This window comes from Castanea sativa, chromosome 6 (assembly GCF_040712315.1).
Source record: "Castanea sativa cultivar Marrone di Chiusa Pesio chromosome 6, ASM4071231v1".
Taxonomy (NCBI): Eukaryota; Viridiplantae; Streptophyta; class Magnoliopsida; order Fagales; family Fagaceae; genus Castanea; species Castanea sativa.
Window position 1 is genome coordinate 25,382,493 of NC_134018.1, and position 72,089 is coordinate 25,454,581.

General features: G+C 35.0%; 4 protein-coding genes across 7 annotated transcripts in view; 2 read left to right on the top strand and 2 right to left on the bottom strand.

The window, feature by feature from the left end:
• Nucleotides 1-14,101: 14,101 nt before the first annotated feature.
• On the top strand, nucleotides 14,102-24,485 carry LOC142640746 (uncharacterized). 4 transcript variants are annotated; one of them, XM_075814981.1, is made up of 7 exons: nucleotides 14,102-14,339; nucleotides 14,642-14,710; nucleotides 14,856-15,023; nucleotides 15,634-15,804; nucleotides 16,078-16,287; nucleotides 23,221-23,309; nucleotides 23,673-24,485. In XM_075814981.1, the coding sequence occupies exons 1-7, from the start codon at nucleotides 14,249-14,251 to the stop codon at nucleotides 24,321-24,323; spliced, it is 1,449 nt and encodes a 482-aa protein (XP_075671096.1). In that variant the 5' UTR covers nucleotides 14,102-14,248; the 3' UTR covers nucleotides 24,324-24,485. The 4 variants fall into 4 exon arrangements, with proteins under 4 accessions (XP_075671096.1, XP_075671097.1, XP_075671098.1 ...); XM_075814982.1 differs by having other exon boundaries at nucleotides 23,676-24,485; XM_075814983.1 differs by having other exon boundaries at nucleotides 23,254-23,309.
• A 14,012-nt stretch (nucleotides 24,486-38,497) lies between these two features.
• LOC142641175 (uncharacterized) lies at nucleotides 38,498-45,713 on the top strand. The gene is made up of 4 exons (XM_075815577.1): nucleotides 38,498-38,692; nucleotides 39,882-40,004; nucleotides 42,074-42,193; nucleotides 45,457-45,713. The coding sequence occupies exons 1-4, from the start codon at nucleotides 38,656-38,658 to the stop codon at nucleotides 45,519-45,521; spliced, it is 345 nt and encodes a 114-aa protein (XP_075671692.1). The 5' UTR covers nucleotides 38,498-38,655; the 3' UTR covers nucleotides 45,522-45,713.
• Nucleotides 45,714-46,959: 1,246 nt separating this feature from the next.
• On the bottom strand, nucleotides 46,960-54,795 carry LOC142637883 (uncharacterized). Its single transcript, XM_075811844.1, has 7 exons — nucleotides 54,526-54,795; nucleotides 54,302-54,453; nucleotides 53,758-53,917; nucleotides 49,389-49,822; nucleotides 48,684-49,196; nucleotides 48,087-48,189; nucleotides 46,960-47,358 (listed from the first exon to the last, which is right to left on the bottom strand). Exons 1-7 carry the CDS (start codon nucleotides 54,651-54,653, stop codon nucleotides 47,220-47,222), a joined length of 1,629 nt encoding a protein of 542 aa, XP_075667959.1. The 5' UTR covers nucleotides 54,654-54,795; the 3' UTR covers nucleotides 46,960-47,219.
• Nucleotides 54,796-66,783: 11,988 nt separating this feature from the next.
• Nucleotides 66,784-72,089, bottom strand: part of LOC142637913 (peptide methionine sulfoxide reductase B1, chloroplastic) — a 6,154-nt gene continuing 848 nt past the window's right edge. Inside the window, exons 2-5 of the mRNA XM_075811879.1 lie at nucleotides 68,432-68,543; nucleotides 67,402-67,467; nucleotides 67,106-67,303; nucleotides 66,784-67,014 (exon numbers count right to left, since the gene is read on the bottom strand). Coding sequence (XP_075667994.1) covers nucleotides 66,984-67,014; nucleotides 67,106-67,303; nucleotides 67,402-67,467; nucleotides 68,432-68,543 — 407 coding nt within the window. The 3' untranslated portion in view covers nucleotides 66,784-66,983. The remainder of the gene's footprint in view (nucleotides 67,015-67,105; nucleotides 67,304-67,401; nucleotides 67,468-68,431; nucleotides 68,544-72,089) is intronic.

The window sequence follows — 72,089 nt, forward strand, 5'->3', positions numbered from 1 at the left end:
GTGAAAATAAGAAACAGTGTGTATGTGAGAGTGAGACACACTTTCATTCTCCCTTTGAAAACTGATTGAGAGACCACACATCTTAGGCGTAAAATGGAATTGGAGTGAAGATTAAAAGTATTCCCGAGTACTTCAATCTTTCGTTTTGAATTTCACCACACCAAGGTACGCTATCTTGTTCTTAAATTCTGAAATTTACATAGTGCATGTTATCAATCATGAATGAAATAAATCCTTATTTGTTGCTTCCGCTATATATTTTGTATGAGATACAAAACCAGTTTTCTCCTTCATCCCCGACGGAGCCCATTCATCTTAAAACATGGTTTCTACCAAATAGGCTTTTGCTTGCTCGAAGGGAGATGGGTTTGCTGCAATTTGTATCATTCTGCTGTTAAGTCTCCCCTTCACACACTAGTGGTTTGTTGAATGGGATAAGGTGATGCTTATGCAATCATGGTCGTCCCAATAGCACGTGATATAAGACCTCTATCTTTACCACATGAAAGCAAGCCAGGGAGGCTATAGGGCCTACTTTCAACGAAAGCTGTTTATATCCAGTTGTGTACTTTCCTCCAAATCCTATTACTTCCATTGGGTATCCTATAATCTTGTTCTCTAGTATTCTTGCCACTTGCAATATGTTGAGCGGTATGAGGTTTACTGAAGTGCCTGTGTCCACAAGGTCTTGCTTGATGGGAATTTGGTTGATGGAGGCTGCCAAGTAGAGCGGTCTTCTATGATTCGGGTATCCAACCTCCATGTCCTTATCACTAAAGGTGATTTCATTGGTATCTTCCAGGAAGGTGTTAGGATGTTTGCCCTTAAATCCTATTGTATGATGCTATGTATGACTTAATGTTGTGGTTAATAAAAGTTGTTTTATTATTATCTAAAAATAATGGTAACATGAATATTAGGACATTATCATATAGTCCATGTGTCGCACAGTATGTGATTTAGTCACAGAAAATATAAATCACAAGTTCTTTGTAAATTCAAAATTTTAGTTCGTAGTCGATGATAAAATTGGGCATTTCATTTACAAAGACTATAACATATCAACTAAGATAATTTTTCTTGATTATGAAAATGGAAATTTCTAGTTGATATGTTTTAAGAGTTAAAACATATTGAATTGGACCGCTGTGAAATTTATTATTCTTCTAACGACTGTTAAATGAATAATAAACTCAGGACTTCTATTTACATGAACTCTTAATCTTGAGAGGATAATGGACATGATCATGAAGTGTAGGTTATTTTGATATATCAGGAGTGAGATCTAAAGAAACGATCAAAACCTAAGTATGTTGGGCAATCACATTTAGTGTTGATGGAACATATATTCTCAAGATAGAATTCATAATCTCTTAATGGAGATATAAAATATTCCCTTAAGATAAGTTTAATGGGTTTGGTTATTCAGAGTGTTAGGCCTAACTACTTTGGTAAGGAGTTACTAAAATAAATATTTATGGAATTGGATTTCATAAATATATGATGAATAATTTAAAGGATTAAACCGAGTACTCAAGGAATTAAGATGTAGTAATCTTTGAAGTGGCAGTCTATATTCATGACTTTGTATTACTACAAATATTTTATGAAGGGGTTGTATGTACAATAAAGTCTTGGGATATAATTTATAAATAAGGCCTAGAGTGCAACTATATTTATATAGTGGTATTAAATATAGTTAATGATAACTTTTGACTTGTCAAGAGTTGACAGAAAAGCTTAAGGCCCATTGAAGCTAGTGTCTTATCGGTCCCTTTTGGTCCCACTCCGAGCCACACACTTAAGTCCAATTGGAAAGGCCCAAAAAGCCAGCCCAATTACATAATCAGTTAGATACAAAGGGAGAAACATACAGAATTTTTATTAAGAAACAACACTATTGTGAAGTGGTGTGAATGTGTGAGTGTAAGTCAATCTCTCTAATACTCCCTTGGAAAAATGATTGAGAGACCACACTTCTTGGGCGTTAGTGGAATTGGAGTAAAGATTAAAAGTGTTCCCAAGTGTTTCTAATCTTCATTTTTGAAATTCACCGCACCAAGGTACACTCTCTTATTCTTAAATTCTAAAACTTATATAGAACATGTTAACATTTAAGGATGAAGTAGATCCGTTATTCTTCCACTGCGTATGTTTTGTATGCAATACAAGCATGTATTTATCCAACAATTGGTATCAGAGCTAGGTTTTCATTTTCATATCTGTTTAACATGTTTTGAGTTTTGGAATTAGTGACAATAGTTTTATGTTGTTAGAAATTAGTTTTCTACATGGTTGTTGAAATTATTGTTTGATGAAAACTGATATTGATGTTATGATGTTGTTTAAATTTGAGTTTAAGTATGCTAAAGTTGAACTTTAAGGCTATAACATCAATGAAATTCAGTTTTGATATCTATCTCTGTCCATTATATTAAATGATGGTTGTTTGTTCATAAGAAACATTAAAAAATTGTCTTAGAAAAATTCTGGAAAATTCAAAATTCGCGAAGCTCGATCGATCGAGCATCAATCGAGCTAGCAGAATTTTTCTCGACCAATCGAGGATCTATCGAGCATCGATCGAGCTGGAAGAATTTTTCTCGATCGATCGAGCTGGAAGATTTTTTCTTGATCGATCAAGGACTCAAGATTCAGAATTTTCTCTAAGTGTTTTTTACATATATAAAGAGCAAGGCTATGTGTAATTTGTTTACACATGTTTTAAATTAAAAACCTTTATTTTAAAACATCTAGTGGGAGAGAGATACAAGGGTTAGATCTCACGGCCTCCATTATCGGTTCATAGTAGTGTGGGATAAGCACCTCGTCTTGGCGTATATGTCTCGTGATCCCAAAGGAAGGTGTTTATTTCATAGTACTACAAGTTTGAACTTATCTGTTTAAAGTAGTGTGGACAAGCACCTCGTCTTAGCGTATATGCCTCGCAATCCCAAAGGAGGGTGTTTTGTTTCATGGTACTACAAGTTTAAACACTATAAAGGGAGATGAAATGTGGCTACACATGATTCTAGATAAAGGTGTACACTAGACTAAGTGTAATGTTAACCTCCCAAAGGAGCTATGTCATTATTACTTAGAGACTGAAGGTAATACGACATATTATTAGTGTTTAATAAGAGTTATCATGATAACACTAATAATGAGAATAATTCTCAATCATAGTGTTTATAATAAAGTTACTACCAATGAATTATAAACATGAGATTGGATTGTCGTTGCATATATTATATTATGGTTTTATTAAGGTTCCATATTATATGCTTATATGCTAAATAGATAACGTCCAGTTTACTTATTATATTCATGTTTATTGTTTTCAGATTTTATCATGGCATCATTTATTCCACTTGTTGCTATTCTTAATCAAAACAAACTGACTTGATCCAACTATATTGATTGGAAAAGAAATTTGGACATTGTTTTAACTGCTAAAGAGCACAAATATGTATTTACTCGACCATGTCCTAACTTTCCTTCATTAGATGCTCCTCTTGAGGAAAAACAATGATATGATCGTTGGCAAAAATCTAATAAAATGGCCAAGTGCTATATCCTAGCATCTATTTCAAATGTTCTACAGTATCAAATGCAAGATGTAGAACTAGTTTCAGATATTATGCTAAGTCTAAAGGAGATGTTTGGTGAGTAAGGTCATTCTGCAAGGCAAGAAACTATTAGGCAAATTTATAATACCAAAATGGCTAATGGTAGTTCAGTGAGAGAGCATTGTCTTAGGATGATCTCTAATCTGAACACATTGGAAGTTTTAGGTGCCAACATTAATGGAGAATCCCAAGTGGATATGATACTCCAATCACTACCAGAATCATTCAAGGAATTCAGACTTAATTATAACATGAACAAAAAGATTTATTCTTTGTCTGAATTAATGAATGAGTTAGTGGCGGTGGAAGGCATTCTTGATACTTCTAGTGTTGAAGCCAATATTGGTGAAACTTCTACTTCTCAACCTAAGTCGAAAGGCAAAGGTAAGAAGAAGAAGAAAGACTTCACCAAGCAGAATGGTAAACAAATTTTCTTGGGAGTTGCCAATAAGGGAAAGAAGGAGTACACCAAAGGAAAGTGTTTCCATTGTGATGAGAAAAGGCATTGGAAGAGGAATTGTCCAAAATTCATAGCTGTCAAGAATAAGGGTATGAAATGTTCATTCCTTCTTGAAATATGTTTGGTACAAAATCCCACAGATTCCTAGTGTGTAGATTCAGGTTGTACTAATCATATCTGCAATTCTTTGCAGGGGTTCCAGGAGACTAGAAGACTGAATGAGTGAGAACTTTTTCTTACTTTGGCTTATAGGAGCAAAATTCTGGTTGTAGTTGTTGGAGTATTTAATTTATGTTTTAGTTCTAGAGTTTTAATATTGGAAGACTGTCTACATGTGCCTAATGTTCGTTGGAATTTAATTTCTACAATTTATTTAGGTAAACATGAGTATTGTATTATCTTGAAAGACAATGTTGTAATAAAGAAGGATAAAGTGTTTATCTGTTCTGGCAATATTGTGGATGGTCTTTATATTTTAACTCCTGATAAGCATGAATTATACGAATTAGATAATAACTCTCATGTAAAATCATTAAAAAGAAAGTTTTCTTCTAGTGATGCATATCTTTGGCACTTGCGTTTAGGTCATATTAATTCAAATAGAATTCAAAGACTGATCAAAGATGGACTTTTAGAGCCCATGGACTTTAATGAATTTCTAGTTTGTGAATCTTGTTTGAAGGGTAAAATGACCAAACGACCTTTTAATGCAAAAGGTAGAATAGCCCAAGAGTTGCTTGAATTAGTTCATACGGATGTATATGGTCCTATGTCAACCCAAGCAAAAGGAGATTTTAAGTACTTCATTACTTTTACGAATGATTACTCAAGATATGGTTATGTGTACCTGATGAGACGGAAGTCCAAAGCTTTGAAAAGTTCAAAGAGTTTAGGACTGAAGTTGAGAATCAATTGGGTAGACGCATAAAGGTCATTCAATTTGATCAAGGTGGCGAATAGCTTCTTGGGGATTTCAAGGATTACCTAATTCAAAATCGGATTGTATCCCAATTGACTGCACCTGGAACTCCTCAACAAAATGATGTAGCAGAAAGAAGGAATAGGACTCTTTTGAAAATGGTTAGGTCCATGATGAGTTATTCAACTTTACCAGTTTTCTTTTTGGGATATGCACTAAAAACGGCAATGCATATTTTAAATTTGGTTCCATCAAAATCTGTTCCTAACACACCTAAGGAATTGTGGAGTGGGCGCAAGCCTAGTATGAAATATCTCCACATTTGGGGATGTCCAGCACATGTGTTGAGAGGGAAGTTTGATAAGTTGGAAGCAAAAATAGAAGTATGCATGTTTTTAGGATATTCAAAGGAAATTAAGGGTTATTTATTCTATAATTATAAGGATAACAAAGTTTTTGTTAGTACCCATGCCAAATTTTTGGAAGATGATTATGTGAATAACTTTAATCCTAGGAGTAAAGTTGTTCTGGCTAAAATAGGTGAACCTGTAGTTGAACAATCAATGGATAAAACTAGGAATGATGTGGTTGTATTAGATGTTAGGATTTATGCCCTTAAATCCTATTATATGATACTATGTATGATATTATGTGTGACATTATGTATAACATGATGTATGACTTAATATTGTGATTGATAAAGTTATTTTATTATTATCTAAAATAATGGTAACATGAATATTTAGACATTATCATATAGTTCATGAGATACATAGTATGTGATTTATGTGATTTAGTCACAGAAGATATAAATCACAAGTTCTTTGTAAACTCAAAATTTATAGTTCGTAGTCAGTGATGAAATTGGGCATTTTATCTGCGAAGACTATAACGTATCAACTAAGATGATTTGTCTTGATCATGGAAGTGGAGACTTCTAGTTGATATGTTAATATGTTTTAAGAGTTAAGACATATTGAACTAAACCGCTGTGAGATTTATTATTCTCCTAATTACTGTCAATTGAATAATAAACCTCACGACTTCTATTTGCATGAACTTTTAATCCTGAGAGAATAATGGACCTGATCATAAGGTTTAGGTTGCTTTGATATATCAGGAGTGAGATCTAAAGTAACGGTCAAAACCTCAGTATGTTGGGCAACCACATTTAGTGTTGATGGAACATATATTCTTAAGATGGAATTCATAGTCTTCCCTTGAGATAAGTTTAATGGGTTCAGTTTTTCAGAGAGTTAGACCTAACCACGTTGGTAAGAAATTACTAAAGTATATATTTATGAAATTGGATTTCATAAATATATAATGAATAACTTTAAAGGATTAAACCGGGTACTCAAGGATAAGATGCAGTAATTTACAAAGTGACAGTCTACATTCATGACTTTGTGTTAGTACGAATATTTTATGAAGGGGTTGCATGTACAATAAAGTCTTAGGATATAATTTATTAATAAGGCCTAGAGTGCAATTATATTTATATAGTAGTATTAAATATAATTAATGGTAACTTTGGACTTGTCAAGAGTTGACGGAAAAGCCCAAGGCCCATTGGAGTTAGTGTCTTATTGGTCCCTTTTGGTCCCACTCCAAGCCACACACTAAAGCCCAATTGGAAAGGCCCAATAGGCCAGCCCAATTAGATAATCAGTTAGTTGTAAAGGAAGAAACATACAGAATTTTTATTAGTGATATAAGAAACGATGTATGTGAGAGTGAGACGCACTTTCATTCTCCCTTTGAAAACTGATTGAAAGATCACACATCTTGGGCGGAATTGGAGTGAAGATTAAAAGTGTTCCTAAGTACTTCTAATCTTTGTTTTGAATTTCTCCACACCAAGGTACATTATCTTGTTCTTAAATTCTAAAATTTACATAGTGCACGTTATCAATCATGAATGAAATAGATCCTTATTTGTTGCTTCTGCTATGTGTTTTGTATGAGATACAAAACCAGATTTTTTTCTTCATTAGATACATTACATGATACTGCTCATAAGATGTCTAGTACACAGATACCTAGTCGTAGTGGGAGAATTGTTCGGCCTCCTATAAGATTTATAGGTTTGAGAGAAACTTATGAAGCTATCTCAAAAGAGGCTGCATCGGATCCCTAAACTTATAAGGAAGTAATAAATGATATAGATGAACATCATTGGGTCTAAGCTATGAAATCTGAATTGGATTCTATATATTCCAATCATGTGTAGGATCTTGTAAATGTGTCTAGCAGCATTAAACCAGTTGGTTGCAAATGGATTTACATGAGGAAGAGAGGGATAGATGGAAAGGTTGAAACTTTTAAAGCAAGACTAGTGACGAAAGGGTATACACAAAAAGAAGGCATTGACTATGATGAAACTTTTTCACCAGTAGCCATGCTTAAGTCTATAAGAATTCGCTTATCCATTACTGTTCATTATGATTATGAGATTTGGTAAATGGATGTCAAGACTGCATTTCTTAATGGCAATCTTGAAGAAGAGATTTATATGGTGCAACTGAAGGATTTCATAGCAAAGAACCAAGAGCATATGGTATGCAAGTTGAAAATGTCCATTTATGGACTTAAACAAGCATCTAGCTCATGAACACATCAGATTTGATCAAGCAACCAAGTCATTTGGTTTTGAACAAAATCTTGATGAACCATGTGTGTACAAAAGATATCGAGATAAAGAAGTAATGTTCCTAGTGCTTTATGTTGACGATATTCTACTCATTGGAAATGATGTAGGGGTAATGTCATCGGTTAAAGTTTGGTTGTCAAGCCAATTTGATATGAAGGACTTGGGCGAAGCTAACTATATTCTAGGGATCAAAATTTGGCGAGATCGAAAGAATAGGATGTTGGGTTTGTCACAAGCTGGATATATAAATAAGGTTCTAGAACAGTTTAGCATGCAAAACTCCAAGAAAGGCTTACTTCCTTTCAGACATGGAGTTCCTCTATCAGATGACTAAAGGCCTAAGACTCTTGAGGAAGAAAACATGATGAGACAAGTTCTTTATGCTTCTGCGGTAGGAAATCTCACTATGCCATGCTTTGTACTAGACCGGATATTTGTTATTCAATTGGCATGGTCAACCGATATCAATCAAATCCAAGGCCAAAACATTGGCAAGCTGTAAAGCATATTCTCAAGTATCTAAGGAAAACGAGAGATTATATGCTTGTTTATCGGTGTGAGGATTTGATTCCCATTGGCTATACAGATTCAGATTTTCATTTGGATCTTGATTTCAGAAAGTCCACTTCAAGTTGTGTATTCACCTTGGGAGATAGAGTCATAAGTTGGAGGAGTGTTAAGCAATCTTGTATTGCCGACTCCACTATGGAAGCTGAATATGTTTGTGAAGCAGCAAAGGAGGCTGTTTGGCTCAAGAAATTCCTTTCTGATCTTGGTGTTGTAAGAATTGAGTAAGTTCCTATTACATTGTTCTGTGACAATAGTGGAGCGGTTGCACAATCCAAGGATCCAAGAAATCATAAGAAAGGAAAGCACATAGAAAGAAAGTACCACATCATTCGGGACATTGTTGCTCGTAGAGATGTAGTAGTCGCAAAGATTGATAATGCAAAGAATCTAGCGGATCCCTTTACCAAAGTCTTGCCCCAAAGGATTTTTGAGTCACATTTGGAGGAAATGGGGGTTAGATTAGTGCACAATAGTCTTTAGGGCAAGTGGGAGATTGTTAGGATGTGTGCCCTTAAATCCTATTGTATGATATTATGTATTACATTATGTATGACTTAATATTGTGGTTAATAAAGTTGTTTTATTATTATCTAAAAATAATGGTAACATGAATATGGGGAGATTATCATATAGTCCATGAGATGCATAGTATGTGATTTATGTGATTTAGTCACAGAAGATATAAATCACAAGTTCTTTGTAAACTCAAAATTTTAGTTTGTAGTCAGTGATGAAATTGGACATTTCATCTGCGAAGACTATAACATATCAACTAAGATGATTTGTCTTAATCATAGAAATGAAGATTTCTAATTGGTATGTTGATATGTTTTAAAAGTTAAAACATATTGAACTGGACAATTGTGAGATTTATTATTCTTCTAACGACTGTCAAGTAGATAATAAACTCACGACTTCTATTTACATAAACTCTTAATCCTAAGAGGATAATGGACCTGATCATGAAATGTATGTTGCTTTGATATATCAAGAGTGAGATCTAAAGAAACGATCAAAACCTCAGTATGTTGGGCAATCACATTTAGTGTTGATAGAACATATATTCTCAAGATGGAATTCATAGTCTCTTAATGGAGATATAAAATATTCCCTTGAGATAATTTTAATAGGTTTGCTTATTCAGAGTGTTAGGTCTAACCACTTTAGTAAGGAGTTACTAAAGTATATATTTATGGAATTGGATTTTATAAACATATGATGAATAATTTAAAGGATTAAACCGAGTATTCAAGGAATTAAGATGTAGTAATCTTCAAAGTGGCAGTCTATATTCATGACTTTGTATTACTACGAATATATTATGAAGGGGTTGCATGTACAATAAAGTCTTGGGATATAATTTATAAATAAGGCCTAGAATGCAACTATATTTATATAGTGGTATTAAATATAGTTAATGGTAACTTTGGACTTGTCAAGAGTTTACAGAAAAGCTCAAGGCCTATTGGAGCTAGTGTCTTATTAGTCACTTTTGGTCCCACTCCAAGCCACACACTTAAGCCCAATTGGAAAGGCCTAAAAAGCCAGCCCAATTACATAATCAGTTAGATACAAAGGGAGAAACATATAGAATTTTTATTAAGAAACAACACTATTGTGAAGTGGTGTGAATGTGTGAGTGTAAGCCACTCTCTCTAATTCTCTCTTGGAAAACTGATTGAGAGACCACACTTCTTGGGCATTAGTGGAATTGGAGTGAAGATTAAAAGTGTTCCCAAGTGCTTCTAATCTTCGTTTTTGAAATTCACCGCACCAAGGTACACTCTCTTGTTCTTAAATTCTGAAACTTACATAGTACATGTTAACATTTATGAATGAAGTAGATCTGTTATTCTTCTGCTGCGTATGTTTTGTATGCGATACAAACATGTATTTATCCAACAGAAGGCTCGATTAGACCGAGTTTCCGTGGTAAGGAATTCGACTCTTAAAGGCGATGCTTAGTAAGGCCTCTGTGGCTATTCTACACTCATTAGCTGTGAACTCCAGCTAATCAAATAGATTTTTGAATTGAGAACTCCTCTGCAAAGTCATGATGGCTCCTGTTGGCAGTGAGGGACTCTCCTTTTCCTTATCGCCTAAATCAGCACAAATAACTAATGCTGCTACTCCCTTTCCTTTGTGATGGGGGGTAGGTTTCTCTGAACTTCTAACTAGGTCAACTCGAGAGTTCCTTCCTTGATCCTATGGTAGACCAATCTGCAAAGTGCCCAGCATTCTATGGTAGCGTGTTGTATATAGTTATGCAATCGACAAAAATGCAGGTCTCTCCACTCATCTTTAGTGGGTTCTTTGGAAAAGTGATTGGGCTTGAAGACCCCATTTGCAATCCATTTGTCTAAGAGTACGTCTAACTCTTTCGATGTGCAAGTTATGGGTGGAGGGCTCTCATACTCCCTCCCGTCTGGCTTCTTTCTTTTCTCACTAGTAGATACTGTCATGGCTTATGGGGCGGACTTTCGATTCTTTGGCCACTCTACACTAGGCTTGACTGACTGGGCTGTCTTTCTGGCCTTTTGTAATAGTTGAGCGAACTGCGAAATCTCTAAGTTTTCGAGGAAAACTCGATACTTCATGATCATGTTTCCCATGCACATCTCCACCTACGTTCTTTCCTCATAATGGTCATAGCAATAAAGAGCTATGTCCTTGAATATCCTGACGTATTCCATGAGATGCTCACCATTCCTCTATTTTGTACCTTGCAAGGTTGTGAGTATAACCATTTCTTTTCCATGAAAGTATTTGCTACAGAAAACATTCACCATGTCATCCCTGTAGGGATAGACCTTGGCTTCAAGTCAGTATACGAGGTGTAAGCACGATCACATAAGGATTTTGAGAACTCTCGCAGACACATATCCTCATCTACTACATAGGGACCCAAGGTGTTCGATGGTGCTCCCCTTTTTGCCATTGTACTACGAGAAAGTTGGGGGCTTGTATTTGTTAGGATATGGCTTGCTAAGCAGCCTCATTGGGTACGATGGTCTCCTCAAATAAAACCTTTCTTTGGGTGCCTTGGCCTTCTCTCATTCTAGCAATGCCGCTACATCAACCATTGTTACAAAGCATTGCTTCGCGTTCTGGGAGCCTCCACCCTCAAGGGTTTCCTCTTTGTTAACTACATGCTCAAGATTGTGCTAACTACCCTTTTATTTTGTCTTGTCGGCCTTTAGCTAGCAAATCTCTTCCAACAGTTGTCATTGGGAATGCTATACTGACTGCAACACCTCAATGAAGAAATTGGCATTGTCTTTAGGATTTCTTTGTTGCTATTGGGGCTCAGCCCCCACACTATTGGCACCTTCCGCTTGGTTGAGCTAGCGCGGAGTGGCTAGCCATGACTCTGCCTACGATGGTACAGCACTCATGTTTTGTGTCGTCTTTGATCTTGGGGCATGGCTCGTGAGGATAGCTTGTCTTTCCCTGTCTACTTCCCAACTCCCCAATGGAGTTGCCAAATTAATGTGGGGGCCTTTTCACATTAATGAGATAAAGCCCGTCTACTACACCAAGACCTATGAAAAAATGGGTAAGGGAGTTGGGACTGGCCTTGTAGGGTTACATTATAGACTAGCTTGTGCGCAAGCTAGGCATGCCCAATGCTTAGATGGCACAGAAACGATATGGCAGACTGGACGCGGTAGATGTAGGCGTAGTAGAATAACAGTTACCACTAACACAGCAGAAGACACAATAGCAAAACAAAAGTATAATAAAATAAAAACTACTGTAGAACAACTAGTACCGCAAATAAAATAAGAGATAATACAGCAGAACAACTGATACAACAAAGAGAGTGAGGATTTTACAGCTAAATAATTAATAACTTGAAAACATTGCAGTAGAATGAATAACAGCTGGAATACCAAATAAGCTAAAGTATGCCAAAGTTGGAGAATAACTACGATTCTAAACAAGTCTGATAATGTTGGCTCGCTCTCCCAATCCTGGGTTTGGTCACTCAACAGGAACAGGTCCAAGAAGGGAACGAAATGCCAACACAGGTAATCTCGTTACAAGTTTCTACCTTTGGAATTACTCATGCTGAAGAAAGGGCCTAAATGGTTTTGGGTTCCGATTCACAAAGTTTCAGAGGGTGGGGATGTTAAAAGGGAGAGAAAAGGTGATCTACTAATGCATGCCTCTATTTATGCCGTATTTTCTCTCTTCCTTTCTTCTTTTACCACTTCCGCTTCTTTTCTTTTTGTTCTTTGATTCTTAATTTTCTTACTCCCATTCTCGTGTGGGTTCTTCCTCCCCCTATTCATGGCTACCTTTCTTCCTTTTATATTGCTTGATCCTATGGGATTTCTCCCTTTTGTCCCTAAGGCTTCACCAACCGTTTTTGACTTCTTGTGGGCATCTTTCCAAGATTGCCCACTAACTCGTTGGTTGCCCAGCCACTACGTCTGCTCAAAATGTGCTTGTTGCACCATTCTTCATTTCAGGACAAAACACTTTGTTTTGTTTCTCCCCCTCCCCTTCTTTACCTTACCCGAATGGATAAGAATTGGAGGCTTTCTCTTTATGTATTGCATGCATCAAGTGGCCCCAGCCCATTGCTTGCCTCTTTTGGGTGAAATGTCATCCCAACAAGGCATTCTCCCCAAAAGAAGCCTCAACAAGAATCTCAAAATAGACCCCCTTTTCTTCCCACCACCAAACCACGCCCTCTGAATCCCTTGACCGAAGGCCTACCTCTCTTATATTGGTTGGGTACAAGTGGATGGTGACTTGGCCCTTGTGTGAGTTCCACTTACCTCTGTGTTTGTCTTCTTTTACTCCTATGCCATTTCTACCATTCTAGCCTTGTCTCATTCTGTTGCGTGTTCATGCTTATCTCCACGGCATGAAGAGCGTGGGCTATTTAGGCTTGCAGCGCCTCCCTTTATTCCCTTCATGGGCCTAGACATTGTCTTAGCAGAAGCTCGTGCCCGTTTAGCCCGTTGGGCTCCAATTCTATTGTTTATTATTACATATTTTCTCGAGTTTCGATGGCCCATTTACTTTGCTTTTACTTCTTTCATTTCTCTTTTTCTCTCACGTTCTCCTATTGTTGGACTTCTTCTACCATTGGGCTTTTTGTAAAAAATGGGCATCAACAAAGGGGAGAGTGTTAATATTTTCAAATCTCAAGAGAGTAAAGTGTAATTTTCTTTTATGTTTGGAATGGAGTATCATTCTCCCAAACTTTAAGAACGGAGAGTATAATTACCTTTTTTTTTTAACAATAATATTATTTATTAAATATTTTGAAATTATTAAAACAATGCGGTTTTGTGTGTCTAACAGATTAGTTTAATGAAAGTGGAGGTATTAATTGAATAGGGCTTGGTTTAGATCCAGTGCATCTAGTGCACTGAACTCGGTCAGATGATGACACATGTCTAAAAGTGAATATATGTCATCATCTCAACAGGTCCAGTACTACTGGATACTGGACCTAAGTTTGACCCGATTGAATAATTTTGAAATCTGGAAAAATGAATTGAACAAAAACTAAAGTTAAAAACTTAAAATGAAATCGCGGTAAAATTTAGAGAACAAATTTTGTATTTTTGTCTAATTTCAATGGACTACAAACTCCATTTTGAAGCTACACACCTACACCCTCCCTTTGAGTCTCATTCTTTTTCTAGTGCTGACGTGTTTACGATTTGGTACGGTATTAACGTATTTGGAGATAGGACTGATGTAGAGGATCCGACCTGCCTAGTGATCTTTTTCTTCCCTCCTAGAAAAACTCGCTTTTTTGTAAAAGGGAAAGATAGAAAAAAGAAAGAACAGAGAGAGAAAGTAAAGAATATGATTTAAAAATAACCCCCCCCCCCCCCAATAAAAAAAAAAGAAAGAGCAGGAAGGAAGGATATGCCCAAAACAGCAACCTGGGTAGTTGCAGATATGTGTAAAGTGCATGTCTGATAGTCCCAAGACCTAGTGATGTTTTAATTAAGCTTTTAGATAGTTGAAACTTGAGCGAGAATAGAGGCATGATGAGAAATTCACATCTTTTTCTTACTTTCATAGCACTTGTTCTTCTTACTTATACACTCCAGTTCCAAGCTCATGCTGCTCCTGCTGGTAACTATGTCTATATCTATCACTTCACCCTTTTCTCTAATTATTTGGCCTTTTTAATTCTATAACTATTGATCTGTTTGCTTCATGGCCTAATGGGTATGCTTATGTTCCTCAACTTTAATCATTTTTTTTAAATAAAAAAAGAAATTATCTTCTTTTGCTCATATTGCCAAGTCCTAAATACAACCCTCTCTCTCTCTATCCTTTTCTTCTGGTGAAATTATTGTTTTCTATGAACTTTTATGATCTATTTGCATAATGGGTATGCATTTTTTTTCCCATTCACTGTTTTGGGTGCCCAGGGCCATTGATCAAACACTTATCTTCTCTACTCAAATGGACCAGGTCATCCCCTAAAACACCCCAATCAGGTATTTTATAATAATTATTTACGCTTTACTCGTTTTTACTTATTAGTTATGAGTGTGTTATTTTTTTAGTTTTATATATATGTGTTTGTGTATTGTGTATTATTAATCACACTCCGTTAATTCCATTTTATATGTTTTTATGCAGATGGGAATGTTCTTCAATTTGAGAATGGCTACTTAGTTGAGACTGTTGTGGAAGGAAATGAGATTGGAGTGGTTCCGTACAGAATCCGCGTCTCTGAGGATGGCGAACTCTTTGCAGTCGATGCAGTTAATAGCAATGTTGTTAGGATCACTCCCCCATTGTCTCAATGTATGATTATTCTTGTCTTCTTACTTTCAAGAACTTTGATAATTTTTTCTTTTTGGAATTTCACTGTTTCGAGTTTATATGTAAGTCCCTAATTTGCTTACGGCAATTATTTATGAAAAAAAAAAAAAAAAGGCTTATAACAATACATTTTGTGTTTTTAAAATAGTGTCGTTTTTGTTTGTGTCTATTCCATTTGATTGTTGGAAAGAAGGTATAGAAATATTTGCTGTGAAAAAGTTTTCAAAAATAAGCAATGCTAAATTTGTAATCCTAGATTTTTCATTATTTATTATCCAAGAAGATGGTGAAATCAATATAAATTAGCCCTCCCAACGAACCCCCACTGCCCATCCAAAAAAGAAGAAGAAGGAAAGCAGAAAAGCTGAGCTTTGGTAATTTATTCGGTCTAGTTTATTAAAGTTTCTTATTTATCATTAAGGAAACAACATAGAACTTTTCTACTGTCTTCTGTTACTCTCTCACATGTTTTCTTGGCATCCATATTATGGCTATTTCATTTGCGGATTTGAATTCTATATGTAAAGGTTGAATGTGATGATCTGAATTTAATATATTGATATTTTTTATTTTAACCCTTTTATTATTGCAGATAGTAGGGCAAGATTGGTTGCTGGGTCTTTTCAGGGCTACACAGGACATGTGGACGGGAAACCTAGTGAGGCTCGTTTCAATCATCCCAAAGGCATAACCATGGATGATAAAGGCAACGTGTATGTTGCTGATACCTTGAACCTCGCCATCAGGAAAATTGGTGATGCTGGTATATGCAATTCATGTTACTTTGATAATTATAGCTAGAAGCCATGTTGTGCATGTTAATTTTTTATGGCAATACACAACCCCAAATATTGAAAGGAATATTCTTTCTAAATGCTGAAGTAGAATATAGAAGGGATACATCTATGTAGCAATTAAAGAATGCAGAAAATTTGAGGCCTTGCTAAGCTTGAAAACCTTGACTATAAATTATTCTTTGAAGGGGACAGGAATAAGGTTGTATAAAAGTGTTGTTGATTTTGGAAGTTCTTTGCAGGTGTGACAACCATTGCTGGAGGGAAATCAAATGTTGCAGGGTACAGGGATGGGCCAAGTGAGGATGCAAAGTTCTCTAATGATTTTGATTTGGTGTATGTTAGGCCAACCTGTTCCTTATTAGTTGTTGATAGAGGAAATGCTGCTCTTCGGCAAATCTCTCTTGAACAGGAGGATTGTGATTATCAGTACAATTCAATTTCCGCTACAGGTTTGGATCTCTTGTTGTTTGTTTTATACTTCTGTTGAGTATCATTTCATTTTCAATTAAAGGTATGAAAAAGATTTTACTGTCTGTGTAACTATCATGAAAATGGAAGTAGTGGTGTGGTGATGCTATGTAATTCTAGGCACACGTGGCAGTCATATTAATGTGCATAAACACGTTATACCTCTTATATTTATGTTAACTTAATCTAGTATAATTTTGTCTTTGATACTTTGTGATAGACATTCATATGGATGAAATATCAGTTATCTCTCCCAGCAAAGAGATATCTTTGTATTTCAAATAATTTACTTTGTGAAATGATTAAAAAAAAAAAATTGCTATTCAATCAAGAGGACCAAATAGAAAGTGTGTATCGGAGGATCCAAGCAAGAGAAGTATCTTATGGCCAAACTTTGAAGTTCTCAAAATTATGAATAAACCTGGGCAGAATGTTGGGAATATGATGATGTAGTTGTATGTTCATTCAATGTGATTCCGTGATGAATGAGACCTGTCATATAGGGAAAAGTGTCAGTCATCTTATCAATTGTGATGCTAAAGATATGGTTAATCATTGTGAGAAAATCTTAATTGATCTTGCAATAGTTATGAAGATGGCTCCCATTATTTCCAGGGCCACATTCATTATTCTGGTTACATTTATATGCTGTGAAAAATTATAATGAAGCATTTTACCCCAAGAATCCCAAATTTGTAGCATATAAATAAACCGTTATGACAGAGCTGGGTTTCCACTGCAATCAGACCCAGATAGACTTAAAATCTGATGCTGAATGCAATTCTTTGTGAGCGAGTAGCAAGACAATCTTCAATAAAAGAGATAAGCTAATGCTGCAATTAGCATAAATATGAGGTGAGATTGACAATGTATCATCATATTTTGCATATTATCTTTTGGATTTGTTAGTGACTTCATTTTGGATTGAATTAATTCTTCATCTAATGATTTAATTCTTCAGCCTGCCCAATTGTTTGGAATTTAATAGAAAATATGAAAGTTATGCTGAAACTATCAATTCTTCACGTTCACCAAAAAGTAAGAATATCATAGAAGTAAATCCACAAAGCTACACTACAAACTGGATGGGTTTGTTTTAAGCTATGAATCCAAGGTTTTTTCAAGGAATCAGTAATACTCCCCTGTGATTTAGTGAGGTTCTTCAGTCCTGAAATGTTTTGGTTTCGATACTCACAAGGGCTGTGATGCAGGACAAACTGGAACTTTGCAACAAGAAAATTAAAAAATAGGAAAAATAAAGATAGGACCTAGGAGTCAGCAACTAGGCATGCTTGGAGTCAGCACCTAGGCATGCTTGGAGTCAGCACCAAGCAAGGAAAACCACTAGGAGTTGACACTAGACCATAAAAAAAAAAAAACAAAGGAACTTTTTCTTACAAAATTGAACCCAGGGGTTCTTAAATAGAGTGCCAAAACCTTACTTTGCTTGCTCAAAAAGAAATTAAACTCCTAAGCCAACTAGGAAAAGAAAATCACAAAATACTTAAAAGAAATCTTAATTATTAAATGACTAGGCTTAGTAGGTCTTTTAGGTCAGACAGACACGTGCAAACAAAAGAGAATCAAATGTGGATTACAAAAAGTCAATGAGAAACGAGAATGGATCTCAATTGTGTTATTGTGGATCATCTAGCATGGGGCTAGGAAGCATGGACCCATGATAGTGTCCTATCTATTGTATCACGTTATAATTTTTCAAAAGTTACTTGTGTCGCTATATAGTACCCGTACCTGTGTTCATGTCCATGCATCCTTGGCATGGGGTCTCCTTATTTGTTAGTGATCACTGTTTGGTTTCTGCGTTAGAGGACTTTATAATGAAGATTGATGTATAATTATATTAATTGCTGTTTCTACACTTGGACTATACGATGGATGATGAGATTAGAAGCTTGGATTGTCAAAGGAAAGACCAAGTTGCTTAGAGTAGGCTAGGGTGTATCAACTCTGCAAGAGACACACTCATGGAAATACCTTTTGGTTATGACTTTTTATTCAATATCGAACTGATTACAAATTACACTTGCTTGTCTATTTATTAGACAAGGATGCATGCCATTGGCTGGCTTTAGTACTAAAGGCATCTTAGCATCTGATTTTCCCTTAAACAACTAACTTAGCTCCTAAGTAACTAATTAGGCTCTTATTTTATCCTTTAACTACCTTTAATACAAATAGTAAGCTTGTTAATTGTTACAAAAGCGTAAGATGGGGATTGAGACAAGGGGACCCACTTTCGCCCTTGTTGTTTCTGGTTATGATGGAGGTTCTCAGTAAGATGATGAAAAGAGCAGAAGGGGCTGGTTTGTTTCAAGGCTTTAGGGCCAACGGTAAACGAGGGGGAGGGGTATGTGTATCGCATCTTTTGTTCGCGGATGATACGATTTTGTTTTGCAATGCTGATGAGGAGCAGATTCTACATGTTCAGATGCTTCTTCTTTGTTTCTAGGCAGTGACAGGTTTAAAGATTAATGCGCTGAAACGTGAGATGGTTCCCATTGGGGAGGTTCCTAATGTCCATGTCCTAGCAAAGATTTTGGGATGCCAAATTAGGTCTTTGCCTATGACCTATCTTGGTATGCCTTTGGGGGCGTCCTACAAGTCCCCTACTATTTGGAATATCTTGGAGAATATTGAGTGTAAGTTGGCCGCTTGGAAGATGTATTTGTCAAAAGGTGGAAGACTAACGTTGCTTCAAAGCACTTTATCTAGTCTCCGCACTTATTATTTGTCTCTTTTTACCATCCCTACGCATGTGGCCAATAAAATTGAGAGGTTGCAAAGGGATTTCTTGTGGGGGGACTCCAAGTTTCATTTGGTGGGATGGGACAAGGTGTGTGCACCTTTGAAAAATGGTGGGTTAGGAGTAAGGAAATTAACTACTTTTAATAAAGCTTTACTAGGGAAGTGGTTATGGTGGTTTGGGATTGAGGAGACAAGGCTTTGGAGAAGGGTTATAGCCCTCAAGTTTGGGAAAGAATGGAGGGGGTGGACATCCAAGCTAGGTAGAGGGGTGCATGGGTGTGGCTTGTGGAGAAGTATCCACCTGGGATAGGAGGATTTTAGCAAGAATACTCGCTTTGAGGTAGGGGTGGGGGATAGAGTGAAGCTTTGGACTAATTAATGGTGTGGGGAGTCTCCACTTCAATTGACTTTTCCGAGTGTGTATGGGATTGCATCCAATAAAGAGACATCGATGACCTCTTATCTTGAACGGTTGGGGATAGAGGAGCGGAGAAGTTGGAATGTTCATTTTACTCGGAGACCAAATGATTGGGAAATGGGTGGTGTGGATGATTTTCTCCGTACCTTGGGCTCTAATCTTTCTCCTATTGAGAACGGAGATCGTATGCAATGGAAGTTGACAAAAAATGAGGACTTTGATATTCATTCGTTTTACAATAAGTTGAGAAGCCCTTTGCCCATTATTTTTCCTTGGAAAGGTGTTTGGAAGGTTAAGGCTCCTCAGTGTGTTTCCTTCTTTGTGTGGACTGTTGTGTGGGATAGGATCCTTACAGGGGATAATTTGAGGGGTAGAGGGTTGGATTTTGTCGACTGGTGTATCATGTGCCGCAGGAATGGGGAGACGGCAGATCGTTTGTTACTACATTGTGGAAAGGTTTATCAGCTGTGGAGTTTGGTGTTTAGAGCTTTTGGGTTTTCTTGGGTCTTGCCTGGATTGATTGCGGATACTCTATTCAGTTGGTGGAATTGGCCTGGAAAGCATTTGGAATTTAGCTCCATTATGCTTGATGTGGTGTCTCTGGAGGGAGCGCAATAGGAGGAATTTCGAGGACATGGAAAGTTCGGATGACTAGCTATTGGTCTCTTTCAGTGGCACTCTGTTTGATTGGTCTAAGGCTTAGGGACTCACCTCTAGTGATTCTCTCCCTATGTTCCTTAGCTCTCTCCTGTGTTCTTAGTTTCTTTTTCTTTCCTTTTCTTTTTACTCTTTCTTTTCCCTTTGTATTTTTCGTTGTGCCTTATATTTTTTTTGCATAAGGTAGTGTTCTTGAATATATATCTTTATTACCTATCAAAAAAAAAAAAAAAGCGTAAATACTAGAATACACAAAATAGCTAGCTAAAATGCACTGCATCTTTTATACTAAATGTAGGAGTACCATCATTGGGGGTTACCAGTTCATAGGCTTCCAACCCCCCCCCCCCCGCCCCCCTCTTTCTCACTGCAGAATTCTATATTTGTTTTTATATGGAAACAGATTTTAAGGAATGAAGTGCATGTTTAACAACAGAATAAAGATCTTTCATTCTTTCTTCTTTTCTTTTCTTTTTTGATAAATAATAACCTTTATTGAAAGAGAAGATTACTTCATGTTCATGATGATGAACACAAAGAATCTTAAAAAATTACAAAGAAGATATTTCATCTGTATGATCATGGAAATCTAGCGAAGTATCAAATGGCCTTATACATCTTGTACACCAGGGTTCTAGTCCTTCATATGCTAATATGGTCATCATCTTCATCTGCGTATAAACCCCTCCAAGTTTTGAACAGTACCAGCCATCCTAACAGTCATGAGGTCATGCCATCCATAAGCGCATTTTCAGATTCCACTTCCTATGGCACATGTATTACTGAAAGTTCTTTCCAATTGTCAATATTCAACATCCACACTCACTATGTTCATGGTTCAGCCTCCTGCTGTGTTGGGGCAGCTATGACTTTTCCAAAATATTGAATCTCATATATGACAACTGTCCTCATGACTATTGGCATATCAAATTTCTAAAAAAGCTAAATGTCCATTCCTTATTTGTGAATGGATTTCATTATGAAAACTGAAAGTGGGAAAAGAAAAAAAAAATTAGAGAAGGTCCATGTCAATTACAAAACCTTCATGTAGATCCATGGAAATTTATGGTTGGACATGAGCACAGGTGGCAGTAACTGCATATCCTTGAAAGAGAAACATACATGGCTATGTATGTGGCTAATTGTCTATTTTTTTGCAAATAGCACCCCTAGGACTCAAATCAATAATATTAAAAGCTGAAATAAATAACAAGCACACAAAATAAGAACACTAGAATATATGTGGTTTCATAGGTGGCAACAGAGAAATTTCACCATAAAAATAAAGAGATACAACAGTGCACAATAACACTCTTAAGAAACCCAAATCTCAATTACACCCTAGCTCTCTCTCACAAGACTTGTAAGACAAAGAACATGCGGCTACCACTCTCTTTGAATTATCAATTATGCGTCTGCCTCTCTAGATTAATTTGGACAATACACTCTGTTTGCCTCAACACAAAATACCAATATATATATATGTTTGTGTTAAGTTGGCATAGGAGGAAAATCTTCTCCTACTTGTACTTGGTTAAATTGACTAACATGGGCTTGTGGCAATTCAAGCCACACATGGGCCCACGTCGACATCTATAGATGTGATTTTTTTTTAAAAGGTGGTGTTTGATAGTCAATGGCTATGTAAACAATAGAAGACCTTTTTTCTTTTATCATCACATCATAAACTATCAAATAGTGATTGTTATTGTTGTAGATCCTGTCACCAGAAAAGAAGCAATGAACTTTAGCATCCTAGACATCGTAAGTTAGAGCTGTGCACAGATGTAGATCTCCAATTGAACACTAATAATAATGAACTGGTTTTGAGTTAGTGTTTGACACACTAGTTGGTTACTAGGAAATGTTAAAGCATAGCATGTGCTTTCCATCCAACCGAGAGAGTGTCTAGGAAATCTATGATAAAAGCAATGCCCTAGTTAGCTGGTCTAGAGTGTCAGGGTGACATTTTTATTTGCCTGTCCTTTGGCTACCTTCAGGATCACCAACTCTCCATTATAAACCTTTGGGTTAGAACATCATGCATGTGTTCATATTTAGCATAATTCCAGATCCCCACCATTGATGCCACAATGATACTTGTTCCTTGAATGGAAAAAAACATGAGTAAACCAAGTTACGGAACTGAAATTCCTAGGCTCCATCTTGCAGTTGGTGTGCCGACTAAGCTGTAAGAAGCCCATTGTTTCATGCTGGTTGGAACTGCTTTTCTGTGGCTTCACTGATAAATCACTAGTGCCATGGTTATGTAATTAAAAATAGAAATTCTTTTATATTTGTTGCCTTTTGGTCCAATCTCAATGTATTTTGTTCTTAAATATAAATTGGTGGACCTTGAAGATGTGCCAATAATTGCACGGTACACAAGACAGCTAGATGTTGTGGAAAGATGAAGAATGGGCTAATCTGGAAACAAAATTTTATGCAATGTCACTTTGTCCTACATCTTAGCTCTGTATTTTGTTCAAGATGCAGGCCTCTCGTGTTGTTTCTTCAAGTGATACAAAATATAGTAATTAAAAATATATATATATATATATATAAAAAAATTTAAAAAAAAACTTTTCTTCTGTATTTGTCATGGCTATGGCTTAGTTTCAAGAATATAGTCATAGATATTTCTTACCTTTTTTCCCCTTACTGAATCTTTAGCAGGTGTAGGGATTTCCCTGAGTTAGGTCTCTCTATCCATGTTGTATCAATATTGAAATGGAATTATGTATCTTTTTAAAATCATTGATGCTTAGATTGCATTTCTGACTTACTCCTCAAGATATGCCAGTGTTGATGGTCACAAAGCTTGCATGTAGAAATGCAAGGCAACAAGGTTGCACAAAGCATACATGTAGCATATGCACAGATTGTTGATGATTTGTTGTTTTGAATAGATGAAGTCCCTGACTTCCTCATTCCATGTATTAACTATGTTATTTTGTTTCAATTTAATAAAGTTATGTTCTGTATAAAAAATAGGAATTTTGCTTCTTTGTCATTGTTGAGGCTCTGGTTGCATTGTTACATTTTGACTAGTTTACTTTGGATGTTTTGGCAGATGTGCTTATGGTTGTTGGTGCCGTCTTGGCAGGATATGCTACATGTATGCTTCAGCAGGGATTTGGACCTTCTTTCTTATCTAGGACGGTATATCTCTTTCCATTCATTTTTCTCTGCCTTCTCCACAGCCAAATATGCTCTTGCTAATTAAAACGTTCAACTCTGTCACCAAGTTCCTTAAAAAGAATTTGCAAAAGTTCTTTAAGTTCACTGTGTATATATCTTTTTTAGCTATTACGTGACACGGCTTTCTGATTCTCTCTTTCATGTGCCAATAGCTATTATTTAACCTGGTCTTAAGCTTCACTGCCATATCTGTTTTATTTTTAGTCTTGAAAGTTTGTTTTTCCTCGTCTTAGAAGCTCAAACCATATTCTTTTTTCTGTTAAAAAATAGTTACCCTTTATGCACACTTGCTTGTTGGCTTAACCTAATGCGTTAATGGTGCAGCAGCAACCTTTAGACAGCAAATTTAAGGAACACTCAAGCAAGGAAAAGCCCACTCCCATTGTAGAGAGCATAAAAGAGGAGCCAGGATGGCCATCTTTTGGACAACTGATTATTGATCTGTCCAAGCTTGCACTTGAAGCATTGGCTGGCATATTCCTTTCCTTTCTACCCTCTCATTTCAGGCCCAGTAGCTCCAAGAAAGGCCTCACTCCATTAAAAGATTCTCTCCGGATGCCTGAAGATGACTCTGAGCCTACATTAGTTCAGAGGCAGAGTACTCCCGCACCTCTTTCTGAAACTCGACAGGCCCATACACCTAATACAAGTGATAAATATTCAGAAATGAAGCCCCCAAGGAATAAATCAAACAATTTTAAGGATCCCTCATTGTCAAGCAAGCACCGTTCATCAAAACGACAAGAGTATGCAGAATTCTATGGATCAGGTGAGGCTCCTCCTTATAGCAAGTCTAAGAGCCAGAAAGAAAGAACAAGGCATCGCCAGCGAGAAAAGAGTGGAGAAGTGGCTTATGAAGCAGTGGGGGCAGAGCCGAAACCTGTTGAGACGAAGGGAGTGGATTATGACAATCCAAAGTTTGACCATTATAATATCAGGCGTAAGTATGGACCAAATGATTCGTTCAGATTTTGAGTGAACCATGGCTCTACAACTTAGCCTCCTTATCGAAATTAGCTTATTTCCTTCCCCACCTACATGTACTCATATGTCGTAATTGAATTGATACTGTAACTAGGGATGCTTGTTAAAAGATCAATACAGATGAGATTAAGCTCCGAGATGTTCTTGCTGCAACACCTGTGCTGTTAGGAGAATTACTTGTGTCTTCATAGTCATATAAAACATAACTTGTGTCTGTCCAGGAGTTAAGAAGATAATTAATCATTTTGATTAAATCCTAGTAGTTATATTTATTAGAAAAAACCCAGAAAGTTTTAACATGTGTAAGCTCTCTTTGCCCCATTACATAAAAAGAGTATATACTAAATATGTTGATAGGGTCCAAAAGGAATGTACTTGTTTTGATGAGGATTCCTGTTGAAGGAGATGTTTGCCAGTGCCATATGGATCTCAAATGCGCACAAATGTTTCAAATAGATCTTTTTGCCAGTGTATATATTCATCCAATTGATAGCTTGCCTAACATACCAAAAAGATATTTGCCGACGTTATCGGTTTAGGAGAATTCCTTAAAAGGTACGTACTTGAAAGGTTTTTTGGTAAAAAAAAAAAACTTTCAAGTTATAACAAGAAACATTGCCGAATATATAGTAATTGATAATTCAAGTCAACTTCTTGAAAGATAAGAAAAGCTTGTTGTTTCTTTCAAGAAATAACATACTTGGAATGAGACTCATAGAATAATGATTCTCCGCCTTGTTCCAAATAATTAAAAATGGTGACTGAAAATCAAGTAGGCTTTTTTTGACTACCAAGATCACCCAATAGAAAGATGGCATCATCTGTTGGGTTTTGTAGAGCCAAGTTTGTATTTGATTCGGATTATGACTTGACCTAATATAAAAATGTTACAGTTTTTAATGAGATTTTTTCTAAGGCTTATTCCATGGAGCGACCCAAGCTTTCGCCCATTGTGAATCCTGTGCACTGTTGGTAAAACATAGTTTGTATCGCATACAAAATACACGCAGCGGAAAATTAACAGATCTACTTCATTCGCAATTGATAACATGTACTATATAAATTTTAGAATTTAAGAACAAGAAAGCGTACCTTGGTACAATGAAATTTAAAAACCAAATGTTAGAAGTACTTGGGAATGCCTTTAATCTTCACTTCAATTCGACTTTCGCTCAAGAAGTGTGGTCTCTCAATCAGTTTACACGTATGTGTTAAAGGGAGTATAAGAGAGTGGCTTACACTCACAAACACACCATTTCATTTCACACAAGATCTAAATCAATATTCTGTATGTTTCTCTCCTTATTATATACATATATATATATAACTGATTATCTAATAGGGCTAGCTTTTTGGGTCATTCCAATTGGGTTTTAGTATGTGACTTGGAGTGGGACCAAAAGGGATAAATAAGACACAAGCTCCAATGGGTTTTGGGCCTTTTTGTCAACTCTTGACAAGTCCAAAATTACCATTAATTATATTTAATACCACTATATAAATATAATTGTACTCTAGGTCTTATTAATAAATTATATCCCAAAACTTTATTATACATGCAACCCATTCATTAATATATTCATAGTAATACAAAGTCATGAATGTTGACTGCCACTTTGAAAATTACTACATCTTAATTCTTGAGTACTTAATTTAATCCTTTAAGTTATTCATCATATATTTATGAAATCCGATTTCATAAATATATACTTTAGTAATTTCTTACTAAAGTAGTTAGGCCTAACATTCTGAATAATCATACCCATTAAACTTATTTCAAGAGAATATTTTATATCTCCATTAAGAAATTAAGAATTCCATCTTGAGAATATATGTTCTTTCAACATTAAATGTGGCTGCCCAACACACTAAGGTTTTGATCGTGACTTTAGATTTTACTCCCGATATATCAAAGTAACCTACACTTTATGATCAGGTTCATAATTCTCTTAGGATTGAGAGTCGATGTAAATAGAAGTCATAAGATTTATTATTCATTTGACAGTCTTTAGTAGAATAATAAATCTAACAGCGGTCTAATTCAATATATCTTAACACTTAAAACATATTAATATATCAATTAGAAGTCTCCACTTCCATGATTAAGACAAATCATCTTCGTTGATAAGTTATAGTCTTCGCAGATAAAATGCCCAATTTCATTACCAACTACGAAGTAAAATTCTGAATTTACAAAGAACTTGTAATTTATATCTCCTATAACTAAATCACATACTATGCATCTCGTGGACTATATAATAATGTCCAAATATTTATACTACCATTATTTTAGATAATAATAAAACAACTTTATTAATCACAACATAATATCATACATAATGTCGTACATAGCATCATACAATAAGATTTAAGGGCACTAATCTTAACAATCTCTCACTTGCCCTAAAGACTATTGTGCACTAATCTAACTCTCATTCCCTCCAAATGCGACTCAAAAGTCCTTTGAGGCAAGATTTTGGTAAAGGGATTTGCTAGATTATTTACACTATCAATCTTTCTACTACTACATCTCCTCGAGCAACAATGTTTCGAATGATGTGGTACTTTTTTTCAATATGATTTCCTTTATTATGATTTCTTGAATCCTTGGATTATGCAACCGCTCCACTATTGTCGCAGAACAATGTGATAGAAACTTACTCCATTCTCACAACACCAAGATCATAAAGGGATTTCTTGAGCCAAACAGCTTCCTTTGCCACTTCACAATTAGTAGCATATTCAAATTTCATGGTGGAGTCAGCAATACAAGATTGCTTAACACTCCTCCAACTTATGACTCCACCTCCCAAGGTGAACACACAACCTAAAGTGGATTTTTTGAAATCAAGATCTAATCGAAAATCTGAATCTATATAACCAATGGAAATCAAAACCTTACTATGATAAACAAGCATATGATTTCTTGTTCTCCTTAGATACTTAAGAATATGTTTTACAGCTTGCCAATGTTTAAGTCCTAGATTTTATTGATATCAGCTGACCATGCCAACTGAATAACAAATATCTAGTCTAGTACAAAGCATGGCATACATGAGAATTCCCACTACAGAAGCATAGGGAATTTGTCTCGTCATATTTTCTTCTTCAAGAGTCTTAGGCCATTGATTATCAGACAAAGAAAGTCCATGTCTGAAAGGGAGTAATCCTCTTTTGAAATTTAGCGTGCTAAACCGTTCTAGAACTTTATCTATATATCTAGCTTGTGACAAGCCTAACATTCTATTCTTTCGATCTCGCCAAAGCTTGATCCCTAGAATAAAGTTAACTTCGCCCAAGTCCTTCATATCAAATTGGCTTGACAACCGAATCTTTATTGATGACATTACCCCTACATCATTTCCAATGAGTAGAATATCATCAACATAAAGCACTAGGAACATTACTACTTTATCTCGATGTCTTTTGTACACACAAGGTTCATCTAGATTTTGTTTAAAACCAAATGACTTGATTGCTTGATCAAATCTGATATTCCATGATCTAAATGCTTGCTTAAGTCCATAAATAGACCCTTTTAACTTGCAAACCATATGCTTTTGATTCTTTACTACAAAACCTTCTAGTTGCATCATATAGATTTCTTCTTCAAGATTGCCATTAAGAAATACAGTCTTGACATCCATTTGCCAAATCTCATAATCATAATAAGTAGCAATGGATAAGAGAATTCTGATAGATTTAAACATTGCTACTGGTGAAAAGGTTTCTTCATAATCAATACCTTCTTTTTGTGTATACCATTTCGCCACTAGTCTTGCTTTAAAGGTTTCAACCTTTCCATCTATCCCTCTCTTCCTCTTGCAAAACACACTTGTAACCAACAGGTTTAATGCTATTAGGCGTCTTAACAAGATCCCAAACTTGATTGGAATACGTAGAATCCAATTCAGATTTCATAACTTTGACCCAATGATGTGCATCTCTATCATTCATTGCCACTTCATGAGTATAAGGATCAGATTCAACCTGTTTTGAGATAGCTTCATAAGTTTCTCCCAGACCTATAAATCTTACAGGTGGTCGAACAATTCTCCCACTACAACGAGACACCTATATACTAGTCATCTCATGAGTAGAATCTTATGGTATATCTAATACAGCCACATCATCCCTAGTTTCATCTATTGGTTGTTCAATTACAGGTTCATCTATTTCAGCCAATACAACTTTACTTCTAGGATTAAAATTATTCACATAATCATCTTCCAAAAATTTGGCATTAATGCTAACAAATACTTTGTTATCTTTATGATTATAGAATAAATAACCCTTAGTTTCCTTTGAATACCCTAAAAACATGCATACTTCTGTTTTTGCTTCCAACTTATCAAACTTCCCTTTCAACACATGTGCTGAACATCCCCAAATGTGGAGGTATTTCATACTAGGCTTGCGCCCACTCCACAATTCCTTAGGTGTTGGAAACTGATTTTGATGGAACTAAGTTTAAAATATGCATTGCAGTTTTTAGTGCATAGCCCCAAAATGAAATTCGTAAAGTTGAATAACTCATCATGAACCTAACCATTTCTAAAAAAGTCATATTCCTTCTCTCTGCTACACCATTTTGTTGAGGAGTTCCAGGTGCAGTCACTTGGGATACAATCCCATTTTGAGTTAAGTAATCATTGAAATCCCCAAGAATGTATTCGTCACCTCGATCAGATCGAATGGCCTTTATGCGTTTACCCAATTGATTCTCAACTTTAGCCCTAAACTCTTTGAACTTTTCAAAGGCTTCGGACTTCCGTCTCATTTGGTACAGATAACCATATCTTGAGTAATCATCCGTAAAAGTGATGAAGTACTCATAACCTCCTTTTGCTTGGGTTGACATAGGGTCATATACATCCATATGAACTAATTCAAGCAACTCTTGGGCTCTTCTACCTTTTGCATTAAAAGATCTTTTGGTCATTTTGCCCTTTAAACAAGATTCACAAACTGAAAATCCATCAAAGTCCAATGGCTCTAAGAATCCATCTTTGATTAGTCTTTAAATTCTGTTTGAATTAATATGACATAAACACAAGTACCAAAGATATGCACCATTAGTAGAAAGAAACTTTCTCTTTAATGATTTTACATAAGAATTATTATCTAATTCAGAATTGTATAATTCATGCTTATCAGGAGTTAAAATATAAAGACCATCAACAATGTTGCTAGAACAGATAAACACTTTATCCTTCTTTATTATAATATTGTCTTTCAAGATAACATAATATCCATGTCTACCTAAATAAGTAGAAATTAAATTCCTACAAACATTAGGTACATACAAACAGTCTTTCAATATTAAAACTCGAGAACCAAAACACAAATTAAACACTCCAACAACTACAACTGGAATTCTGCTCCCATCAGCCGCAAGTAAAAAACATTTCCCCTTCATTTAGCTTTTTGGTCTCCTAGAACCCCTACAAAGAATTGCAGATATGATTAGTACAACTTGAATCCACACACCAAGAATCTTTGGGATTCTGTAATAACTATGTTTCAAGAAGGAATGAACTTTTCATACCTTTATTCTTGGCTACTCTGAATTTTGGACAATTTCTCTTCCAATAACTTTTCTCGCCACAATAGAAATAATTTTCTTTGGCATAGTCCTTTTTCTTTCCCTTGTTGGCAACTCCTAAGGCAATTTATTTACCATCTTGCTTGGTGAAGTCCTTCTTCTTTTTCTTCTTCTTCTTCTTTTTCTTCTTCTTCTTCTTCTTCTTCTTCTTCTTCTTTTACCCTTGCCTTTCGACTTAGGTTGAGAAGAAGAAGCTTCAACCATATTAGCATCAACATTAGATGTACCAAGAATGTCTTCCGCCGCCATCAATTCATTCATTAATTCAGATAATGTATAAAGCTTTTTGTTCATATTATAATTAAGTCTAAATTCCTTGAATGATTCTGGTAGTGATTGGAGTATCATATCCGCTTGGGATTCTTCATCAATATCGGCACCTAAAACCTCCAATGTATTCAGATGAGAGATCATCCTAAGTCAATGCTCCCTTACTGAAGTACCTTTAGCCATTTTGGTATTATAAATCTGCCTCATAGTTTCTTGCCTAGCAGAACGATCTTGCCCACCAAACATCTCCTTCAGACTTAGCATTATGTCCGAAGCTAGTTCTACATCCTGCATTTGATGCTGTAGAACATTTGAGATAGATGCTAGGATATAGCACTTGGCCATCTTATTAGATTTCTACCAACGATCATATCGCTATTTTTCCTCAAGAGTGAGAACAATGTCCAAGTTTCTTTTCCAGTCAATATAGTTAGATCCAGTAGGTTTGTATTGATTAAGAATAGCAATAAGTGGGCTAAAAGATGTCATGATTTAAATCTGAAAATAAAAAACATGAATATAATAAGTAAACCGGACATTATTAATTTAGCATATAAACATATATTATGGAATCTTAATAAAACCATAACATAAAAATATGCAACGACAACCCAATCCATGTCTATAATTCCTTGGTAGCAAGTATATTATAAACATCATGATTGATTGAGAACTATTCTCATTATTAGTGCTATCATGATAACTCTTATCAAACACTAAGATTATGCCGTATTAACTTTAGCCTCTAAGTAAATAATGACATAGCTCCTTTAGGAGGTTAACATTACACTTAGTCTAGTGTACATCATTATCTTGAATCATGTGTAGCTACATTTCATCTCTCTTATAGTGTTTAAACTTGTAGTACCATGAAACAAAACACCTTCATTTGGGATCGTGAGGCATATACACCAAGACGAGTGCTTACCCACATTACTATGAACCAATAATGGAGGCCGTGAGATCCAACCCTCATATCTCTGTCCTAGTAGATATTTTAAAAGAAAGGTTTTTAATTAGAAATTATGTGTAATCTCATCACACATAGCCTTGCACATTTAAATGTGAAAACACTTAGTGAAAATTCAAATTTCAGTTTATTCGATCGATCGAAGGTATTTCTCGATCGATCGAAATCTTCATCAAATCCATTTCGAAGTTTCTAGATGACTTGATCGACTCTCGACTCCTATTTGATCGATCAAAAAGGAACATTCGATCGATCGAAGGGAAATCTCGATCAGTCGAAGATTTAAAGAAAAACATCACAAACTTTTTGTCCAATTCAATCGATTCTTGATTGCCAGTCGATCGATCAAAAAGGAACACTCAATCGATCGAAAGTGATTCTCAATCGATCGAAGCTCGTGAAACTAAAATTTCCAGAATTTTCACCAAACAGTTTTCGACAGTTTTTCATGAACAAACTACCATTATATGAACATAATAGATTGAATTTGAGATAAAAAACTGAATTTCATTGATGCTGTAGTCTTAAAGTTCAATCTAACATACTTAATATCAAACTCAAACAACATCATAATATCAATATCAGTTTTTATCAAACAATAATTTCAATAACCATTCAGAAAATTTATTGTAGAATCTTCTAATATCATGAAATTACTATCTTTGATCTCAAAACTCACAAAACCTGTTATATAAATTCGAAATTGAAGACTGCTCTAATACAAACCAATTGTTGGTAAAACATAGTTTGTATCACATACAAAACACACACAACAGAAAATTAACGAATCTACTTCATTCGCAATTGATAACATGTACTATGTAAATTTTAGAATTTAAGAACAAGAAAGCGTACCTTGGTGCTGTGAAATTTAAAAACCAAAGATTAGAAATACTTAAGAACACCTTTAATCTTCACTCCAATTCGACTTCCGCCCAAGAAGTGTGGTCTCTCAATCAGTTTATACGTATGTGTTCAAGGGAGAATAAGAGAGTGGCTTACACGTGATACACACCATTTCATTTCACTCAATATCTGAATCAATATTCTGTATGTTTCTCTCGTTCTATATATAACTGATTATCTAATTGGGCTAGCCTTTTGGGCTATTCTAATTGGGCTTTAGTATGTGGCTTAGAGTGGGACTAAAAGGGATAAATAAGACACTAGCTCTAATAGGTTTTGGCCCTTTCTGTCAATTCTTGACAAGCCCAAAATTACCATTAATTATATTTAATACTACTATATAAATATAATTGCACTCTAGGTCTTATTAATAAATTATATCTCAAGACTTTATTATACATACAGCTCCTTCATTAAAATATTCATAGTAATACAAAGTAATGAATGTTGACTACCACTTTGAAGATGACTACATCTTAATCATTGAGTACCTGGTTTAATCATTTAAGTTATTCGTCATATATTTATGAAATCCAATTTCATAAATATATATATTTTAGTAACTTCTTACTAAAGTAGTTAGGCTTAACATTCTAAATAACCATACCCATTAAACTTATCTTAAGAGAATATTTTATATCTCTATTAAGAGATTATGAATTTCATCTTGAGAATACATGTTCCTTCAACATTAAATGTGGATGTCCAACATACTGAGATTTTGATCGTGACTTTAGATCTCACTCTTGATATATCAAAGCAACCTACACTTTATAATCAGGTTCATTATTCTCTTAGGATTGAGAGTTGATATAAATAGAAGTCGTGAGATTTATTATTCATTTGACAATCGTTAGTAAAATAATAAATTTTACAGCGGTCTAGTTCAATATGTCTTAACACTTAAAACATATTAACATATCAACTAGAAGTCTCAACTTCTATGATCAAGAAAAACCATCTTCGTTGATATGTTATAGTCTTCGCAGATAAAATGCCCAATTTCATCACTGACTACAAACTAAAATTCTGAGTTTACAAAGAACTTATGATTTATATCTTCTGTAACTAAATCACATACTATGCATCTCATGGACTATATGATAATGTCAAAGTATTTATGTTACCATTATTTTAGATAATAATAAAACAATTTTATTAATCACAACATAATATCATACATAACGTTATATATAACACCATACAATAGGATTTAAGGACACTAATCCTAACATGCGCAAGATAGAAAAACTGTTGTTTGGAGATTAGGTTTTATCTTGTATTTTTTCCCTATGAAAAGTGAAATCACTGGAACTCCTTGAATATAGGCAAATTACAGAACTACGTAAATATTGTTTTGTATGATTATTTTCTTCGGCGCATATTTTTTTTCTTTCTATTTTGTGTATATTCCCTACAATGTGGTATACATGCAATCCTTGTGATATATGTTGTTGGGATGTACAAAGTTAACTGGTTGTTACGTGCTAACATGAATTTTGTCTTGCATATATTGTTGAAGGCATTTGTGGGTATAAGTACTAGTAAATGTAAAATCCCTTTTTGGTTTGCTATCCACCCTCAGCCTCAGTATCACGAGGCAACATATCCAAATCCAACCGACTTTAACTACCACACCATAATCATAATGGCATAAAAATCTTATAGTTCACTTCCAAATCCCCCTTATCCACGGCTTAATCTCTGAATAACCTCTTTCCAAGGTAAGTATAACAGTCACACACAAAATCGTTTTATTTATTTATTTATTTTGGGCTACCTACAATCTAAAACTCTGTATGGGAGTAGTTTAATTTTTTTTCGCATTTTAAAAACTTTTCAATTCAAACCATAAACTCATTTGGTGATAATGTGTGATTGTTTCAACTATGTATCTATTATCTATGGCCATTATTTCATTCCAAAATATGCAATGTATCTTTTTTTTTTTTTATTATAATCATTTTCCATTTACGAATGCCTAATGGGCTTTATGATTTGAATTGAATTTTTTTTTTAAAGTACAAAATTTCATTTAAAATTTCCTAACGTGTGTGATTTAATTTGAAAACACCCATAAATTCTTAAAGAGTTTGATTCCTTTTTTTTAATAAATATTTTTTTAACTCCAATTTTAATTCTTTACTCGAGGATCAGGATTTCATTTCTCAAATCAAAAGTTAGTATCTTACTTCCTTGTGTGAATATGTACTAAGAGGTTTTTTTTTTTTTTGCCTTCAATATCCATAAGAGACATTATCCCTAAATAAAGATGTTTCAAAATGATTGCTCTTTACCATAACAAGAGTTATCTTGATAACTTTTGAGGTTGAAAGTGATAACGAATAACTTTGAGTGGAGATTTTTTATTTAAATATCAATTAAATAATTAATATTTATTTAACTTTATATATTATTATTTAAAATACTTTCTTATTGCTTTTTAAGATGTAAAATTATTTTATGTTTAGGTCTTATTAGCACTTTATTTTTAATAATATAGCCAATCCACTCAATCTTCTTGTGACATAATTGATTTTAAATAGGGTTTTAGCAATTTGAATGTTAAAAAAAATTCTTTATACAAAAACAAGTGTAATAAGTATTGTTGATGGATTATGTAAGTGATACATGCATTTAGAAAGAAAATAAATTTAGTCTTTTTATATGATTAAATTTTTTTTAACTTCATGTTTGAATATTATTACAATTAAAATTGAATATAGTAAGAGCACGAAATTAGGCAGCCCAGGCCTACCAAAAACAATGATGTTGGAGTACCTAAATCCGACCCAAAACAATAGAGATTCGTATAGAGAGTGGGATGAACAAGTGTAAGCTTCGCCCGAGGACACAAATAGGGAAAGAAAGTCTAAATGCCTGAGGATTTAATAGATAAAGGGTTCTTTACAATATTGTCCGATGACAATTGTTCTTGATGGTCATAGATACTGTTCACTCTTTCTCTCAATGATTTCTTCTCCCTAATTCTTGCTGGCCTGCCTCCTATCTGAGAGTCTCTTTCCTTTATATACCTCTTGCATCCCAAACCTCCTTAAGACACATGTCCCTTTAGACTCATGGTGAATGTGGTGGAAAGAAGTGCTGAGTTGTAGATCCATTGTTCAAGTCACTTCCTCATTAATGCAGCTGATAAATCTGTTGTCCACCATTTAATGCGGAGTAACAAGTGGTACTTTACAAAAAACGCCCTACAAAGATCCCATTCAACCCCTGAGGCACCCATTTGCACCCATTATATCCCCACGAGCGCTGCACCACTTCCCATTCTATTCTCGGACCACCTCACTACCACACACACACAAATGTTTAGTAACAAAAACAATTTATCAAAAGTACCTATTTGAGGTTTATTTTTCTATTCTTATCTTATCTTTTATTTCCTTTATGCTTTTGATATCCAAAATTAATATTTCTAGCATACATTTATAATTTGAAATATATTTACAAAAAATACTATCAATAATATAAATATTATAATATGATTAGAATAAAATAAAATGTAAAATAATATAATCAAATTTATTAAAGGTATTATTGTAACTTCACTTAACAATACCAACCTCCTTTTAGCTATAAAAAAAAAAAAACCAACCAATAACGTTTACCTATACAAGCAAAAATAGATTCAATACATATCCTAAAGATTTAATATCAACTAAATCAAGATTATTTTTATATATTTAATCAAAATATCATAGTTCTAGAAAAAAAAATTATCATTAATAATGATTTAGGCTAAACACGCACTATATTTTATTTTATTTTTAAAATTTTTTTTATGAAACAATTTAGGTTTCAATCGGTGGAATCAATTGAGACACATTTTTTAGAACTTTGTTGGGATGAGAGAGTGAGCTTGGAGTTAACTTTGTACATAAGGTCAAGATACTTATGAATTTTGTTTGATGTAGATGAGATTACAAGAAAATTTTTCTAACCATTTATAAATGAAAAAAATAAGAAATTTTATAATTAAATTGGTACCTATTATGATTGTTAATTAATTGGAATTAAGATTTCAGCAAGTGGATATTGACAAGTAGATAAAAACAAAATCTTATTGTAAGTGTTAGGCAATAGCCACACACACACACACATATATATATATATATACTAAAATAAGATTTAGGTATCGTACTTAAGTATTGTTCCTTAGATTTATATCTTAAAATTCTACTATTTAGTTTTTTTTCATGAGATGAAAGTGTATTTTTTAGTGAAATCGTCACATAACAAAATCTTAAAATATGAATTTAAGGTGCTGCATCTAAAGCTCCATTTATTTTGATGTAAAATATTTTCAGGAAAATATTTTCTCATTTTACGGTGTTTGTTTTGCAATAAGACATTTAGTCAAAAGAAAAATATTTTCAGTCAACCAAATCAACTTAAGCAAATTTGTATAAAATATTTTACACTTAAAATTTTGGTAAAATATTTTACAATTTCTTTCTAACTCTCTCCTAACAACTCTCAAGCTATCTATTCTCTCCCTTTCACGCTATCTCTTCTCTCCCTCTCAATTTTCCCTCCTTCTCAACCCGACCTTCTCTCCCAAAACCTAGTGGCGCCACCCACTGATCGGCACCACCCACCGACTGGAGCCATTCACCGACCGGTGCTACCCACCAGTGGTGCCACCACCGACCGACTCCACACTCCTCCCTCCTCCCTCCTCTTGTCTCTCTCACGAAGTCCATCGAGTTGTTGGTGGCTGTTCTAATCTTGCTCTGATCTTGGTGGCGGCAACTTGGGTTTTTAATGGTTGCTCTAATCTTGCTACCACTAGATTTGTTGGGTTGTTGGATTTTCATATTAGATTCTTTGTTCATGGATTTTATTTTCAAGTTTTTGATCTGGTTTTACGGGTGTTTTAACTTTTCTGATATGGATTTTTGGGTTGTTGATGGTTGTTTTTTGGGTGGTTGGTGGTTGTTTTTTTTGGTAGATGGTGGTGGTTTTTTGAAGCTTTGGTGGTGGGTGGTGGTGGTTTTGATAGCTATGTTCTGAATGGTTGGTGGTGATTTTGATGGCTCTTGGGTGTTTGGGTAGATGATAGTGGCTGATGGAATGGGATTACAATGGGTATATTTTTGCAATGGTTGGCGGTGGCTGGGTATGTAGTAGCTGGTGGTGGCCGATTTAAATTTGTAATATTTAGGTCACAACACTTGCCAAACATTTGCAAATGTTTTACAGTAAAATATTTTACATCAAAACAAACAGAGCCTAAATGATTGTTCATTAATTTTGTCCAATATGTTATCTCAATTTTGAGGATAAATTTCCGGATTATTTTAGAATTTAACAGACTAAAAAAAAGGGAACAAGAAAAAAATGAGTGCACCCACTCTTTCTCCACACGAACAATATAACTTAACCACCATGTTTATTATTGAGTAATCATTAGTCACTCCATGAAAACAGCCCCCGATCTCTCTGTGAAACTCTCAGCCTAATAATAGCCTCTCACCTCTCTCATCTCATCTCATCTCATCTCATCTCATATATAATAAATAAACTCATTGTCACCCTCCCAGTCCCACCCTATACATTGGTTTTTGATATAAGTTGTGAGTTGATTAATAATATCTTTTTTTTTTTTTTTTTTGCAACTTAAAAAATTTTCCCGTTCTTATATCGGAAAAGTACTACAGTATTTAACTTTTCACTAATTTTATAAATTTTTTTAATTTAATAAATAGCTAAAAAACAATTAATATTTTAAAACTTTTAGGGTCTGTTTGGATAGAGTTTATTGTTGAAACCTGAAAACATTATAGCAAAATAATTTTTAAATGTGTGAATAGTATCATGGAATCCAATTTTAATGAAAATTTTGCTTAAAAAAAAGGTTTGTGGGTTCTATAAATAATGCACAGGACCCACACAAAAAAAGTGGAAAACTCAGGCTTAATGGTATTATACAAAATCTCAATCCAGTAAAACCATTTTTATTTTACATGAATAACAATAAATAAAATAATAAATTACACGAAAAAAAGAGGAAAAATTATAGTTTGAAATATACATGGAGCAAAAGTTAGTAAAATATAATTTATAAACGAAAAAGAAAAAAGACAAGGATGTTTATTATAAGTAGAAAGAAAGAGAAGGTAGAAGAGAGAAGAGATTAAGAGGGCGTTTGGATTCAGATTATAATTGCTGCGTTCACGTTTTGCTTTTTTTGTGTTTTTTGGTTTTTGCTGCAGCTGCGGGGGACATTTGCACAGTGCGCGTACTGTGTGCACACTGTTTACATACTTTTTTATCAATTTTTTATTAAAAATAGGTCGCGCATCATTATTCACACATTTAAAAATTATTTTGTTATAACATTTTCAATTTTTAACAATAAGTTCTATCCAAACGACCCTAAGGAGAGAAGGGAGTTTGACTTGGCGTCTCATTCAAGCTTCTTTGTCTTTCCTTTTGCTGCTGCTGCTGCTGCTGATATACAAAAATACAAAATACAAATACTATTATATTATTATTATACACTTTCTTTTCATCTCTCTCTCTCTCTCTCTCTCTCTCAAACTCAAACAATGGGCTGTGCTGGATCCTCACAGGCCAAACCCGACGGTCAGCTCTCTCTCTCTCTCTTTTTCCCAACAGATTTAATTTCTTTCTTTCCATTCCAACACTTTACCTTTTTACCTTCTATTTGCTTACCGACAAACTCACTTCAAGGCAAACCCAAAACCAAATTTGTTTTTGGTTGTTGTAGCCTAAGTAAAATCTTCGATTTTGTATACAATTTTTTTTTTTCTCGATTCATAGATTTCTATACTAATCTTTAACTTGTGAATTGCTTGGCTCTGTACATTTTTTCCGTTTATTTGTTTTTAAATTCAGTGGCTGATGCTGATTTTGATTGTGAATTGAAAATATATGTTATATGCATATGCTTCAAGATTTAAGAAACCCAAAAAAATTAAAAAATTAGATTGTTGGCATTGAAGGCTTTAAGAAGACGCTTCCATTCTATGACGTGAGAAGAGATACAAGTGGAATGCACAGTGCCACAAATTTTTAAACCTTATTATTTATTTTCGGGAGAGGTTTTTAATGAAATTGAATTTGAGTTGCATTACTCTTCAATTAGTTGGTGATGGGGTTTAGTTTTTCTGGATGTTATATTTGGTCGAAGTTGTTGGTTTTTATTTTATTTTTTGGGTATACTCCCCAAAGGTAGTTTTGTCAATGGTGCTAGATCAAAGCACAAGCTTCCCATGGGGGCGTGTTGTGGGATGTCCTTTCTAGTGTATTTCATTCACCATCCAGACACATGGAACTTAAAAGTCTAGCTGAATTAGTAGCTGTAAGATATTTAAATTTTTTATTTTAGCTAATTGAAGTGCTCCATGCTTATTCTTTAATGAGAATCAATAGCTGTAGTAACTGGTATCAATCATTGTGTGCTAGTGACTCAGCATTATGATTTAATTTAACTATTTCAACATTTAGTCATGATTCCAAGCTATCAATCCGTTAACTCCAGTCATTAGAGCACACAATGATTTAAACCAGTTACTACAATTGGAATCCTTTTTTTTTTTTTTTTGGGTACTTTGTTAGACTGGTCTTGCGCTTGGAGCTCTACTCATTGTAATTCTATTTTTGAGTTCCAGGACTCTTTTCATTGTCCTATATAATTTCCTTGTAATTCATTAGATACTTTGTGTTCGTCATTGTGAACATGAAGTATTCTTCTTTTTTGAATACTGAGAGGTATTCTATTATAATATATTGGATTTCTTAATTAAAACAGGGACTGCGAAAAAGATCCGGAAGCCAAAACCTTGGAAGCATCCTCAACCAATAACCAAGACTCAGCTTATGCAGTTGCGAGATGAGTTTTGGGACACTGCTCCTCACTATGGTGGTAGAAAAGGTAGTGTTGCCTCAGAATTATATGATTACGAAGATTGTTTTTGAAAGCTTTTGGAACTATCTAAGGTTAGTGCCTAGTATAATATAAGTTCGAGAAAAAGAACAAAAGAAGACTAAAGTGATAATAATCAATATATATATACACACACATATATATATAAAAGACAGAATCACAAGATAACTTTCCCATGTTAGGAAGTAGTGTTGTTTATTATGTAAAACATGTTATAACACTCTTACTACATGAAAATTTTCATAACCAGATATTTCACTCTAGTTATTTCAAGAATTACTTGAGGGTCTTTGTTCATATTTGGCTTGTCCTGTTGGTTTGCATTCCATTGACTGCCAAAAACTAAATTTGAAATACTGGGGTTCTGAGTGTCCTGTTTCCTAATAGGCGGTTTAAGATATTTTCATTGCTTGTCCTCAAAGTTTCTGGCCTTCTAGGACGTATTTCAAGAATAGTAACTAGTACTTTTATAAGGTTTCAATATCTAATATCTCCTGCACTAAGAATAGACATATCTTAAGGACTTGAAGCATCAAAAGGGGAGTCGATAGTGTTTATAATCTATATAGAGGATGAAACAAAGAAAATGAAAAATTGATGGCCGAATGTACCACTAACAACCATATAATTTACTTTAGTCTCGTCATTCTTCATGATAAATACCTTAGTCTTATCATTGACTAGGAGGATATGAGAATGGAGATGAATTGACTAGTTTGATCAGCATTTTTCTATCAAATTAAAGAAGTCTGGGGAAGAAGGTTTGATCATATGCTGTGTAGATCAATATATATGAAATTGAGGAGTGATATAGACATCTAGCAAAGAAAGAGGAATGATGTGATTCAGTCTGCAGGGGTTCACTTGATGGCCACTGAGTTGGAAAACTTTTGGTCTTATACTTTTGTTTTGGGAAAACAAGTGTGCTATCTTGACATAAACAGTTGAGATAAGGATCTGTTGAGTTATCAACATGATGCCATTATAATCATTTGCAATATAATTTTTCCAGTAGTGATTATTATTGTCAAGAAATAAGAAATCAGATTGATCAGCTTTTGAAATGGTCTTTCTAACACCCTGCAAGCATGTTCACCTCTGAGTATTTTTATTTTTTATTTTGGGGGGTGGCGGGGTGGGATTGATAACAGTAACTTATTGGCATTCAGTTTTCTAAAGAATGGAGCCTGTCATTTTGCAGTGATTTTTATAACAGAAATGAAATAATATCTGTTACAATGCCATGGGAAAAACCTAAAGTTTTTCATGGAAATTCCCAGAATCAGATTCTGAATTGACATATTTTCTCCTGGGTTTTGCAATAAATACATATTTTTAATTTAGATTGATTATGGAGGAGGAAGTACAAGGATATGGAGAAGGTCAAATTTGAGTGTGGGTTGTTAAAAGAAGGGCATGCTGGCTTATGATTTACAGAGGTACCACCTTGCATAGAGTAGAATGGTCTAAGAGTATAGCTGACTCCAATATTTGATGGTAGGCTTTGTTATGATGAGTTAATTTATTCATTTTCCTTGGTTGATTTAATGTGTACAGTCCTTTGAAACAGGAAGGTGCACTCATAAACTTCACTACTTGAAATAAGCCTCATGCAGAAGTTATGGCACATTTGCCAATTTTTATGTGCCAGCAATTGGAACTTTACATCAACAGTAGTCAATTTTGTTATTCAATGTAACATGGTTGTTTATACTTTATATTGATAAGAAAAATATTTTTTTCTTTTTTTTTTTCTTTTTTTTTTTTCTTTTTTTTTTTTCTTTTTTTTTGATGATAAGAAAAGTCCTTACCTTTTGGCTATTAACTACAAGTATCTTTTAGAGAAGATTGTGAACTTTTGAAGACTTAACAGTATGGCCATTTTGCTTTGATGTTATTACCATAGAAGTTAAAGAGAGGGAATTGAGAAGTAATGATTGTCAAGTTCTTGTGATTTTCTGTCAACCTTGCGTAGTACCCAAAAATACTTATTGTCTATATCCATCAATTTTTCATATGTACATCTGTAATGTAATTATCATTTTGCTGGGCACTAGAGATTTGGGATGCACTGCGAGCTGCTGCTGAAGCTGACTTAAGCCTTGCACAAGCTATTGTGGACAGTGCGGGGGTCATAGTTCAAAGTGCTGATTTGACAATCTGCTATGATGAAAGAGGTACTTAATCTATGTTGTTTTCTTTTTTGATAATGACTCCCCCCCCCCCCTCCCTCTTCCCCTCTCTCTGAAGGATTAAGTATCATTAACCAATAGCAATGGTACAACAAAAGCTCATTTCACGGGTCTAGACCAACTTCATCCTCTAAGAATCATAGGGGCAATGAATTAGGGAATAGTTTTTATAGCATTGTATACAACTTTACAATCACCTTCAAAAGCTGCAGCATTTAAATTGAGAGAGGATGCAATCTCTTTTGCTGTGCTTGTTGAAATTGCAAGGTGGCAAGCTTTGGCAAAGCCCAGGAAGGGTCAGCTGCAATTTCTTTTGCTGTGCTAATTTAATGATAGTGCCAGAAGAGTCCCTGCTGCACACATCAGCTAGAGAGGTGTGGTCATTTCTTAAAGCCGCATCAAAGTTAAACTTATACCAATTTGAGGGAGGGGGCACCATGAGTTGTGTTTTGTGGGTGTCAGGGGTGATGGAGTTCCAAGCCCTTAGGTGGGTGGAATGAGTCATGGTGATTTTTTTTGGCTAGCTGGATAGAAGTTGTAATATGTTCTTGTGGATTAAGTTATTCCTGGATCACTAGATTTGATCACAAAGCACTGAAGCAAATAAGGTAAACTTACACACCTAATTTTTGTCCAAACCAAGGTGGGAATTCGGGAAAAATGTGGCTATCCAACAATGGGAGGATGTGAAGTTTAGGTTCCAAGGTGATAGGGACCGAATTTGGGGGGCAAGGAAGGCCACCACACCTGGGGCAAAGAAAATATTTAAGTTTCTCATTTATATTTATATTCCGTAGGATATTCCAATTTGTCGAGGGGAAGATTTGGCGTTGAAGAGCCCATTCAAGTTGGGGTCACAATCCCTCTTATCAATCAAAGAGTTTGGTGAGAGTAGGATTATTTGAATGAGGGCCACTATGTTTAGTTCAAATTATTCTTGTAGCTCTATTAGATCCCACTGGAAGGAGACTGGATTTATTTGTAAAGATCGGTTGTGTATTTACCTTTGGTTAGGGCTTGAAGGAGTGAGAAAGTGGGGCCCATGGGTCTTCCCAAATATTTATAGTGGAACCATTACTAACCATGAAGCAAGAGTCCTCAGAAAGGTGTTCTTGCTCTAAAATATCCCTTACTAAGTGGTGGAGGAGTTCCTTTTTGGATTGGCCTAGAGGAGGGGTGACTTCTTGAGATATTTTGTTATGAACAAATCTACCCAGATTTTGTCTGAAATTGAGAGGGTTGCCATTCTAATTTGGCCATGAAGGAAATATCAACATCTTTTGTTTTCCTCAATCCTAGGCCCCCTAGGGCTTTAGGCTTACAAAGATTTCCCCAATATATTAGATAGTAATGGTGCTTATTATTATTATACCCCTAGAAGAAATCCCTAAGGTTTTGTCAATATGGTCACAGATGGCTTTTTGAAAAAGGGTCTGTTATTGAGTATTCTGTCATAGAAAAAAGGACTGACTTGATGAGGGTAGCTCTGGCTGTTTGTGAGTGGACTTTTGCTAGCCACCCTTCAATCCTGGCTTTAATTTTTGAGACTATTCCTTCAAAAATGGAAGGGGAGTTCGTTTAAGACAAAGTGACAGCCCTAAGTGAATGACATCAGGTTTGCCTTGCATCAGGCCTAACAAACGGCAAAAGGAGGCTCTAACAAAAGGATCTGGCTCTGTCTGTTTTGGTTTAGCTACAAAATCTGCGCATTGATAAAATCTAAGGAAAATGTTGACACTCTTGGTCATATGATTGGAACCTTTATGGAATTAGACATCTCTAGCAACCAACCTCTCTGTTGGAGCAAAGCCCTTAGGATCAAAGTAGACCTCGACCTCACAGAATAGTTACATTGGGGCTTTTAGCTTGACAAAAATTGCCTCCCCCTCTGGATCCAATTTCAATATGAACTGTTAAATTACCGATTGTCCCAAAAGCTTAAGCAATTGGAATATTGTAAATTTAATCATTTAACCAATACTTCTAACACTCCCCCTCACGTGTGGGTCGAAACTACCTTTTAATTGGTGAGGCCCAACACGTGGGAATTTAAATGGGAGGTAGAGTGGAAGAGACAAGGATCGAACTTAAGATCTCATGCTCTGATACCATGTTAAATTACCAATTGTCCCAAAAGCTTAAGCTCTTGGGATATGGTAAATTTAATCATTTAACCAATACTTCTAACATGAACAACTGAAAATCGTGTGCTTCAAATGTGGTCTTCTAGGTCATCAAAAATGAATTGCACCTCAAACCACCCTTTGGATCACAAACTACCTCCACCATGGCACTTCGGTTGAATTTCCTAGAGTTAAAAACTGAAAATCCATGTAGCTCCACCCAACTTCCTTCCCCTCAACCAAGAACTTGTTGGTGATCTTCATCCGAGCCAAATCAGAGCAAGAAGGTGTGGGTCCAATGTCGATGGTGGCAACCCATGAGACGGGTTACAAGCCATGGACAGAATTGCTCTCAACTTTTTTTCTTTTTTTTTTTTCTTTTTTTTTTCTTTTTTTTTTTCTTTTTTTTCAGGATTCTATCTGAAATGAGTCTTCTGACAAGGCTATATAAGGTGAGGTTTTGAGCTTGGGGATTTTTTGATGATAGGGATACGGGTTTCATTGAGATTTGTGGTTGAATGGGGCTGATGGTTTGATTCGAAGATTCGATCTGATTGAAATGAGACGAGGATGGGGAATTTGGGTTTTGATCTGGTGATGAGTGGGTGTACACTGTCATTGGGGGTTTAGGGGAAAGGCCACAAAAGGGGGAAAAGTAGATGAGCTAGAGCTTTGAGATTGGAGTCAGAGATAGGTGAGTGAAATTAAGTGGGCTGAGGGCAAGGGTTTATAGAAGGCCACACCCCTCACAGAGGAGGTAGGTAGCTGAACTACAGGAAAACCACAGGAGGTGGGAGAGTACAATTACTTTCATTTTGAAATGCTATAATTTTCCCTTCTGATAATGACTTATTTCTAACAAAAATCCCCTTGGGCCATCTGGGGGAATATACTTTTCTACTAAATGGCAATTCGAGCCAAATAGTACCCCTGGGCAGAAGGATCAGTTCCTTCTTTTTTGAGGAAAAGAAGGATTGTTTCCTTGTTCTAACATGGTGCGTTGTTGATGATTCTCATGTTGAAAGATAATTTCTGATTTTATTTAGAGAAGATTTAATGTTATTATATTTATTTCTCTTCTTATTAAGTCTTGCTATCCTGGCGTTGCAAAACTCATTATTGCAGGTGCAAAATATGAACTACCCAAATATGTTTTGAGTGAGCCGACCAACTTGATTCGAGAAAGTTAATACCAGAGAGGATACATAGCACCATTTGTGCACAAAGATTGAATGTAAATCATGTATATTATTCTCTCATTCTCTTTTAATCTTTCACAATCTTACTTTTAATTATGCCTTCCATTTGTATTCACTCTGGACTTCTCTTAGCTTGTTGTAAGTTTCTTGGTTAATTGAATGGAAATGCAACTTGTTGGCTTTTGTTGGTGGGCGTTTTTGTGTTTGTGGTGTTCACATGTTAGCTGTTGAAGGTTTGGCCATGCTAACCTTGGATTTATTTATGGCAGTTAAGTTCGAAACTTGACACTAACCCAGCCTCTCATTCAAAACTGTGCATGAGACTTTCATCTCACATGTGGCTCCTAAGTTATAAAAGAAAGAAGAACTCGTCTTCTTTCATTTTTTGATTACCTTCCTCACATATGTATAAGATCGAATTTATTCTATTTCTAAAAAGGATTGCTAATCCTAACTTTTCGAGGAATCCTTTATTAGTGATTGTGAATGATTGATTTTTCTCAATCTTTTCAACTTTGGTTCTGTATGAGCAAATTAGAAAGATTGAGAAATAGGATCATCTAATTTGATTCATTCTCAATTGCCATGAGATGATCATCTTAGGGTGATCCTTTTGTCAACGGTTGCACTTAAACCCACAAGAGCAGGGCGAAACTAGAACTTCAAGAATGAGAAGGCCATAATAACCACTATAAAAATTTATCCAATTTAGGAATGTTGCATGAGAAATATGAATAATTTTGGGGGATACATATATTTTTTGAAGATCTTAGCTAAATTTAAGGGTAAAATTTTCATTATTGGAAAGTTATGCACGAGAAATAAAGTCCAAATTCAAGAAATAAATGCGGACAATGAACCTCTATTGATATCCAACGGTAAAATGAAAAGTAGAATAGTACAGGTCTAATAGGCAAATGAAAACAGAATAAAGAATGTTCATTAGTAAGAGATCAATATATCATGCATTTAGCAATGAAGTTAAGGGTATTTTGGTCATTCTAATGACATCTTATTATATAAGGTTACAAGAGTTTGACCCAAGTTTTTTTTTTCATTGGACATTTTTGGGGAGACTTTTTGACACCAGTGTTTCACATTTTGCTCTTTTCTTTATTTCCATTCTTCTCCCAAATTTTTTCTTCACAAGGTTTGGGCTTTTGTTTCAATTTAGTGAACCTCGGACTTTGTAAATTTAAGAACATTTTGTATTATATGACTTATTTTTAAATGTTTTTTTTAAAATTTTTTCATATTTGTATTGAAAAGATGGAAACTATATTTTCAGGTTTCTTCTTTACTTATGAGTTATGATCCTTAATTATACTTTTGAGGATCAAATTATCCAGTGTAATCCATTTTGTTACATATAATAAATGAAAAGTAAAGAAGAAACATACTCTGTTTCTGGTATTTTAAAAAAAAAAAAAAAAACGCCCACCAAAAGAATTAGAGTAAGTACTTTATGGATGAACGTAAGAGGAACACAAATGCATTGATTCCCTCCTTAGCAAAGCACAAGGTGCTCTAGTAACAACCTTTTGTCCAAAATCCCTTTAAATCCTCCAACCAAAAGAAACCCAGACTGAATTACTCAAGAGAACCTAATAATTACATGAAGACTAGCATTTAAATTTATATTGTTCTCTATTCACATTGGCACTTCGCTTAAGTATCCAATACGTCTCCTTAAACCCTCTTGAAGAATGAAAGAATGTTGCCTTGCTTAGGATCTTTCAAGCTCCCTGCTTTCTTATTTCCTGCTTTACCTGTTGGATTGGATGGAGCTGTGGTTCCTGTTGCTGGTGACTTCTTAGCTGCAGGAGGACTGTATTCATAAACCCAAACATTTAGAGCCTAATCAATCAGAGCTATATTTCAGCTAAAAAGATAGTATTTACAGGGAGAATCTAGCATACACAAAGCAAAATATCAGTCTTTCAATTTTTTGCTTTGATTTTCCTATAGTATTTCAAGATGTCATCATAGATAGTATTTCAAGACGTCAATTTTTTACTTTGATTTTCCTATAGTATTTAAAGGCATTACACACTAAGCACACTAATGCCTCAACTAGTGCTTACAAATTGACCATTGGTTTGGAAGAAAAAACTACATATACTCACAAGCATCTGACTTATACTCCTTGCACCTCTCCCACAATTTTTATGCAACAGCAAGAAGTTTGATTAAGGCCCATACTGCCTAAATTGCAATAATGACAACAGGTATCCTCCATTAGAAATGACCCAAGCAATTTGGCACCATTTGTATATTCCACAAAATTCACAGCACAAGGTAGATTTGGCCCCAAAGATACAGGTGTGCATCTTTAAGGCAGTGATTTGTAGTCCCAATAATCAAACTATGTGCATGATTTAAAATGAATGAAAAGTGGACCAAGAGATGGACAATTTTCTATTGCTACATTTATCATAGAACAAGTTTATCGTAAAACCAACATGACATTTATCAATGAAACCTGTACAAACGCAAGATATGTGGAAGTGTATTTCTTATTAAACATAGATGGAAAAGATGAAGCACATAAGTAACCTGCTAACTGTATTGCTCAATGCAGAGTTGTTGGTTTCCTTTGTCATACTACTGTCGGCTTTCTTTGCATCTGTCTCTTCACCCTCCCAGATTACCTCAGTTACTGGAGCAAGATATAAACATATAATTATAAATAAAGGAAGAATATAGTATAAAAAAAATAAATAAAAAATTACTAAAAAAATTGGCTATACATACGGTTTGTTTAACATAGAGCATTTATAGAAACTATAGGCAGAAACAGAGTTATGTGACCAATGTTTTAGTAATCCTATAGAATAACCTTCTAAATTATTGAGTGGTTTCAAGAATATTGAACTTAAAAGAGCCAAAATAAAATAATATCAAACAGTTATAAATAAGAACAATTCTCCACTGCGAAACAAATTGGGTGCGATTATTGTACCAAGATGGATTACCTAGGAAGAGCAGATATAAGTATTTGTTTTACATATCCGTTAAAATTTGAAAGCTGTCTTGACTTCATTAGATTAGGATTAGGTAGTGAATTCCCAAAGAAGAAACTATGACAGCCACAGCAGATAATGTATACAAACAGGTCTCCTTGGAACCTGAAGCATCTAAGAATGTGTTTACCTTCTCTTCCCCGCTCATTGATCCGTGTCTTCAACACCTTTTTTCTTTTAGGGGAATTTGGAGCAGCAATTTTCAGATTATCCTTCTTATTTACATCACTTTCAGGAATACAGTTTTGAACTTTCTCTCTACAGGAAGTTCCAGTGTTTGTGCCCTTACTGATAACTGAAGAATCCTCTCTCAGAGGTTGGTTAGATTCTTTGTCAGTAACTATCTCTTCCTTAACCCCAAGGTCATCTTCTTTTTGCTTGTCCGAGTTCAAATTGGATTTCTCTGAAACCAAAACTTTTGTACTTTGTTTCTGATCTTGAGATGATTGAACTTTCGGAATATCTGGTGATGCTAAACTGACTGCATCTTCATATTCATCTTCATCTGAAAAATCAAAAACAACCCTCCTTTTTCTACCACTCTCACCATTGGAGGCTCTCTTAAAATTGACATCTTGACCATCATCATCGCTGCTGCCACCCTCTACAGCTTCACGAGCACATATTTGAGCCTCCGCACTGGCTATTAAAATGCAGAAGGAAGAAAATAGTTAGTAGGTAAAAGAAAAAGGTGAGCTAAGAAAATAATCTTAAATGAAGAACAGTAGCTTGCATTATGCAATTCATCTCAGGAAAAATCTGTCAATACTAACTTCTTTATTGTCAAACAGACTTCAAATTTTAACAGTATGGTATAATCTGAATGGAAACCAACCAGGTGGATTTGGAAGGACATTATTATTTTCCACAGGGACTACTGGCTTTGACTTTGCAGATGCACGACCCCAAATATTGGCCAATGAACCCCCAGTGCCAGAAGAGCTTTTACCATTCTGGACTTTCTTTTTTCCAGCAGTCATGGGAGGGACTTTTTCTTTATCTGAAGGAGGCTTGGTACTCTGACTGTGAAGCCCTGTGCCATTGGTTTCACTTTTGACATCTTGTACCACATTGGGAGTCTGCAGAACAACTTTTGGGCTAGATTCCTGCACTTTATTTTGCTGAGGTTGTGGAACCACATTATTTTGATTCATACTATTGCTTTTGGATTGCCCTTGGCCTCCAGCAGTTTTGGGCATTGGATTTACAATGCTAACGGGTGTTCCCTCCATATTGCACTTGACAAAGGAATTGGAAATCCCACAGAACCTGAAGAAGGATAGCAGTGAGCACCAAGGAAGAACTAGCACATGTAAACTCATGCGTGTGGCCCATGACTGGAAAGACTAAAATTACAACTCACCAAAGAGACATCGACCACTATTATTTTTATCAACCTTTTCTTTCAATTCTTTCTAACATAAATAATTCAGAAACAATGTCCAAAAAAACTACATGAAGTGTGAAGTAATATTAGTGAAAGGGCTTATTGATTTTACAGGAATTTCTATGTTTTAGGTGGTTAGGGGCTAGTGATATAGCTCAAAATTCAAGAGAAATTGGGGAAAATAAGTAGAACAAGAAAGAAAGGATATAACCCAAGAATCAACACTTAGGGTGGCTTGAAACAACACCAAACGGGAAAGCCTACGAATCAACACTTAGCCATCAAAAAGTTTCCAACTTAAAATTCTATTCATCAAATCAATGTCTCCAGAATGTTTTCTTCGGGGGGTGGGGCCTTTAAATAGGCTCCCAAATTGTATCAAATAAGGAAAGAATTAAATGACAATCAAATCCCATAAAATCCTCAAATTCAAATGATATCAAATACTAAAATAGCTTAAAATCAAATTAACAACAAATTTGGTCCAATGAAAGCAATCACTAGGGATAACATCAACTCTCCCAGAGGGGGAGACTTAACCCCATCCAGTGTAGCTCCCCATGGCACAGGTTGTGCTCAAGCAAATTAGGGTCAAACTGTTGCAACTCAACTTTGGTGATCCAAGTGTAATCTGAGTCTGGTTGTCCCTTTCAACAAATTTGAAAGGTTAAACTCCTATGTTCCTAGTGGAAACAATCTGCTTATCCACAATAGCATCAATTGTTCTTTATGTGCTAAGATAAATGTTTTGTGATGTTGGATTAGTCATAGGGTTTTAATGGGATCATGGGAAAGCTCATCAAAAACTTTTCTGGGATGGCTGTTAGACAGTGATAGATCCTCAATATTAAAGGCAAAGCAAACTCCATAATTAGATGAAAAGTCAATAATATCCGAACTCGGTCCAACCCATTTCAAACACTTTGAATGGTCCAACACTATAGGCTTGCAGACGCCTAATGGATTCATAAGGAAACAATTCAGGCCTAATTGGACCATGACATAATCCACTAAAAATTCTATATAACATGACTAAACCTGAATTTTATGCTGATTATCATTTGCTTGAAATTTCTTACTAACCTCATGATACAATTCATGAATATGATTTAGGGGTGTCCATGGGTCAGGTTGGATTGGGTTTGGGGTGGACCCACACCCAGCCCAATTGCATTGGGTGAATGGAAAATGGACTCGCAGCTGAACAAATATTCGGGTCAGAGCCGGTGGCTCGGGCCATCGGTTGAGTGGGTCGGATTCATCAGGTGATTTCAGGTCTGAAGGAAAAGCACAACACACAGAGAGAGATGAATCAAACATTACAACCACAAAAATCCAAAAATTTTGATCTCCAACAACCCAACACAGTTCTACAAGTATCAAGCCACATGAAAAAAGCCAAAAAACAGAAAATCTAAACAAATCTGCTTAAATTTTTTGTATTGCTCACCAGATCTACCCAAAACTTAAATCACACAACCTAAAAATCTACCTAGAGCTCGAAATCTTCTAGATATTGGCATCATTGAAGTGGTTCTAGGACTGAGAGTGACAAAGACATCCCTATCGTGGTGAGAAATTTATAGAGACAGAGAGAGAGAGAGAGAGAAACAGAGAGAGAGTGAGATATGATATTTGAGATTTTGAGAGTTATATAATCTTTTAGATACAAGAGAGTAATCTGATCCAATAGATCAGTTTGAGCGAGATAGAATAGTCTAGAATCAAATAAAAAATTATTATTTGTTGATAAGGTTATATTTTCCACTTATGAGAGCATGGCATGTACAAATAACTATTAAGCCTTTTCCTCATTTTAACAGTTGGGTCAGTTTCATCAGGTAAGAAATCATCCCAACTGTCTACTGAAATAAAAAATTGAAATCCTAAGACCGGTAACCGACTGTCCTATCCATTTGGAGTTGACCGCTGGGCTTCGGTTCAGGCGGGTCCAATCAGCTTGGTCCGGTCATCCGACCAATTGGACAACCCCAAAATATGATGTGCATATGTCTCTATTGACTCATACTTTTTTTTTAATATAAGTAATCGAAAAATTTATCAATAAAAAAGTACCCTATGTTTGTGATAATGAACAAGTAGTACTAGAAGCAATTACAAGCAAATCAAATAGAAATACTAAAAGAATGTTGAAAATCAAAAATGGAAGTACATTGCGTAAAACCACAAACTTGAGACCAATCAAACAAATTCCGAATTCGGAAGGACTTCAAATGATCTATAGATCTCTCAACATCCTAAAAGGTGTGACTGTTTCCCACCAAACTAACCACATCACACATGCTGGTACCAATTCCAAACATTAGAAGAATGTTTCCCCAATCAATTCTGCCATCCAAACAAAAGAGAGGCGGCCTTTTCCAACAAAGCCATTGAATCCATGTTGGTTCCTAACAGAGATGGGTAGTAATTGTAGGGGAATGTATGAGAATTGTAGGGAAATTAACTTAATTCAAGGTAGTCACTCTCCATAGAGAAATATTAAGACAGAGAGAGAGAGGAAATGCACTAAGAAATGAATTGGTTTATTCTTCAATATCTAATGTGAATTATAATCATGTATTTATAGAAGACTAACTCTAATCTCATTGGTCCACATTGCTTAAGATAATTGGCTAGTTAATTCAACATGTGCTCTAAGAATTACTTCATGTGTTAAATGAGTTACATGTGCTCAAATCCTAACTAACTCATCCTAATCTCAACTAACTAATTACCTAATTAAGGGATTACAACAATTATTATCATATTCCTAACAATCCCAAACATCTGAAAAACTTCACTCAACGCATGGGCAGTCAATGAAGTAAAAGATGACCCACTGTAGTAATGGTGGGAGAAGATCTAAACTCTTCCTAGGGTTGCTTAAAAAGAACTCATGCCTATAGCCCAAGTGATGGGATAGTTGTTTGAAATCTTTGTGGTAGGGAAATGGAATTTTTGCTTGTTTCCCTCTCAAGTTCTTCCTTGCGCTCTTCATCTATGCCATGGATTTCAGTATTGTTAGACTCATAGACTAGTTATTCTATACTTCCTCATCACTCCTGTTTTCATCCATCAATGGTGAGGCCTTTAATGGGACACTCGGTAGCAATGTGACAAAGCCTTGACATTTAAAGCACTTGACTCAAGAGTTCAGATATCAAGGGGTTCACTAGGCATCCCATGTCCCTTTTCATCTTTACAAACTAACAAAATATAGGGATTAGGGTTGGACTGAAGTGGAACTACTGCAGTTTACTCGTTGAAGATTGAGGGTTACTTGATGATTTACAAATCTTGGGTTTGCCTCAAAACTGGTACATGGTGACCATTCCATAATTCTAGAGAAGAGTTTAAGCCTGGTCTAGGGCGATAACCTCACAGAGGACTAACTATTTCATGAGGTTCTGTTTATAGATGAATCTGGTAAGGCTTGATGGATTTTGAGTTGGTTTGGTGTTTGATTAGAACTAATTGTTGGTTGGGTTCATGGCTAGCATAAAATCAAATCAACAACAATTTCAGAGCAATGAAATGAGTCACCAGTGTCTGCATCAGCTAATCTACCTCATAAAATCAAAATTAAAATTTGATGCACCATGTAAAAGGAAACTCTCCGGCACTCCCTCTTTTGTCTTAAAAAGAAAAGAAAAATAGTTGTCTGGTTGGCTAGAGACTAACTAGCTACAGTAACCAGCCAAATCTAAAATGATAGCAAAGTCTACAAGATAAAAAATAGAAAGACCTTTGGCACATTATGATATGAAGAATGAATGGCTCGGCACACACAAGCTTCACACGCACACCAACTAACCTGTTATCTCTGAAGCAATTGTCAACCTCAAATGACTGCTTAAAGAGCTCTTCAGCTTGTACAAACTCGGGATTCCAAAGTGCAGCTGGATCCTTTGGAACAGAAGCTTGCACACTATAAACCTGAACTGAGCAATTGCCATCAAACTCTTGTTTAGCTTCTGCACAAAATTGAAGAGAATATTAGGGCCCCTAGATGTGTTTAAACATGTTTTCTGTTTTTAAATAACATTAAACGTATTTCATACCACTTTTTCACCCACACAAATTTCCAAAAAATATAAACAAAGTTACTAAAACGGCCCTTAGTTTCTCACGACTGTTTTTTTTTTTGAGTTGGCAAAAGCAATTAGTTAGTTTTTTTTTTTTTTTTTTTTGAATATGATGCTGGTATGGTATCTAATGGGAGAGCATGCCCTGTATTAAATCTATTAATTAGCAAGAAACCGTATAGTTTGTTGGGAGGGTACCTAAGCAATTTGCACAATTCTTAAAAGAGTTAAAAATAGAGCGTAGAAGATTATTATTATTATTATTATTATTACCTGAAAGTTTAGGAGAGGAAACAAGGGTTATATGGTAATTAGAGGAATCGTTCTTCAACCATCCAGACAATGTATATACCACTTCCAGTTCCAATCCCGACCCACCACCGGTTCCGCTTCCTCCGTGTTTTTCAACGAATTCCCAAAGCAACCTATAAATCATAAATCAACTTGCCTTTCTTTGCATTGCATTGCATATAATTATAATAATAAACACAAATTACCTCTTAGCAGCATTTGACGAGAGCAAATAATTGCGACTGAGCCACTTGTAAGAAACCACTTGGAGGGTGTCGGAGACAAGGGATTGGATCTCGTCTAGCAACCCTAGGGGAGTTTCGATTCCTGCCATCACCAACCTACGCCGCCACAATTCAAACTTCTCTTCTTCTACTTGTTCTCAAGGGTTTGGGATTTTTTCTTTTCTTTTTTGGACCAAAACCAAACCAAACTTAAACAAACCAAACCAGAGGAATAATAAATAACAAACCCCTATGCTGTGGCTATTTATGTATGTATATTTATATTTATTTTACATTTTACTCTCTCAGGGTCAGGGGTTTTACTTTTACTGTGTTATTTTCTTATTACTTTCCCTCCCTAATTCCGATCCCCACTTGTTTTCCCGCCGTTTCTTTCGTCTTTGGACTTTAAGGGTGTTTGGTACATCATTTTAAACAACAATTTTCAATTTTTAAATAATATTACACATATTTTTACACTTTTTATTTATATGTATTTTTAAAAAAAAAACATTTTAAACTTAAAAACTACTGTTTAAACACACGCACCAAACAAGTTCTATATATTTAGTTTCTAGTCTCTCCATTCCTCCCCAAAACAAAGGAAAAAGTAGATAAATATAGCGGTCTCAAGACTCAACACATCAACATAATTCTTTTCATTAAGCCATATATCTTTACTAATTTATTTTATTTTATTTTATTTTTTAATACCTAAACCCCACCTCAAAGCCCATGAATAACCCCCAAGCCCTCGTGGCAAAGGGAGAGGTACTACTTCACCCAACATTGGCGATAGTAGCTGTTGATACCCATTTTTACAACACATTTTAATTCAATTGAGTCTGACCTCATTGTGGGCCTAATTCATTTGTATATTATATTTATATTTTATTCTTTTAAACATAACCCAAGCCCATGTTACATACTAGAGAAATTGAGGAAGTGTAGTTTGGAGGGTATAGATCGGTTTCTTTAGAACCTTTTGCATGAGCCCAGCTTATGCGTGCTACCAAGTGAACAAGAGACACTAATAGTACCTTAGGTTCATGGATGAGGTCCTATACCTGAAATTTTCACCCCAAAAAAACTTTTATTCTTTAGCTGACTGTGGCCCAACTTTTATGCTCTACATTTTTTTTGCCTAAAACACATAGTTGACCCTAAGTTGCTAGCCTTGTCTGCTACAACAACCAAATTAATGCAGCTTCCAAGGATCTGTCATGTCTAGGAAACATTCAATCCATGAATTTAGGCCACTTCATTTCTCAAATCATGCAAAAGCAAGCCAACCCTCTTACCCGATTAAAGCAAATCTGACCATAACCTCTTGGAATAATACCTTGGGGTTCAAAACTTCTTTTATTGACCAAAAACTAGTCACTTATGTTAAGACATATGTGAAACTTGTTAGAGACATATGTTACTAATCCTTTGACAAAACACATTTTACTTGTAATTGGGTAGATCTAAGATAAGTTTAGTACTTCAAGAAACATGTTGTTCAAGTTAAGTATTAAAACCATGAAGATTGGACCAAAAAACAAGTGAATAAAAGTTGTTCATTAAAATTAGACAGATTCTCGATAGAAGCTTGACAGAAGCTCGACAAATCGAGAATCTATCGAGACTTACGAAATCAGAATTTCCAAATCTGATTTTCGGCTCATGCTGAAATATTTGTGTAAGGTTTCTTTTCTTACAACCTTAGACATATATAAGGTTTATTTTAAAGGCCGTCATAGTGGGTATGCACATAGAGAACACATGAAAAAGTGACCGAGTGCCTTATTCTCTCTGTAAGAAGTTACTGTGTCTTTTGCGCCGTAGGGTTTTGTAACCAAGTACTCCTTGATCTTCACTGTTGATTAAGTGAAGAACTTTGCAGCCAATATCTTCTTCAAGTTGGTAGAGTTAGTCACGTACTGGCATCCGTGCATTAAAATTCGTGCAAAAGGGTGGCGTTCATATATTGGAGAGTTTAAGGGTTTTGAAGTGATAGAAGATTTCTGTTGTAAGTTCATTTACGGGAATTGTAGAGTCTAGGGACAAAGGTTTTGTACTAGATCTAAAACTTCTCTTTACTATAGTGGATTGCTTTTTGAGAAGATTTCCCCCTAGGTTTTTACTGTGAAACTAGTTTGTTTCATTGGTTTTTCTGAATTATTATATCTTGTCTTATTTATTTTTCCACTGTGCATGATATTGACATGATATTAATGTTAGTTTGTTTAACAAGATATATTCATAATAAATCTAATTAACAACTTGGGTTTAAAACTTGTTAATTATATCAACCGGGGTCTAAATTTTTCAACAACTTAAAGCACCTCAAACTCAATACAAAATGCCCTAATTAGATTCAAAACGAAGGAATCATGTTTTACCCTTGGAGCTGAAACTTTAGAGCAAAAGTCCATTCAATCAACAATGATTCTCACAATTCTGAAAGTCAGAGGGTGGAAATATGGGTATAAGGGAACCGTCCATCTCTTCGTCACAACCTCTCTCAATTTCATCTTCTCACTAATTGTAGGTTGAAGTTTCAGATCTGTTATATTTTTATGCATTTTTTAGCATTTTTGTTATTGGCATTTTTATTGGTCTCTTATTAAAACATCATTAGCAGAACTCACTAAATATTGAAATTTTGGACTTGACACTCCACAAATATCACTTCTAAAGAGCCAAAAGGGAAATTTGGGCCATTCTTGCATTTTTGGCCCTTGTCACAAAAACGTCCTTGGCCAAACTTTTAATTGGTGTTAGACTATAAGAGCATTCTCATTGGAACTACCAAATGGGATATGTAGAGATAATTTAGCATTAAAGCCCAAAAACCACCCAACATTGGAACTTGCAAAATCTTACAATTGCAAAAATATTTGCAATTGTGCTACAATGCCATCCTAAATGTAGGATGGCACTGTAGCACTTTAGTAAAAATTATAATATATTTTAATTGATAAAGTGGAAGAGAGATGGGGGAGAAGAAAGAGAGAGCTATATTGGAATATATTATATTATTTTAATGGGTAATATATATTATTTTAATGAGTATAATAGGAAAATAAAAGTTAGAATGTTGGGTGTATTGTAAAATGGTATGGTATAATTGATAAAGTAGTTTTTTGGGATGGTAAAATAGGATAGGATGGCATTTTCTATTGTAAATGCTCTTAAGTATCACTTTTATATTCATTTAGTCTTCTAACTAAATAAAAAAAAATCAATAAACGTTTTAATTATTTGTTTTATTATTAGTACTAGTGATGGGTTGTGCCTTGCATGGGTTTGCTTATTCATTTTATATTATATAAAAGAGCAAATGGGTGAAGTTACAATATTTTTGGTTTGTTCAATTCACATTATTTCATTGGCCAACTTTTTTTTTTTTTTGGGGACGGGGGTAAATGTCACTCATTGGACTTGCTTTTTAATTTTTAATTTTTTATAATAATAACAATAATAATAACAACAACAACAACTAATTGTTAATCCATGCAATGCACAAGAAAGCTATTGCATATGAAGATGTAAACTATTCTTTTTCTCTTCCTCTTTAATTGAATATTAGGATTCCGGTCTTAGTTTCCTATCCTTGATATGAAACATTAAATAACGTAATGAAAAATAGAAATCAAACTTAAGTTTAAATTAAAATGAAGAATCAAATCTTTAACATCCTCAATTATCCATTAAATGTATGAAACACATATTTAAAGAACTACTCAATCAATATTTCAAATAAATTGAAAGACAACTTTAAAGTGTTCTTTGTATCTTCTTCCTTTGTTGCTTCGTAGAAGTCACTGAATATGCCATTTTGTTTTCCTTTGAAAGCTTGGATTTGTGTTAAAAACACAAGAGCTGTTCAGACCCCAAATTAAAAGATTACGGCTCGGTTGATTTTACTCTAACTTAAACTAAGTGCGAAATAGAGTAAATGCAAGTAAACAAAAAATAAAACTACTCTAAGCCATATTCATCAAATCACAGCAGTAAAATGAAAGCTAAAAGAGTAGGGAAGAGAAATGCAAACACAAGATAACACGCTGATGTGTTATCGAAGAGGAAACCGAAGAACTCGACAAAAAACCTCTCCGCCGCTCTCCAAGCTGTAAATCGATCGACTAGATAATAAGTTGGGATACATGAATAGTAAAAGACCCTCCAAGCCTAATCTACCCAGTGCATCTATGCCCTCCAAGCTCCTACTCCAACAAGGCTTCTCGGAACCTTGACTTGTATAGCTTTCCGGATCCCGCAATGCGCCCGATTGCATCTGTCAAAGCTTGGCTTTTCCAATGCTTCCCAGCAGCACCAAAACCTCACTTGACACTCAAATTGGGGGTGGTGAGTGTTTGTGCTATCAACCTCTCAAAGATATAGATATGGAGAGGTAGGAGTATAAGAAAAACTATAAAGGATTGTGTAGATGATTGTGGGTATACAATCTCTAACTCTCAAATGTGTTTGCTTGGCTTTTCTCTCTGAAAATCACCCCTCACAATATTTGGGTAATGTGGGTATATATAGTGTGGGTGAAGACATAGGGCAGCAGATAAGCCAAAATAGCAAAATAAAATGTTTCGCGGGTATCTCGCGAGAAGGCCTTACCCGCAAGCTATTCACGAAAACCAGTTGTCACTAGATTGTCACGACTCTTCACATTCCAGTCATGTGCTTTTCACATGGCTTACTTCGCGGGAAGTTTATACCCGCGAAAACCACTCCTTCTTCAATGCAAGCTTGAGTCTTCACAGTCTCTCTCACACACAACCCATACAATGAAATCCCACATAAAATATAGGGTAAACATGATTGAACAAAATTAAAATCAAATTTGGCACGGAATTAAAACCAACACAATATAGTTGTAAATAACAACTTTACATCCTTGATTACAGATGTTGGAGTGAGTTGTACATAACTTTGAACATAAACTTTTTGAAACTTTGTAGAATCACCATCTTGTTCACTTCATAATTTGTTGTTACATTCATTTGAAGTATCACTGATGTAAGCCTGGCAATAGAATAGGTTGAGAAATATATTACAACATATAGAAGTTAAAAAATCAAATTTGTAATTTTGCTTTATTAAATAATACATAATTCTGTCATTTTATCAAGTTGAATTGCTTCATCAGTTTTTTCAAAAGATTCAAAAACTTTCTTGACGGTGAAGAATTCCCATCCATATTTGAGATTATAGTCATTTAGCTGTATTTGGAAAACAAATTCTTTTCCATTCAAATTCCCATCAACTCATAATTTTATAGTTAAATTTTGTAAAAGCAGGTCTATAGTACATAAAGGCATAAAGCAATGTTAAGGACAAAATGTTATTGTTCAAGGTTTTTTTCTTTCTCACCTCATTATCAGCATCCCACATAATTTTTGTTATCTCACTTATGGTTTTTCTGTTGATGTTCAATATAAACTCTTGTTTCACTTGTTGAAGATAAGTTATAATCTCCTGCATTTAATATATAAAATTTTACTGCCTTGTGATTTCATAATGTGGGATGGTCAATTCATCTTATTTGAGTCTCATAAATCAATTCATGAAGTAAAAAAATGTTCCATGAACCTGAAACTTTTTATTAACATTCGAATAAACCTGTAACTTTCTATGAACATGAAGCAAGCAAACACAACCCGTTTTAATATTTCTCACTAAGTCCTTTTTTAAGAATCTGCCAATAATTACCAAAAGATCCAGGACTTTGCATCAATTCCTAGTACAATGCCAACAGTTACCAATTATCACATACAACTAATACCAAGTTTCTGTATCATCTGCTTTACTTAAACATAAATTCAATTACTCACTTGAGAGATAAAGAGTGAACCTCCTGAAGTCCAGGCCATAGTATGCAGCTCTCCCAAATCTAAAAGATTGTATAACATGCCGAAAAGATAACCAACTAAGAATAAAATAATATATAAACAACTTAAAGAACATGTTTATTAGTTTAGAGAGAAAGCAATTATTCCGTTGCAATGACCATCATTAACTTCAACATATTTTCACCTTTAAATTGAAAACAACAAATTTAAATGAAACATTGATTATATAAGGTAGTCAGGCCTATTATTAACCCATATTTGTCAAGTGTAACATTGGAACTATTAGATGAGATATTTATTTACTCTTCTTTGTGTGACAAGAATTCTGATTCTCTCCTTTAAGGATCTTGTGTTGGCATCAGCCATTACCATTCGGTTATTCTGGAATATCAATAGAGACAAGTGTTAAATCCATTACCACGGAGTTCAAGAAAAAGCATTAAGGATGCATCAAGTTTTACCCAGATCATTTCATTGAGCACATATTGAGAAGATTGAGTGCATGCCACAAGCTACAAACCTTCAATCACCCGCATGATTTCTCCACAATATCAACATCGACCTGAAGCACAAATCCACAAGTTCAGAAATAACTCAATGAGCAAACATAAGGACAGAAGACTTAAGGGTTCAGGAATATACTGGGTCATTCCAAGGGACATTTGGGGTATACTTTGGCTAGTCTAGATTTATAATGTTGTATTACCCATCAGGGTTCATTACTTCGTATTGGCATGCGGGAAAATGAGGAAATGTCTCCATGAAAGAACTAGAAGAGCCGCCTGCATGGCTAGGAGGAGGACTCTCCTTCTCTTCAGAGGATGAAGCCTAAAAGTGCAACATGCAGATATTTTCATAGAAGTTAAAATAAAGAAGATAAGAGATGCAAGACATGGTGCAAATTGACTGTGGAAAGAAAGAAAGCTACCAAGGTTACAGGAATGCCAGCTAAACAACCCTGCAATTGAGTCTGGACAAATTCAAGATAGTCTCCTAGTGTCCCCGAAAAAACATGGTCGACTCAAGCACGAGCAATTTCTTCATTAGCTAAAAGGTCAGCTAACCGGTTCTCAATTTAGGGTGTTTAAATACTGTATTTAGAAAAACTCTCCATACCAGTTTTTAGTTTTCAAGTAACATTGTTCAATGACATTTTTGTAAATATTTAGAAAAGTGTGGAACTCACTTAATTAGAGCTAGCATCAACTACAACTCTCTCCCTCTCTTAGGATGACCAAGATAAGTGCTTCCCTATTACTTTTTTTTTTTGCTAAATCTCTTTCTCTACTATTATAGATGCATCCATTCTCATATACTTGCATATCATTTAGTATTATTTTTATTAAATCTATTGTATTTATTTATACAATATTTTTGCATTTGTTTTGTAATGTGTTAAATTGTTGAGAAATTTCTATATGGTTATGGAAATATTTTTCTTTGTTAAGTGGATTATTTTTATATGATTGTAATGTGTTGGATTATTGTATTTTTTTAAAAAATGCACATGACAAATATTTATGTTTTTTGTTTTTTACAAAGTTTCAAAATATAAACATATTGAACTCTATACACATATTTCCGTATTTTTCTACCTAATTTTTGAAACATGGTTTTTAAAAAGATGCCAAATTATATCCATATGTATACTTACCGTACTTTACTCATAACATATTTTACTAACTATGGTTATAATAAGGTGATGTGATTTGAACCCTAAACGTCCCTATTAGATACACCAAGAAGTGCCAATTGAGTTACAAAGCTCTTGAGTGAAATATTTTCAATACTATGAAAGTAATTTTAAACTAGAGTGAGAGTAAAAAAAAAAAAAAAAATCTATATATGGAACAATCATTTACAATGCAAAATTTCTTTGACCCTATCTTTTTGTTAGTTTGAACCTTTTGTATTATCAAAAATTTTTATAAGAAAGTTGGTAAATTAATACATTGATTTTAATTACTAAAAAAGAAAATTGAAGAGACTTATATGTCTTTTTCTTTTCTGTGAGAACTAGTAGAGACTGGAGAAGGGCTTTGATGTTTGCCAATGTAAAAAGGTCAACACCAACATCCTATCCAAGCAAGCAGAAGCAATTCACTGGGCAATTATCTTGGCAAGTTGCTTAAATATGCATAATGTTAGAGTGAATAGTGATTCTAAAACCTACACTGATGCAATCATAACTCCCAAGCAGCGAATTCCCTGAAAATTGTTTAATTTTGCAAATGAAGTTCAAACTCTTGTCGTGCAATTTAGGTTGTGTTTGAGATAGCTTATATTGGACAGCTTCTTCTACTATTTAGCTTATTTTTGCTAATATTCATAGGTCTTGTTGCACTTTTTGGTACTATTTATGAGTTCCATTGTACTATTTCAGCTAATTTTAGCTTTACCTATAGTACTTTCAACAAAAAAATTTTAGTTTCAGCTATATAATCTGTTTTCAATCAGACACTTAGTTTCTTAGATATTAGTTGAGTCAATCATGATTGTAACAAGGCTGCTCATGTTATGGCTAGATGGACTCTCGTCTCAAGAACTCTATATTTGGTTTTATTTCTTTATTTATTTTAATGAAGGCTTTGCCCCTTGTGTTTAGCCAAAGTTATTTCAAGGGAGGTTGCTTTCTATATGTTCTTTCCTTTTGTTGCAATAAAGCTTTGTTAAAATTAAAGTTGGAATTTTTTATTATAAAAAAAGTGATTTATACATAATGTATTAATGTTAGTTTAACCGAGTTATACTAAATAGTGCTTGGTGGAACTAGTGAAAGTATTTTGTGTTTCAACTCTATACAACAAGCCTCTAACAACAATGAGCCTCACATATCAGTGGGTCCCACATATTGTGAGAGGCTTGCTGCATGGAGTTGAAACTGATCAACCGCTTTGTATTCCTTTGGAGTCATGTCATTAAACAAGTTTTAAAACCAAAAGTGCAATTGGATACAAGTTGCCGAAGGTAAATTGGTGGAGATTAGTTTCGCATTCTAATGATCTCATATTTTAGGGTTGCACATTTATTATGCTCTCATTATTTTGGGTGGATAGTTATCTATTAATTTGCTAATTTTTATACTAATTTAGGTTGTGTATAAGGTGGTTTTACCAAATCAATAGTTTTTGTTCCACTCTTTGAATTCATACCATGAATTATAACTAGTCCTCTGTCAATTAATACTTAATTTTTTGCCTTTTATTTCACTTGCCAAAAATAAGAGAAAACAAAAATGTCATCCCCTTTTAGCTCCATCACCAACCTTCGACACACCACACAAGCAAGAGACAACCACCACCATCCTTACTAGTACCAGATTGACGCTGCCACTGCCACCACCTCCCTGTTTTCTTGACATAAACACCAATCCCATCACCATTGTTGTTGAATCCGCTTCCTCTTGGACCACCACCACCACCTCTGCCTTGCTCCTCATCTTCTTGCCTAAGCATGGCAAAATTGGTATCGTAATCCCACTTGGGCTCAAATGTGCCCGCCTTTATTGCAATCACGAAGTTGTCGCTTGACTTCTAGAAGTTTGGGGGCTGATTCGATTGGCGACCCCTGTGCAGCCATCAAATCGGTTCTCTTGGGTTGGAGAATGTCCAATGGAGTTCTTTTAGTGGTGTGGCTTGCTTGGGTTAGAGCATTAGCATTGGTTTATCCCAATTCTATCCTATTTTACCATCCAAAAAGTCACTTTATCAATTATACAATACCATTTTTCAATACACCCAACATCCCAACTCTTATTTTTCTATTCTACTCATTAAAATAATATATCTTCACAATAAAATATATTTTTTCAGTTTTTGTTTTTTCCCAATTTTATCCTCCACACTACCTTCTAGAATCCTCCATTACTTCACTTTTCACCTTCTTCCAGACTCCATCCATATCAACCCATCTCCTCCACACAACTCCTCCATCATCCATTTCAACCCAACTCCTCCACACAACTCAGATTGGCGAAGCTGGAAAAAAAAAAAAAAAAAAAACCATCATGCCGATCACAACGCCGATCACATATACTAGCAAACCCAGGAAAAAAAAAAAACCATTAACACCCGCGCCGATCACAATGCCACAGCCACCACAGCTCCACCGATCTCGCCACCCACCAATCTCCGCCACCCATCGATCTCCACCGTTGTCAACACCCACGCCGATCTCCACCGTTCTCAGTCACACCACCCACCTCCGCTAAGCAAAATCCAGCCAAATCAAAATCAAAATCCAAAATCAAACCCATCTGTTCTCACCAGTAGCGATGGCGAGAGAGAGAGAGGGTCGCCGGAAACCCATGAAGAAATCCACGACCTCCACGGCTCCACCACAGAAGCTGATTGAGCCTCCACGTCGTTGCCTCCATGCTGTTGAAGAAGAGAAAGTAGAAAAAAAGAGAGAAAGAAAGTGATAATTATGTTCTGCAAAGAGAGGAGAGAAGACCAAAACCATTAAAAAATATTTTTTGTTTTTACCATTGAACTATAGTGCGATTCTACATTTAGAATCGCACTGTAGCTCAATTGTATTTTTTTTTTTTGCAATAGTTGTATTTTACATCTTCTAATGGAGTGGTCTTTTGGGCTCAGAATTGTAAAATGGGCTGGAATTTGAGATATCCCCTCTTTGTTGCTGATACTCTTAGAGAACTAAAGATTGAGGGTGATTGTTGTTGTGGTTGTCTCTTGCTAGTGGTTTTGCCGGAGGTTGGCGGTGTTGGAGATTCTTTGGGTATTTTTTTTCTCTTATTTTTGGCAAGTAGAATAAAAGCCAGAAAATTAGGTATTAATTGACATATGGTTGTGATATGAACTCCACCAACAATTGTGATAAAACCCAATAACAATGATGGTTTGGAACCCCAAGATCGTTAGACAAGATTTGTTGAGCCTTGACCCGTCATCTAATCAGATGAAACACCAAGACTACGTTGGATTGAAAACGCCACACAAAGAATTCCTAAAAAACTCTCAAGAATCAAAGTGATAAGTTTGGTTGTTTGAACGCCACAAGATTAACTTGATAAGTTCAAGAGTTCTTTTAAGAACCAAGAGGAACACAAGACCTCACAAGGAGAATAGTTTTTTTCTGAAAACCAAAATTGATTTTTAAAATTCGTACTACCCATCTATATACCTGGAACAACCCTCCAAGAATAGGCAAGTTATAATTACAGCTTTGAAAACAGCACAAAAATTAAGCAAAACAAGTTCCCACATTTTTTTTTGGATTCTTGGACTTTTAAAGGCAGTCAAACAAGCTAAATGACTAGATTAATTTGCCTCTTCAAGTGCTTTGATGACATGGACTAAGCCTTGATTATTATCTGAGCCCACCTTGGTCTTTTCAGAATCAGCCCAATTCTCATGGACTAGCCCATTTAGTGCTTCCTTGAAACGTTTAGCTCTAAGTCTTGTAATTGGGCCACTAAGAAGTGACAAAGGGTCATGTGCAAATTCAACTTCATTTCCATGTGTATGATCAGCATGACCAGCTCCTTGATTTGCATCAGGTTGATTCTAAATTGTGATATATGGAATGGAATAGAAAGAGTGGTACAGAAGATCTTGATTCAGTTAGCTAAATTAGCAAAGTCTTGTTTTGTTCCCAAAATTTGGAAGGAGGACATCCCTAATGATGTCAACCCTCTTGTATTACTTGACAGCAACTTTGCTTTGGCTTGAATAAAATGGTTGACTGGATTCTCAAAAAAAAAAGAAAAAAGATCTTGATTCGGTTTTACCTAAATGAGTGAAGTGGTCATCCTAGCTTTTATGTGCATTATGCTTACTTGGATCAAAATTGAAAAAATTAAAATGGACACTTGGCACAAAATTGGGCTACGATTAGAAGCTAGTTTGGAGTTGATTTGATTTCTGATTGTGCTTTGACTTTAATAAATAATATATGATACATGATTAGCATATTGGTTGCAAAATTTTGAAGTTTAATGTACTTATTTCAAATATCCCTATAGTTTAGGTGTCTAATTGTAATTAACCTTTTATATTCTATCATCTACTAAGAAGGTAGGGTCAAAGCGGCATTAAGCAAGAAGCTTTATTACCCGTTGGGCTCGTTGGAAGCTAAAGTGAAGGCACTGGAGAAAGCTGTAGATTTTGCTCGGAATTGGTATTTGGGAATTGGGATGCACACTTCGAATGTGACTCACGCACACTTCGAATGTGACTCACAACTGGTCTCCAATGCAATTATAGGTTTGAGTAGTCCACAAGTGGCCTCTTGTAACATAGTATTTATCATAGATTACAGGATTTTTGATCTATGCAAGTTTCACACGTTAAGCAAGATGGTAATAAACCAGCGCATATTTTGGTTCAATATGCCAAGGGGATTGGTAATTAAGTAACTTGGGTGGAAGAAAATCCGGGTATCATTGAGTCGGCTTTGGCTCAAGATATATTGAATTTATCTTCAACTTAATAAAGTTACAAGTCTTTCATAAAAAAAAGCTTACGTAGTTGTCACAAGACTTAAAGAGCAGGAGCTAGAGAATGAGCAGATACAATGCAACTTCAACAATAATATCTTTCTGGTTTGCTTGTATGCCCCTCTCTACTGCTTTGGTTTCAATTTCAGGGAAGCACTGCAAAAATAGCCATATTTAGCATTGGGTCCACTATAAAGATGAATATATGGGGAGCAAAATAAAACAGACTGTGGACAGAAATATATACCTATTGATGCAATAACGCTTTCCTGTGGGAGGTGGACCATCATCAAAGATATGGCCAAGATGAGCATCGCAAACAGCACACAGAACTTCCTGGCGAGGCATGAAAATAATTGACAAATCTAACTTTGATTTTACATTGCTTCCTATAGGTTGGTAATAAGAAGGCCAGCCAGTTCCACTATCAAATTTAGTAGAAGATCTGGGGAAGAAAATTCATATCACTCAGTTTAGGAGAAAGTTGAGTGAGCAAAACATGTTAGTTCTACTAAGAAGTCTCATTGAGAATTGAAAACTTACTCAAATAGAGGAGTGTCACAGCATATGCAATTGTAAGTTCCATGGGTTTTGGTGTTCCAGTATTCCCTGAACATGAAAAGGAAAAATAGAAGATGAATAAGACAAATGGTATATCAAAAGAAGCAGTTGTCTTGACAGCATTAACTCCAGTTTTCCTTATGCATACAGCATAAGCAGCATCTCCTGTCAATCAAGTATGTAAGCCTCTCTTTGGAAACTGGCTGATTCACATGTAAGGCTCTCCTGATTTATAAAGAACATTGCATGTTCCTCTGGGCTATGGATAGTGGCTTTCCAGAGTAGGATCAACCCATTTCAGTACATGCATGAATACCATCCTGTTGCAAGTATAGGCTTACATTCATGTGTGTTGCTGCAACTACTCAATTCTAAGACCAGATATCATCTACAAAAGGGTGGATCAAGGCCCTTGACTAGTTCCAGTTTCTCTACAAACAAAACCTCCGGTAACTATTGTGGTAATCAAAGTGTTGTTAACTCCATATCTGTACTATAGGCCCAAACTACATGCCTCATAACTGAATGGATGAGCCACCTCCAGATTCTCTCCCAATAAACTATACGCAGAACTACTCTTAAGGGCTAGGAGGTTTTTCCTATTCTTACTCCTCAGCAATTCAATCATTTCCCAAAAGGGAGGACCCTTGGTGATTTGACAATCTTCTTTCCATTCTTCTTCCTCTCATCTACCCCTCAGAGTCATCAAAGAACTAATTGGAATTCCCATTATTGTCAACAGGTAATCACTAGTGCCTATAGCGTCATATTTGACTTGCAAGATTATTTTTTAAATGAAGTCATAATTAGATATACAGTTATCCCAGAGTTTTTATTTTTCACAATCAAGTCTGAGGCATTCACTGCATCCTACTTGGGCTTCTGGAAGCATCAAAAGAAGTCAAATTGTTCACATGTTTATTATAACAGCAATTATTTTGTCCAGAAAAAAGGTAAGAATATTAAATGCAGTGAGAAAAAAAAGTTAACCAGCAGTCTGTACTGATCATACCCAGTGAAAGCTCTCTCGGTCCCCTTTTGACGAGTAATGTAAAATTGTTCCCCTGTGAGCCGCTTCTTCCATTCTTCATCACTTAGAGATTTATAGTCAATGCTTCCTGCCTCTGCACATGACATAGCAAATGACTCTCTAGTAGCCTTATGCCAAAACAAGATTGAAGAACATCATTAAGATCTAAACACATTTTTATAGTCTTTACAGGACCAGTCACTCCAGGTGTCCCTTTAAAATTGATGTAGTATAGAGAGGAGTTGTTGTTTTGCATTTCTTTTTCTTTTTTTTTTGGGTTGGGGGGGTGGATGGGGAGTTGGTCATTCTTGTCCAATTATCACTTGCAATGCTGTCATATTCTCAATTTAAATGATCTTTTCTATTAAAGATGAATTAACACACAGAATGAGAATTTAGATAATGTGATCATGCTTATTTCAGATTATATGCACTTTAAACTTTTATACTCTAAAGAGATAGAATACACGTTCTTCTGCCTAAAATAGGATGCTTATTTCAAATTCACAAGAATGATATTAGTACAACCTGAATTGGTCTATTTTTAACTTCTGAGCTAAACTTTTGTTGGAAACAGAAAGGAGTTGGACCATAAAAGGCAGATAATTTTGTAACTGTTGTAAACTTATATCCTAGTAGCTACTCTCAACTGTGTTTATCTAAAGCTCAAAGCTACTCTTATCCACACAAAGGAACCAGGACTATACATTTCAATCAAAACACAGTTGTAAATTGTGTGAAATTAATATCTTAAAGAATAAATTTTCTTTATTAGAGACTTCAGGAAGATCTATAGTTTTGTGGAATGAAATTATAAGGGCCAGCTGGTTCAACCACAATGATATGAACACATAGGAATGTCAGTATCAAATTATACAATAGACTGATTATCTATGATCTAGAAAAATAAATGAGCTAAAAAGAAAACCATTTATAATCGACTTCAAGATCAAAGTAATACTAGGTATTTCTTTTCTCACTTCCTCAAGATAAATGAAAAGGCAAATTAGATCAGAAATTGATCATAACTTAAGAACTGAAGTGCCATATGCTTAACGCCACTCCAAGAACTCTCTATCCATAACATATTTAAAAAATTAAAAAGGTTATGCCCATATCAGTTGCAACAAAATCTTTGACAATAACTAATGTTAACTGAAGAAAACTCTGGCCCTCCAAGTCTATATTGAGTAGCATTCAAAATTATCTCCAATGTTCTTTGAGAATAACTACTATCACACTCTATACAATTTGACTTAAGAGGCAACCAAAACAACATAATACAGTATTAAATAATTAAAACCAAGAATCAGACATATCTGATCAGGCTAAAACAAAACAGTTAAAGATCTCATGTGTAGTATAGCCTATAAGCTGATATCACACCATAAGAAGCTAATTTCCATATGTTACAAAAGAAGCAGTAACAACTTCTTATGAACTTTGAGAACACTTCTACATATTAAAACAAAGCAAGTCCAGAGCTGAATTAAGTTTTGTTTATAAATTTCTGAGACAACAAGATTTGGGGTACAAATTAAGTACAAAGGCTAAATATATATCATTATTTGTATTCATTTTCCAAGTCTCCAGCTCGAAGACATCAGAATACTTTTTTTTTTATTGGTAAATAAAAAGTTTATTGAAAAAAGGAAAAATACAAGAAGGAGAAAAAAATTTCCTTGGTACACAGGGAGTGTACAAGGAAAGCAAAAGCCTACCCAAAAGTACATAAATCTATGAAATTTAAAACAGAAGGCATGGCAAGACCACTCAAAGCAGTCCTCCATTCAAATGAAGAATGAAGGAAAATGCGCTTCTACTCAATAATAGAACGCTCCCCCCCCTTCAAAAGATTCTATTATTCTGTTCTCTCCATATGTTCCACATACTATACTGCACAATAACACCCCAAACAGATGCTGACCTATATTGCCCAACACCACTATGCCAACAAGCAAGCAACTCAACCACTTGTTTAGGTATAACCCAGGGTATACCAAATAAAATAAATACAAAGGACCATAAATCAGAGGCATAAGGACAATGAATGAGCAGGTGGTCCACCGATTCCCAATCATTTTTACACTAACAACACCTGTTAACAACACAAATATTTCTCTTCCACAAACTATCCAAAGTTAGATACCTCCCCTTCGCTGCTGTCCAAGTGTAAAAAGCTATCTTAGGAGGAGCTTTCACCTTCCAAATATTTTTCCAAGGGAAGGAATGATTAACTCTGTTAGATAAGACAGAATAAAACGATTTCACTTCAAAAGAACCAATCCGGGTAGCAACTCACAAAACTTTATCTTCCTCATTCCAATCCACCTTAGAAGAATAAAGAAGAGCAACGAAAGATTCCAAACTTGCCAATTCCCAATCTTGTATCAGTCTAATAAGAAGCATATCCCAATGCACAATCCCATTATGCCAACACAAATACTCTGCTACAAACACATCCTTATTCCTTGCTATGTGGTATGACATCAGTTATACTTCCTCGAGAGGTAATTCCCCACACCATAAATTGTCCCAAAAATGAATTCAAACACCCCTTCCCACCTTGAATATGATATTTTGAGAAACTCTTCCCCAACCACCTCTAATACTTTTAATATCATGAGTTTCATTCCTTCTAATTCATTCAACAACGTTTTTTTTTTTTTGGGCACTTAATGTCAAAATCTGACAGCCAACAATTTGACAATGATGCAATATGCTAAAGTGAACTGCGGTATTTTCAAATGAGAAATCACTAATCAATACTTAGTCGCGGTGAGATTGCCAACATATATGATCAGTTCTAGCTTCCTATTTCAACTTCTAAGACCTTCAAAGAAAGTAGTCGTAGCAGTTACCTTCAAATTATACTCAACAATATTTTTCATGCACCTCTTCCTTTGGAGTGCCCCTTTCTCTAATCAACATAAACGGGTTTGCTTATACTATCTATTTCCTATACACTATATAATTTTTCATTAAGATGATCCATTTGGAAATTTATTCCTCCCACTGGAGTGGGTCAGGAGGTACACCAATTCATTCGTAACCCAACTTCACTCAGTTGGTCCCTCCCAGATCATATATAGAAGTTTTTACAATTTATAAATTCTCCCAATTGTCTAAAGATTATCTCTCACACAAGCAACCCTCCTCAAAACCATGATCGTTAGTTCTTACACTGAAATCAAATTCTCCCTTCACCATAAGTGGCGACTCCAGGAATTTTGTCCAGGGTGTTCCTATTCCACTTTGAAAAAAGTTTGGGTCATTTCGGTCTATTTCGGGTGTTTCGGGACATTTTGGTAAATACCGGCCGAAATTCAAAATTTGGCAAGCATGAAGTTTGTACTTAAAAAAAAAAATTCTTAAAACCAAAACAAATTTGCATTCTGTACACCGAAAAACCTCAAAAGGAAAAAAAAATTAAGAAAAATAAAAAGAAAAAAAATTAATAAACAAAAGTACCGGTACAATAAACTATAAGTTCATTTGAAATATTAATAAAATTATTAATTATTGTTGTTTAGTTGTTTCATAAATTTGTTTGTCTTTTATAAACTATAATTTGCTGTATTGTTGTTTCATTAATTATTAAATTATTAATTGTTGTTTAGCCTAACATAATTTAATTTGT

What these genes read in the sequence shown, in the direction of transcription:
- LOC142640746 (XM_075814981.1), top strand. Translation starts at nt 14,249, where the DNA reads ATGATGAGAAATTCACATCTTTTTCTTACTTTCATAGCACTTGTTCTT. An exon ending in CCCTAAAACACCCCAATCAG is followed by an intron (nt 14,711 to 14,855) that starts GTATTTTATAAT and finishes GTTTTTATGCAG; the next exon opens with ATGGGAATGTTCTTCAATTT. An exon ending in CACTCCCCCATTGTCTCAAT is followed by an intron (nt 15,024 to 15,633) that starts GTATGATTATTC and finishes TTATTATTGCAG; the next exon opens with ATAGTAGGGCAAGATTGGTT.
- LOC142637883 (XM_075811844.1), bottom strand. Translation starts at nt 54,653, where the DNA reads ATGGCAGGAATCGAAACTCCCCTAGGGTTGCTAGACGAGATCCAATCC. An exon ending in AATTGCTTCAGAGATAACAG is followed by an intron (nt 49,823 to 53,757) that starts GTTAGTTGGTGT and finishes ATCCTTCTTCAG; the next exon opens with GTTCTGTGGGATTTCCAATT. An exon ending in TTGAGCAATACAGTTAGCAG is followed by an intron (nt 47,359 to 48,086) that starts GTTACTTATGTG and finishes TTATGAATACAG; the next exon opens with TCCTCCTGCAGCTAAGAAGT.
- LOC142641175 (XM_075815577.1), top strand. Translation starts at nt 38,656, where the DNA reads ATGGGCTGTGCTGGATCCTCACAGGCCAAACCCGACG. An exon ending in CTCACAGGCCAAACCCGACG is followed by an intron (nt 38,693 to 39,881) that starts GTCAGCTCTCTC and finishes TAATTAAAACAG; the next exon opens with GGACTGCGAAAAAGATCCGG. An exon ending in AATCTGCTATGATGAAAGAG is followed by an intron (nt 42,194 to 45,456) that starts GTACTTAATCTA and finishes TCATTATTGCAG; the next exon opens with GTGCAAAATATGAACTACCC.